The sequence below is a fragment of the Nicotiana tomentosiformis genome, chromosome 11, assembly GCF_000390325.3.
Source record: "Nicotiana tomentosiformis chromosome 11, ASM39032v3, whole genome shotgun sequence".
Classification (NCBI taxonomy): Eukaryota; Viridiplantae; Streptophyta; class Magnoliopsida; order Solanales; family Solanaceae; genus Nicotiana; species Nicotiana tomentosiformis.
The window spans coordinates 97942173-98014261 of record NC_090822.1 but is presented as its reverse complement, the minus strand read 5'-3'; the positions used below and the strand labels follow the sequence as shown (position 1 = coordinate 98014261).

General features: G+C 39.3%; 6 protein-coding genes across 6 annotated transcripts; 5 read left to right on the top strand and 1 right to left on the bottom strand.

The window, feature by feature from the left end:
* Window positions 1–2579: 2579 nt before the first annotated feature.
* Window positions 2580–2975, top strand: LOC138901901 (uncharacterized). Its single transcript, XM_070189699.1, has one exon. It carries the CDS (start codon window positions 2580–2582, stop codon window positions 2973–2975), a length of 396 nt encoding a protein of 131 aa, XP_070045800.1.
* Window positions 2976–15689: 12714 nt separating this feature from the next.
* On the top strand, window positions 15690–20129 carry LOC104089348 (dnaJ protein homolog). The gene is made up of 6 exons (XM_009594216.4): window positions 15690–16184; window positions 17916–18081; window positions 18206–18347; window positions 18891–19167; window positions 19259–19457; window positions 19624–20129. The coding sequence occupies exons 1-6, from the start codon at window positions 16035–16037 to the stop codon at window positions 19944–19946; spliced, it is 1257 nt and encodes a 418-aa protein (XP_009592511.1). The 5' UTR covers window positions 15690–16034; the 3' UTR covers window positions 19947–20129.
* A 208-nt stretch (window positions 20130–20337) lies between these two features.
* Window positions 20338–25404, bottom strand: LOC104089349 (probable receptor-like protein kinase At1g49730). Its single transcript, XM_009594217.4, has 7 exons — window positions 25225–25404; window positions 24324–24582; window positions 22853–22905; window positions 22676–22743; window positions 21273–21362; window positions 21064–21130; window positions 20338–20985 (listed from the first exon to the last, which is right to left on the bottom strand). The coding sequence occupies exons 1-7, from the start codon at window positions 25289–25291 to the stop codon at window positions 20669–20671; spliced, it is 921 nt and encodes a 306-aa protein (XP_009592512.1). The 5' UTR covers window positions 25292–25404; the 3' UTR covers window positions 20338–20668.
* A 1459-nt stretch (window positions 25405–26863) lies between these two features.
* LOC104089356 (uncharacterized) lies at window positions 26864–27265 on the top strand. The gene has a single exon (XM_009594223.2). The coding sequence runs from the start codon at window positions 26864–26866 to the stop codon at window positions 27263–27265; it is 402 nt and encodes a 133-aa protein (XP_009592518.2).
* Window positions 27266–29945: 2680 nt separating this feature from the next.
* Window positions 29946–32780, top strand: LOC138901900 (uncharacterized). The gene is made up of 5 exons (XM_070189698.1): window positions 29946–30117; window positions 30483–30925; window positions 30995–31161; window positions 31291–31666; window positions 32613–32780. The coding sequence occupies exons 1-5, from the start codon at window positions 29946–29948 to the stop codon at window positions 32778–32780; spliced, it is 1326 nt and encodes a 441-aa protein (XP_070045799.1).
* A 111-nt stretch (window positions 32781–32891) lies between these two features.
* Window positions 32892–33515, top strand: LOC104089357 (uncharacterized). Its single transcript, XM_009594225.1, has one exon. The coding sequence runs from the start codon at window positions 32892–32894 to the stop codon at window positions 33513–33515; it is 624 nt and encodes a 207-aa protein (XP_009592520.1).
* Window positions 33516–72089: the final 38574 nt, after the last annotated feature.

Below are 72089 nucleotides of genomic sequence, written 5' to 3'. Positions count from 1 at the left end.
ATGATTCCGCGCGTTCGAAGTAAATTAAAGGCTTGAAGTTCATAAACTATTTTGATTTGGTTTTGGGGTGTGATTCTTAGTTTTGATGTTGTTTTACGCATTCCGAGGGTTCGAGCTAGTCTGTTTTATGTTTATGAACTTATTGGTATGGTTGGACGAGGCCCCGGGGGCCTCAGGTGCTATTCGGACGATGTATGGAACATGTTTGAACTTGGAAGGATAGCTGAAGCAGCAACGATCTGGTGCTTTCGCACATGCGAAGAATTGGCTATAGGTGCGGCACTGCAGAAGGTGCACGATCGCAGAAGTAGGTAAGATGAGTCTGCAGGTGCAGACATGGGGCCGCAGGTGCGCGATCGCAGAAGCGGCCTGAAGATGAAGGGGGCAGTGGCGCAGGCGCGAGGGATCGACTGCATCTGCGAGCCCGCAGATGCGAAGAAGGTGTCACAGAAGGGAAATGAGGCCAGCAGGGGAGGACCGCATCTGCGATGCAATTTTCGCAAATGCGGAGCCGCAGAAGCTGAACCACTGGGGGCAGAAGGCTGCATTTAAGTTGGGACTTAGGCTCATTTTTCTTCATTTCTCTCACTTGTCCATCAAAGTTAGAGCTCTTTGAGGAGGGATTTTCACCTAGCACTTGGAGGTAAGTAATTTCTATACAATCTGAGTTTAAATCATGCATTATGGGTAATTGTAACATAGAAATTGTGGAAATTATAAGTTTAGTGGAAAAACCTAGGTCTTTTATAAAAAATGGGATTAGACTCCAAAAACGATTATGGAATCGGGTAGAAATTATATATTTGGGTAAGTGAGGCTATGGGTAATATTTATCTTCAAAAATTCCCGAATCCGGGCAAGTGGGCACGTGGGCCCGGGGGCAAATTTTAGGAATTTTCCAATTTGGGTTGGGTTATAACTCTAGAAGCTAAATTATGAACTTTTGAGTATATATTGATTAATTTATATAATATTTGACTAGTTTCAGATTGTTCAGCAATGACTTGAGGCTTTTAGAGCGAATTTATGGACCGGAAAGTGAGCTTGAGGACGGGGTAAGTCTCTTGCTTAACCTTGTAAGAGGAAATTTACCCCATAGGTGTTTTAAATTACTATTTGCTACTAATTGTGGGTGCTACGTACGCACGAAGTGACGAGAGTCCGTGCATAGCTACAATCATGCTTATGTCCGGGTAGTTTTAGGACTCTATCATGATTTATTATTTGCACTCTACTTGTTAATTTAAGTGTTTAAATTATATTGAAACTTGATAAAGGATTTGTAAAGACCTAACTTCATTTACTTTGAGTTTTTTTGGCAGGTCACTTGACCGTTGATAGAAATTTGTGCCTCCTTGTGTATTAGTCTCATAGTAGCCGTTAAATCGGAGTTCGTAAAGTATTCTCTCTTCTTGTGGAGAAGGCCGAACGCCTCGACAGTATAATAGATGCATCTATGGTTTGCGCCGGTCGACCCTCAGTAGTGTACACATTATTCTGGATCGGGTCATACGACCTTGACATAAATCGTGTGTGATAATTCTCGGAGTCCGATTACACTTGATATTACTTTCATGACTTGAGAAATTATAGTTTACTTGATGGGACATATTTGTTGAAGTTAATATGTGCTAAATGGGGATTTTAAATTGACTTCTAGTTAAAGAATCACTTATTTACTGTTTGTTATTGTGTTATTATTATTGATGTATTCCATGCCTATTTAGAATTTCTGTAGTTTATTTATTGGCCCATAGTAAGTATCGATGTCGATCCCTCGTCACTACTTCTTCGAGGTTAGACTAGATACTTACTGGGTATATGTTGTTTATGTACTCACGCTACACTTCTGCAGTAATTGTGCAGGATCTGAGGCAGGTGCATCTAGCAGTCATTCAGGCCCCTACCCCCGTTACTCCGAGGCATAGTGGTGAGCTGCTCTCTACGTCCGTTCTGCAGCACCCGTAGTCTCTCTTTTGTATTTATTTTATTTCTATCTTATTGTAGACAGTAGTGTAGGAGGTTTGTATATTCTACTAGTTGCTCATACACTTGTGACATCGGGTTTTGGGAATATTCTAGTAGAAACATCATAGGTTTGAGTATTAAATTCACTGTATTTACTGTCTTGTTTGTTTATGCTTTACTTTACTATAAATTCTTACTAATCATTCTCTTAATAAATAAAATCAACTACTTTGAAATTATTAAAAAGAACAACTACATGACTAGTTCATGCGTTGGCTTGCCTAGCAGCATTTCGTGATAGGATTGCTGCACCATCCCGGGCTCGCCGAGTACCTGGGTAGCCTTGGCAGAATTAGCATGAATTGTTTTAAAATTGTTTTTGGGCATTTAAGACATTTTTAATATTTTGTTTTGAAATAGTTACTCGAGACATCGAGTCGTACTTGTTGACAATTTTAAGTTTTATTAATGCATTATTGCTTTTCGTTTATTTATTGTTATCTTTCTACATTCTTTTTCAGCATAATTATTACATATCCTGATGAACCTACGACTGTGACATGTAATGAGACAACGCAACATAAGGAACTCGCATAAGCATTCATATATCGATGTTAGAAGATGATATAATACCTGAGGAAATTGTCAAAGAGGTAGAGAATTTTGAGAACAAACCAAAGTCCAATTTGGAAGAAATTGAGGCAGTTAACTTATGGGATTCTGAAACAGTCAAAGAAACTCGCATAAGCATTCATATATCGATGTTAGAGAAGGAAGAGTATATCAGGTTTCTAAAGGAATATGAGGATATTTTTGCATGGTCCTACGATGACTTGACTAGGTTAAGCACATCCATAGTGACGCACGAGCTACCTACCAACCCTACATGTCCTCCGGTGAAACAGAAGCTCCGGAAATTCAAGCCAGATATGAGTCTGAAGATAAAGGAAGAGGTTACCAAGCAAATCAAAGCCAAGGTCCTTCGAGTGGTCGAGTACCCAGCCTAGCTAGCCAATATTGTGCCGGTTCTAAAGAAGGACGGGAAAGTCAAAGTGTGCGTTGACTATCGAGATCTGAACAGAGTAAGTCCTAAGGATGATTTCCCATTGCGCAACATACACATACTGATAGACAATTGCACCAAGCATGAACTCTAATCCTTTGTGGATTGCTTCGCAGGATACCACCAGATTTGGATGGACGAAGAGGACGCTGAAAAGACAACCTTCATCACACCATGGGGGATATATTATTACAAAATGATGCCATTTCGTTTGAAGAACGTTGGGGCCACCTATATGAGGTCCATGACTAATCTTTTCCGTGATATGATACACAAGGAAATAGAGGTGTACGTGGATGACATTATTATCAAGTCTAAGAGAAGTTTGGATCATATAACAGACACGAGGAAGTTTTTCGACCGGCTTCGAAAGTACAATCTGAAGCTAAATCCTGCAAAATGTGCTTTCGGAGTCCCTGCTGGAAAGTTGCTGGGTTTCATCGTCAGTCGCTGCGGTATTGAGCTGGACCCGTCAAAAATCAAAGTTATTCAAGACTTGCCACCGCCAAAGAACAAGAAGGATGTGATGAGTTTTCTAGGACACCTCAATTACATCAGCCATTTTATAGCACAGTCAACGGTGACATGTGAGTCGATCTTCAAAATGCTGAGGAAATATGATGCGACGAGCTGGACCGAAGAATGTAAAAAGGTTTTCGCCAAAATCAAGGATGTTATACCATGTGCGTCCCAAGGTGATACATAATGAATATGAGACTTATTAATCATGATTTAAATTATTTTAAAGTCATAATATGGCTATATATGATATTTGGATAGAAAATATGAAGTTTGGGGAAAATCGGATTAAAGTTGCGGAAAAATCGACTAAGGATTTGCTCTGTAACATAGTTTTTTGAGAAATATATTTTGTGTTCCATATAAGGTCTTTTTGGTACATATTATATACCAAATTGAATGTATTGGAATTTAGTTTCCAATGAACTTAACCGTTCGTTCATACGACATCCTTATAAAAATATATAAGCGTCGGAAAATGGGCGAATGAGAGGGTGCCAAGCTAGCACCTTTTGACTTTTCAAAAGTTGATATATATGTCTTAACTCGTCTCTCTCTTCATTTATACATAGAACCTGACCAGAGAACACCATAAAACCCGTCCTTGAGCTCTCTAATAGTGCTTCAAATAATACTAACATCCCGGGTACGAAATCGAGAAACGATAACATCGGGACGATCCTTACGACGTAAGTATCGCTATATCGCCTCTCTTTTTCTTTGTAGTTTGAGTTTTGGAATATATTTAATAGTTAATAAAATACCTAATTTCTGTATTTAAGTGTTTAAATATCAAGAAAGGTTGATAAATTCGTTTCCTAATAGTTAGACCTCAAGGGACGGTGATCGGAAATCGTGAGTTCGAGTTATTTAACTTGTAGTGGACTGTTTTGTGGGCTGTTTCGTGTTGCTTTTGGGCTGTCTATTGTACTGCTGATTTATGGAGTTTGGAAGGATAAAAGAGCGTGGAGAAACGTCACATGTGGTAGGGTAGTAGGTTGGTCGCTCGTTGTTATAGTTACAGGCTAATTGATAACTTGTTGATTGGGTATATTTGGGTTTTTTGTTGTATTGAAGGTCCTGAATTGTAATTAGGTTAGTTTTGAGTTGCTGATTGTATTGTGCTTGTATCTCGCCTATAGTAGGATTGAGGGAGCAGTGAAATCAGGGGAAATGCTGCCCGTGTTATTTTAGAATCGAGTTATCGTTTGAGATACGTAATATACTACCGCCATCTAAGTTGTACACATATTTCTTTGTTATAGGGTTGGTGCGCTAGTTGTCATAAGCTTGTTGTTGAGTTTCATTGACGACTTGAGGTATGTTAATGCTATTCCTTCTTTATTTTTGGCATGATCCAAATGATACAAATAAAACGAGCAAAATACGCAACTTTCATAAATGACTCTATTCATAGAAATACTAGGGTGTCTATATTCTTGATTCCCCATGTGAATTATTATTATATCCTTTGTTCACGGGTCTCAAAAAAATACGTATTTGATAAAGTTTGTCCGAAAGGCATATTGATTTTATGATATTCGAGAAATCTTATTAACGTATTTCTTATGCATTTCATGCATTTATACATGTACATTGACCCATGACCAGAAGGCATTATATACGCGTATATTATGTGTATATGGGATATGGAAAAAAGGTTACGGCGTTATATACGCACCACCACATGATCAACTGGTATACGTTAATGATTTGCCCACAATGGCCGAGATGATTGATGGGATGCCCTTAGAGACTTGATGATGTTATGTACACCTATACCTATGCATGATACGATATTTACACACACGTGCATGACATTATAAATGTTTCAGAATTCATAAAGTTATTTAGACTCATAGATGGAATTCTTTACTCCATGTTTCATCTATGTCTTTTATGTACTGATTTTCATGCCTTACATACTCAGTACATTATTCATACTGACATTCCTTTTGCCTGGGGACGCTGCGTTTCATGCCCGCAGGTGTAGGTAAACAGGCTGACGATCCCCCTTCTTAAGATCCTTGATCAGCGAGAGTTGGTGTGCTCCATTTGATCCGGAGCTGTTTTGAGTTTTGGTACGATGTGTTTGCATACATATATAGGTACGACGGGGTCCAATCTCGTCCTTTATACAATTGTACACTCTATTAGAGATCTGTAGACAATCATGTATAGTTATATAGTATGTGGCCTTGTCGGCTCGCCCTATATATATATATATATATATATATATATATATATATATATATATATATATATATATATATAGGGCGAGCCGACAAGGCCACATACTATATAACTATATATATGTATATACGTCTTTTGGGCATGTTTTCTCACGTAGGTTGTTCATATGAATTAGTAGTTTATTTTCAGATGTTATGCATGACCTACACTTATTTCATGTTTATATCTTAGATGAATGCTTAGGGGTGTTCGATAGGTAGAACTCGGGCACTCGTCACGGCCCATCGGTTTGGGTCGTTACAAAGGAGTACTTGTCTAAGCCGCCCGTGTTGGTCCCGCTAGAGCCAGGAATACCTTTGTTGTTGTACCTGTCTGTGTTGGATGGAGCCTTTGGTTACGTCCTGGGGCAACATGATGAAACCGGGAGAAAAGAGCAGGCGATATATTATCTGTGTAAGAAGTTCACACCTTACGAAGCCTGGTACTCTTTGTTGGAATGTACCTGTTATGCTTTGACATGTATAGCCCAGAAATTAAGACACTACTTCTGTGCATACACTATGTACCTCATATCCAGGATGGATCCACTGAAATACATCTTTTAGAAACCCATGCCTACGGGTAAGTTAGCAAAGTGGCATATATTTATAAGTGAGTTTGACATCATCTCTGTGACTCAGAAGGCAGTCAAAGAGCAAGCATTGGCCGATCACCTAGCGGAGAACCCCGTAGACGGGGAGTACAAACCATTGAAGACGTATTTTCCTGACGAGGAAGTATCATTTGTAGGGGAAGATATTGCCAAAATATATGACGGTTGGAGGATGTTTTTTGACGGAGCCGCAAACTTTAAAGGAGTGGGTATTAGAGCTATTTTAGTATCAGAAACTAGTCAACACTACCCGGTGTCGGCCAAGCTCAGGTTCCCATGCACTAAAAAGATAGCAGAATACTGGGCTTGAATCTTGGGACTCAGATTAGCCATCGACATTAATGTTCAAAAGTTGTTGGTAATTGGAGATTCAGATCTATTGGTACACCAAGTACTAGGAGAATGGGCTACTAAGAACACTAAAATATTGCCATACTTGCATTGTATGCAAGATTTAATCAAGAGGTTCACGAAGATAGAATTCAAACACGTGTCAAGAATTTAGAACGAGTTTGCAGATGCGCTGACTACCTTGTCTTCCATGATATAACATCCAGACAAGAATTTCATTGATCCTATCCCGATAGAGATTCGTAAGCAGCCAGCTTATTGTGCTCATGTTGAAGAAGAGTTTGATGGAAAGCCATGGTTTCACGATATCAAGGAGTATTTGGATAAATAAGAATATCCATAAAATGCTACACACACTCAGAAGAGCACACTTCAAAGACTGGCCAACCACTTCTTTCAGAGCGGAGGGATTCTGTATAGAAGGACTCCTGACTTGGGATTGCTGCCATATATCGATACCAATGAGGCATCTAGATTTCTCGAAGAAATACACGTCAGAACCTACAGACCCCACATGAATGGGTTCGTTCTAGCCAAGAAGATATTGAGGACACGGTATTTTTGGATGACTATAGAGACATACTACATCAAGTATGTACAAAAGTTCCACCAATGCCAGGTACATACTGATGTAAACGAGTGCCACCCAACAAACTCAGTACAACGAGTTCACCCTGGCCATTCTCTACCTGAGGCATGGATGTCATCGGGCCAATTAAACCCGCTGATTCAAACAGACAGAGGTTCATTTTGGTGGCTATAGATTACTTTACAAAATGGGTCGAAGCCGCTTCCTATAAAGTTGTGACTAAGAAGGTCGTAGCAGATTTCGTTCGAGATCGTATTGTTTGTCGATTCGGAGTACCTGAGTCAATCATTACCGACAACTCCGCCAATCTCAATAGTGATATGATGAAAGCCATGTGTGAAACATTTAAGATCAAGCACCAGAATTCTACAACATACAGTCCGCAGATGAATGGAGTTGTGTAAGCCGCCAACAAGAACATCAAGAAGATATTAAGGAGATGGTGGACAATTACAAGCAATGTCATGAGAAGATACCATTTTCTTTGCTCGGGTACCGCACCATAGTTCGTACGTCAACTAGAGCAACCCCATATCTACTGGTCTACAGTACTGAAGTTGTTATACCTGCCGAGGTAGAGATTCCTTCCCTAAGAATCATACAGGAGGCCGAGCTCAGCAATGTGGAATGGATACGGAGCTGGTATGAGCAACTGGATCTCATTGACAGTAAAAGGATGAACACAGTGTGTCACGATCAACTCTACCAGAATAGAATGACAAGGGCTTTCAACAAAAATGTTAAATCGAGGCAAATCATACCGGGGCAGTTGGTGTTAAAGCGGATCTTCCCGTACCAGGACGAAGCAAAAGGGAAATTATCACCTAACTGGCACGACCCTTACATGGTTCACCGAGTACCGACAGGAGGAGCGCTTATACTTGCAGAGATGTATGGAGAAATATGGCCAAAACCTATCAATTCGGATGCAGTCAAGAGATATTATGTTTGAGATTAGGTTTGCACTTTCTTTTGATGTAACCTGAACTACGCTTGACCCGATTCCCATTTAAGAGGGGATACATAGGCAGTCCTGTGGGTTCGGTCACATCATAATAAAATCTTCATTCCCCTCTACGGCCAGGAACAAAGGCAAGATTTTGGGTTTTGTCAATCTCATTACGTCAAGGATCGCCAAGAAGTGTATTGCCGGAAGTATGTATTTAAACTAGGGCAGAATTTTGAGGAGGGTCCTCAAAATTCCTAGTTGAGAAGGTTTCAATGTCTCAAAACATGTCACAGTCTCTGATTTGACAAAATTATTTGTTTTATGCATCATCACATATTTTGAACAACTGCATTTTCCACAAATGATTTATCATAAATGCATTTTTTGTAGTAGCGAGAAGTTACCCAGGGTGACTTAAACAAGGCATCTAGACAAGGAGCAAAGGCAAAATGAGGAATCAAAGGCACGGACCAACCTTCCCTCCCAAAACTCACGATTTTTCTTTGGATGCAGGCATAACGGACATGACAAGCATGTCCACAAATACATAACAAGAATGCTATCTTCACTGACAGAAGTCACCAAGCACAAACGCGTCAAACTAAGGATCACTTTCCCTCTCACATTTCATTGTTGCTTTCTCTGCATAGAGCTAAACATTGCCTTCATTATTGCATAGGGCTAAGCATTGCCCTCATTCTTTGCATAGGGCTAAGCACTGCCCTCATCATTGTATGAGACTAAGCACTGTCTCCATCACATTGCATGAGGCTAAAAATTGCCTCCACTATTGCATAAGGCTAAACGCTGCCTTTCCTTGCATGAGACTAAGCACTGTCTCCATTACATTACACGAGTCTAGGCATTTCCCCATTATTGCATAAGGCTAAACGCGACCTTCCTTTGAATGAGACTAAGCACTGTCTCCATCACATTGCATGAGGCTAAGCATTGCCTCCTCTATTGCATAAGGCTAAACACTGCCTTTCTTTGCATGAGACTAAGCATTGTCTTCATTACATTGCATGAGGCTAAGCATTGCCTCCATTATTGCATAAGGCTAAATGTTGCCTTTCTTTGCATGAGACTAAGAACTGTCTCTGTTATATTTTCATAAAGCTAAGCACTGCCTCCACTAGTGCATAAGGCTAAACGCTGCCTTTCTCTGCATAGGGCTAAGCACTGCTCTCATCACATACAAGGCTAAGTGCTGCCTTATCTCGTTCTCGCATAAAACTAAGCATCACCACATTGCATGAGGCTACGAATTGCCTCCACTATTACATAAGGCTAAACGCTACCTTTCCTTGCATGAGACTAAGCACTGTCTCCATTACATTGCACAAGGCTAGGCACTGTCCCATTATTGCATAAGGCTAAATGCTGCCTTCCCTTGCATGAGATTAAGCACTGTCTTCGTCACATTGCATGAGGCTAAGCATTGCCTCCTCTATTACATAAGGCTAAATGATGTCTTTCTTTACATGAGACTAAGCATTGTCTTCATTACATTGCATGAGGCTAAACATTGCCTTCATTATTGCATAAGGCTAAACGTTGCCTTTCTTTGCATGAGACTAAGCACTGTCTCTGTTACATTTGCATAAGGCTAAGCACTGCCTCCACTATTGCATAAGGCTAAACACTGCCTTTCTCTGCATAGGGCTAAGCACTGCCCTCATTACATACAAGACTAAGCGTTGCCTTATATCGTTCTCGCATAAAACTAAGCATCACCTATTCCCTCTATCAAATGATTGATATCATTGCATATTTGTATTTCATGGTCTGAACATCGCCACATTGTCCTAAGGCTTCATAGTCTGAAGGCATTATCCTCAGAGCCCGAAGACATTATGTCATGGCTTGAGGATCTCTCGAAACTGCATATCATTATTCAAAGACGTCATAGTCCGAGGGCACCATCCTCATGGCTCGAGGACACCATTTCATGGTCTGCGAATTCCTTATCATACTCTTCATGGCCCAGTACGTCATGGTCTAAGGACATCATCCTCATCGTCCAAAGACAACTCTCATGGTCCGAAGGAAATTTGCATCATGTTTAAATTTCTGCAATAACCCTATATATCTGCATCCATCGTGTTTAAGTTTTGCAGGTAGCTCGGGAGGTAACCGTTCTACAAACAGGAGCAATTCTCACTCCGATTTCTGTTCACAACGTTCACATCCTTTGATTCTCTTAAACGTAACCGATAATCAGCAATTGTTTACTCTTTGTCCCGTAACCGCCCAAACGTTTATCTTGAATATCAGTAATGTTCAAATTCACATTCATATCTCCACCCAAAATTATCCTTTACTCATGACAACATCCTATACAAAAAATCTTTCCTCGAATCATATGACCATCCTTATAACAACTCCATTGATTTCGTTCGCCGTTGGATCTAGAACTACAAACGGCCTTATTCCCGTAATACCAGGGATATGTAGGCAACTTAAGAACTAGGGTTCGGCCCCCATTTTTAAAAATACATCATCCTCATTCATTTCGGACAAAATTGATCATCATTTTCTTTATCCGACAATTCTTTCATCATTTCCGGGTAAAGATGGGCAGCTGTTGATACCCAATTTTACCCTCATATTTTATAAAATATCATTTTGTATTATTACCTAATTTACAAGAGTCATATAAGTATTTTTTTTTAAATAATTTTTCATAATTTTTAAATCTTTAAAATTGATTTTCTGGAATTTAAATTGTTCAAATATTTATTAATTATCCTTTCAAATTATTTTATGATGACTTAATCATCCAAATTTATTATTTACATCCACATATATGTTTTATAAGATTTTGCTTTATTTCATATAATTACATTTGTATTTTTTACCTATTTACACAATTTTTGCAATAATAGCCTATATTCTATACGTAATTATATTTATTACATTATTTATGCCAAAATGGTATTTTTTTAATATTTTTTTATAATGTTAAGCTATCATTTTCAAGCATTTTACTACATAAATATTTTATTATTATTATTTATTAATTATTTTTATAAATTATTTTTAATAAATTTCGTGTATTTAAACTATGGACCAATATTTTGAGATAATTTCGGACCCAAAACCTAGACCAATAGCCCCGAGCCCAAACCAAACTTGCCTTTTAATGAACCCGGTCGGTACCCATTTAAATGACCTGCCCCACTCCTTCCTTCTACCTCAACCGTTGATATCAGAGATCAATGGCCCACAAACCATCTCCCATCTTTAATTAACCAACCCCAAACCCTAACACACATTTCCCTCCAAACCGCCACCCCAAAAACTCTCAAATCTCCCCTTCTCTCTTCTGAGAAACCCTAGCAGCCGCCTCCTTTATCCTCTCAAACTCCGAACCTAATATGGAATCTCCTCGTGATTTTCCTTCTATGTATGCTCGATCTCTTCGTTACTTACATGGTTGTGGTATCACCTAGTACTTACCTATTTTTGGCAAGTACCAGGTCTTGAATCAAGTACAATAATCTCCATATCTTCAAGATCTGGACGATGTTTCGTCTATATGCATCCATAGCAAGGTTATATGGGTCTGATTTAGTGAGATTCTCTGACTATTTTGTTCTTCATCTGGAACTAGGATTTACCCGATTTTTTCCTAAATTGATTCTAAATTGATTTGCATGCTTCTCTTTCCTTATTTGTGTTTGATTAACTATGTTTCCTTATTTGTTCGATCCATTGTTACTACTATATAAACCCCGTTCCCCGTTCCCCTTATAATTCTTAACAACGATTACTTAACTACTGTCCACTACTATTCTCTCACTCTCACTCATTCTATACTATTCTAAGACTTTTGATTTTGGTCGGCTGGAAGCCAAGGCCACCGGAATCCGTTCATTAGCCTCATCCAGTGCAAGCCAAGGCCACCGAAATCCATTCATTAGCCTCATCCAGTGCAAGCACTGCTCGGAGCCCACTTCAAAGCTCGTGTGAACTCTTGAAGCACCAGAGATTTGGGGTTTCATTGTTCTCCTGCAATCGCCGCTATTTTTGAGATTTTGAGTTTCTCATTCTTTGTTCGATTTGTTTGCAACTGGTTAGTACTTCATACCCTCGCAATCCTACTTCTTTCTGTTTGTGTTTATGTTATGTGCACTAGTGCTACTTGGATTTATTTGAGCTAATTTCAATATTATGCCACTTCTTATACAAGTCTGTTCGTCTTAATACCATTCTGCAGTGTCAATGACTTCAACTCTGTTCAAATCCTATTTTTTCCATAATTAGCTAAGTTGATTCATGACATTTGCTTGGTTCATAATTAAACCTGATTGATGCTTGTTTCACTTTGTTTTGATTTCTTGTACTAAAACCCTTAGGAAACTGTGTCCTTGCTCAGAATTGCTCTCTTCCTTTTGAATCATTTATGCATAACTTGCTGTTTCTCTGCAAATCATGTGACAATACTGTCTAAATGCTTAGCCTAATATGTTCTCTTTCCACTGCTAGCTTTAATGCATGCCTATTATATGTGTCCAACTTGATTGATTTCTAATCATTATGTTTATGTATAGCGGGTTGCTTATACATGTTTCTTGTTATGAGTCTAGGCCTTAGATTCTTGTGAGGAACTAATTTATGCTCAGAATTTGTCCAAATAAACTACTTTTCTATCGAGTCCTTCATGTACAATCTGCTATTTTCTTAGAGTCAATTCATGAGGAACCTTTATGCTAATACTATCCCAACTAGGTCTCTTTGCTGTTTATAAACTCTAATGTCATGCTATTGCTATGTGCTCACTAATTGCTTAAGACTACTAGGAAGAATCTCATTATATTCAACTTATTCTTTCTATATGGTCAACTGAGATAGTCCTAATGTCTGTTTGACATGTTAGTTTGGAGTTAATGTGTCTTCCTACTATGATATCTTTGAACTTGCGAATCTTTGTGTTATACTCAGTATGATTAGGCTCCCTATTGATTGTTTGCTTGTCTGTTTGTTATGTGTAATTGTGATTCCCTGACTATAACTCTGTTTGACCTTCATAACTCAGATTCCTGAGTTTAAAATCCTTTTTAGGCTAATTATGGACCATCTATATTCTGAACTCATTTGGCATGTGCATCTTGTATATGTTTACCCTGTAACCCCAAATGACCTGTTTCCCCTAACTCTCTCTCAATGTGTTGTTCATGCTCAACATGATATCCCTTGCTAAGTGATTGAACCTGCTATATTAGTTTGCCATATCAAACTTGCCATGTTGAAGCTAAGCCCTATTGATTCTCTTAGTTTTCATGTTCTTTTGTTTAATCAATCTTGTCACGTTTGCTTCTAAAATGTAAAATACACTTTCCTGTAAATTCTGCCATCTAGTCGCTGTTAGTAGGTCTTAGAATCCTTTAAGTGATTGCTATATGTGGTTTGTTAGTCTGTCTAGTTAAGTTGTTAATTCGCAATTGCTGGGTAAGTGAGACTCTATTTGGGCTTGATATGGGTCTAAGTGTGGGCCTGGGCTGTGCAATCGATACACTCCAATGTTTGAGCTGAGTTTGGGTCTGAGTCTGCTACTTGTCTGAGGAGCGAGTCTGTTGAAGGCCCAGACAGTGATGCATTATTTCTTCTTGGGTCTGCTCTATTTGTTGGGCATGTAGTCATCTCGATTTTGTAATATATGAGATAGTTTCTTCTTTTATCTTTGGGCATGTAATAATTTGTAAACAAACGATGGGGGAATTAGTGAAAGGGGGTTAGGTATCCTAATTCTTGCATAAATGGGTAGAAAACATGTCCATAGGATTTACTTGCCTTGCTTGCTGTTTGCTTGATGTGCTACACATAGAAATCATGCCTATAGGAAATCACACACTTCACTTAACTTGTCTAATACATGTACACTATTCACATCATGTTGGTTTGAGTAAATGTTGTACCTGTTTCCATGTCTACTGCTGTGCACTATTAGATAACATATCTATAGGAATCAAACGCCAATAACTACTTGTTTAATTATTAGACAATATGCCTATAGGATGTAACAATACATGCCTTTGCTAATGCTCATCTAGATACCATGACTATAGGGCTTTAATTAATTAACTAATTGACCACTTCTGTTATTTTATTATACTGCTCGCCTAGACGACATGTCTATAGGAATAAGTATGATAAAATCAAGTTCAAATACCAACAGTTAGAAATCATGTCTATAAGATACGATTGCTCGCCTAGAAAGCATGTCTATAGAATCTGCCTGTGTGCATTTGTTGCTTATGTGTGGAGGCTAATTTGAGTCACTTATTGTCTTTACGTGTAGTCCTACATGTTTTGAATGTGTGCCTAGTTTTATTATTTTTGAGCACCCTAAGTAAAGTCTAGAATTACTCAAATAGTAGGTCCAAAGCCTCCTCGACTATAGGCATGAGACGAGTAGCGCACACATAAGACACATTTTAGAATTGAATTAGAGAACTCTAAGTAAACAAATTCAATATAATAATTTGGTAGCAGGAGATGATAGTCTGTGCTCGCTGAATAATATGAGCAACCTCTACCCTAAGAGAGTTGCGAAGTTTTTAGTTATGTTGCACGGGGTGATCCTTTAGGCTAAAAAACTTAAGACCCCCCTCATTTATATGTTTATTGTTCGCACCGTGAATAATTAAGTTATATCTTGTAACTTCTAAAGACTTGTACTGATTATTTATATATTTTAATTCTTGTGCTATTTTCTTTACACTTGTTTATATTATAGTAGAACTTTTAAATTCCTTGTCTTCCCTCACTTATATGATCACATAGGACAATTATAATCCGATAATCTCACATAGCGTAAACTTTGGCCTGGACCCACAGCTGTGGACCTCGAAGAGTGCCTAACACCTTCTCTTTGAGTTAATTTGAGCCTTTACCCGATCTTTGGTGACATAGACCAGTTAAACGGAGTTATTTACAAATAGGTGCCTAACGCACCTTAAAAACCATTAGGTGATGACTCTTCTCTTTTAATACCCATTTAAAAGAGTTGTCATATATCGAAACCCGCCTTCGAGGGAGAAAAGGGCACGACAACGATTGCACCAGCAAAACTGATAGAATAGTTTTATCGCCCAAACTTGTCCCAATGTGTCAAAACCCCTTAGGTCTCACTCTAAACCATTCAAACAAGTAATGAACAGTAATATCAATCAATATCCATTCTCAAAAAACAATTTGGATCACAACTGTCGAATTGTTACAACCACTTAAAAAAAACAATTTCATATTCCCAAAAATGAAAGCAAGAATAGAAACATAGGATGGTTAAGTTGCAGGAGAGTCATAAAAAATATAGGGGGTTTCAGTGTAATTTCCTTTAACTGTACGAGCGCGTTCTTATAATAATGTACAATTTTTTCCCCGTCCTCTTCTTTTTTTCGGAGAATGTACTAGGAAGCTGGTCTCCCAAAATGGAACAATCTAGAACCCCGATCCCCACCGTCAATTCTGTAATCCAACGGTTTACATTCCACCCACGCACACGCAAATACGCACCCACTGCCAAAAACGAAAATCATCATTGGAATTTTAATCGACAAGAGAATTCTAGAGGCTTCTCCATATTCACAACATCCTACGGCCAGTTTCCCATTCCGACCTTTATTAAGATTTAAATCTGAACCGTGTAATTAGTCTATATATACCCCTTTTGAAATATTCTTGGAGTAATTAGTTGGTTTTATTTATTGTTACAATACAAAGAAGTAAAGAAGGGGAAACGAAGATGTTTGGGAGAGGACCAAAGAAGAGTGATAATACGAGGTACTATGAAATATTGGGTGTGTCAAAGAATGCATCAGATGATGAAATCAAGAAAGCTTATAGAAAAGCTGCTATGAAGAATCACCCTGATAAGGGTGGTGACCCTGAAAAGGTACCCCTTTTTTTCACCATCTCTAGCTGTTATATCGTTGTTTCATCCATTTTTTATGTGTTGTTGCTGCTTCTTCTTGTTGTTGTTGTTGTTGTTATGCTGTTATATTTGCTTAAACTAGGAATTAGGATGGCTAAAGTTGGAATTTTTGGCTGTGTGAATGTTTTGAGTTGAGGTGCTTCTTAGAGTTTACGCATTCTCAATATTGTAGAAAATTTCTGTTTCTTTTTGATGATTTGATTATTTGCTTTTTATTTTGGGTGGTGGTGGTGGTGGTGGAGTTGGTATGAGGTCGGCCTGGCTTAGTTGAAGCTGTAAAGATGGGTGCTTTTGCAACCCCCTGTTCTTTCTCAGTGGTAGTTTTAGGGGTATCACTGAAGCTGTTAAGAGTCATTTTTAAGAGAATTTTGTAACTTTGGAACAAATGATATTAAGTCGTATGTTCATGCGTGTCTGTGGACAAGTTTATGTATGAACCTCTTAAGTCAAACGGGTTTGGGTGGAAACTCGAGTCAATGTGTTTTACTCTCAGAATGGTATGTTGGACTTACCTATTCCCAAGTTGTTGGTTTTCTATGCTACAGACCAGTAATTCCGCAAATGTCCAAACCCCTTCGATTCACGCCTAACTAATCCGGATTCCATCCATACTTGGCACACAAGCCTCAAATGACCAAATGAACATGTTCCAATTTATCCGATATCAACAAAGTCAAATCCCGGTCAAACTTAGAAATTTTCCAAACCTAGTTTTCCTAGTTGACAATTGAGTTGCTCTGACACGTCAGTTTAGGTGCCACACCCGTGTCACACGACACTAGTATAAATGTGGCATGGGATCTGTACCGGATTTGGTCAAATAAGTTTGGGTACTTTGACGAGGGACGGAAAAATTAGAGACGAGATATAATTTGATTCCCGAAATTAGAATCAAAACTAGGGTAAATTTGAAGAAAATTGCATACCTTATTTAGGAAATCAATCCTTTACTTATCTACGACTTACAACAACAACAACAATAACAATCCAGTATAATCCTATTAATGAGGTATGGGGAGAGTAGTGTGTACGCAGACCTTACCCCTACCCTGGGGTAGAGAGGCTGTTTCCGATAGACCCTCGGCTCCTTTCCTCCAAGAACTCCCCACCTTGCTCTTGGGGTGACTCGAACTCACAACCTCTTAGTTGGAAGTGGAGGGTGCTCACCACTAGAGCAACCTACTCTTGTGACACGGGTGTGGCAATCCTCACTTTACAAGCTATATATAAGTATTCCACAAACAACAACAACAACAATAACCCAGTATAATTCCACTAGTGGGGTCTGGGGAGGGTAGTGTGTACGCAGACTTTACCCCTACCCTGGGGTAGAGAGACTGTTTCCGATAGACCCTCGGCTCCCTCCTTCCAAGAACTACCCACCTTGCTCTTGGGGTGACTCGAACTCACAACCTTTTGGTTGGAAGTGGAGGGTGCTTATCACTAGAGCAACCCACTCTTGTCATAAGTATTCCACAAAAAAATTCATAATTTAGAGATATTTTTATTTTTTTGAATTATTTTTAGCTGGATCCCCGCATCCGTACCCGTACTAGGATCCGTATCCCCAAATCTTAGAATTTACATCTCGAACGCACCAGTGTCGGACACCCACACCTGTGTCCGAGCAACTTAGGTTGACAGTGTGAATATGATCTGAGTCATCTGATAGAAGTTGTTCTTTTCCTGCAGTTTAAGGAGCTTGCTCAAGCTTATGAGGTGTTGAGTGACTCACAGAAGCGTGAGATTTATGATCAGTATGGAGAAGATGCATTAAAAGAAGGAATGGGTGGCGGCGGCGGAATGCATGATCCATTTGACATCTTTGAATCTTTCTTTGGTGGCAATCCATTTGGAGGTTAGATCTCGTGGCGTTTATTTGATGCTTGTTAAATATGTCATCAAGTTCTCTTGCTGAATTTAGTTTCTGCATCTTTCGTGTCTTGGAAAGTTAAATAACACAAAGTGTTGTCGCTGAGCAGGTGGTGGTAGCAGCAGAGGAAGAAGACAGAGAAGGGGTGAGGATGTAGTGCATACACTGAAGGTCTCTCTCGAGGACCTTTACAGTGGGATAACCAAAAAACTCTCCCTTTCGCGCAATGTCATTTGCTCCAAGTGCAGTGGGTCAGTATTTGTTGTTTGTCACTCTTACTCTCTCACTTTTATTTTATATGACAGTGTTAGACTCGTATTGTCTTTAGTACAAAAGAAAGTTTTTGGTATATATACATTTCATTACTATAATAACATGTCATTCATGAGGGGAAGCCTTGGTAAAGTTTCTGATCAAGAGGTCACGGGTTTTGAGGTTGGGAATAGCCTCCTGCAGGAATGCAGGAGCCCTTCCCCGGGCCCCGCACATAGTGAGAGCTTAGTGCACAAGGCTGCCCCTTTAATAACATGTCATTAAGGGTAAAATATATTATTGGAATTTGTAGTTGTAAATATGTTAAGACATTCATGACTATAAAAGGATGTTGTTTAGGGTTAAATTGGAAGGTTAAGGTTAAAGGGTCTTCAAATATCTAAAAGTGTCATTTCTTTTGGAATAGACTAAAAAAAGGATACAAAGAAGTGTCATGAGAAATGAAAAGAGGTAAATCTTTTCACAAATTTGAGTTTATAAATCATTACTTATGTTGTATTGGTTTGTTTCTGTAACTGCAGGAAAGGATCGAAGTCTGGTGCTTCAATGAAGTGTTCTGGTTGTAAAGGTAGTGGTATGAAGGTTTCAATTAGACAACTTGGCCCTTCAATGATCCAGCAAATGCAGCACGCTTGTAATGAATGCAGGGGTACTGGAGAGACTATTGACGATAAGGATCGGTGCCCTCGGTGCAAAGGTGAAAAAGTGGTTCAGGAGAAGAAAGTCCTTGAAGTTCATGTTGAGAAAGGCATGCAAAATGGACAGAAAATTACATTCCCTGGAGAGGCTGATGAAGCGGTAAGATGATCTATTTTCTCTCTTTTATTTGTATATGTCAATCTTAACCGAAGCCTAAGGTAGTTACTTACTTGGTTATATATTGTTGCAGCCTGATACAATTACTGGAGATATAGTTTTTGTGCTCCAGCAGAAAGACCACCCGAGGTTCAAGAGAAAGGGCGACGATCTGTTTGTAGATCACACATTGAGTCTAACTGAGGCTTTATGTGGCTTCCAGTTCATAATGACACACTTGGATGGCAGACAACTCCTCATAAAATCAAATCCCGGGGAAGTTGTTAAACCTGGTTAGTATCACCTTGATTTTTGCCTAGGAATTTCGACATGATACGTAGATATACATGTGAAAAACCAGTAACGAAGCCATTAAGTTTAAATCTTGAATCTGCCTTTTGCTTGTTCGAAATATTCTTATTGACGTTGGTTCTTCGTTCTTGGTTCCGACTACTGCAGATCAATTCAAGGCAATCAATGATGAGGGAATGCCAATGTATCAGAGGCCATTTATGAGGGGCAAATTGTACATTCGTTTCGTCGTTGAATTCCCAGATTCATTGAACACAGAACAGGTGAAGGCTCTGGAGGCAATCTTACCACCAAGACCTCAGTCACAGTACACAGACATGGAATTGGATGAGTGTGAGGAGACTTCTTTACATGATGTGAATATTGAGGAGGAAATGAGAAGGAAACAGGCAGCTCAACAAGAGGCATATGATGAGGATGATGAGATGCATGGTGGTGGAGGACAGAGAGTACAATGTGCACAGCAGTAACATGTTTCTATAAAGAGGTTTTTGTGAAATAGCAGATAATAAGATATACTGGACGGCAAGAAATAACCAGCTTGAACTTTGGTTCTTGCTTGGTTTATTGTATCTGTTTCTTTTGTTGTTTTGGAAAAGCAATGTACTCTGCTAGTCGCTTTATTGAAATAGAAATGTATTATATTTCCTTCATCCTATTGGACGTTATCTAATTTATTGAGTTGATCTCATTGCATAATGTCTTAACATCAATGAGAAATCTTAACCTGTTTTGCCAGAGGGTCGTTGAATGCCTTGAGAGAATTAATTTATTCATTTATTTAACTTTGAATCTTGGACAGTTTAACTAGTTATTTAGTTAGATGGAATTCAATCTAATACTTTGCAGGCAAAAGAAAAGGGAAAAAGAAATAAACTCACATCTGATTTTGCACAAGGTATGCACAATGTGTCTTGTTTCTGCTTCTACAAACTGACAAAATAGACTTACGTGCAACTGAAGGTGGCTAAAGAGTGCTTATGGGACTAATGAATTCTAGATAATCCCCAAGACTAATTACAGAAAAAATCTAGTGTGTAGTGTACTTACAGAAGCAATGATCTACAATGCTAATTTTAACAAATTGAGAAATAAAAATGAGGGAATTCGTCCAAGTTTTTCAGCTACTTGAGGCAGGAGACCAATGTAATCCAATCTCTTATTAGTATTGGTAATCACAGTAAATATCCAGTCATTGGGGAGCTCCTTGGCTGATGCCCAGTTTCTTTTGTAGAAACCACAAAATTTGAGGTGTTTTTATTGTTGGCTTATGAATGGATTGGACACACATCTTTGCAACTGCCAAAAGAGCTTTGAGCTCTCTGAAATCATAGCTGTCTCCTAGATCCGGATCTATCATCTGGTGAATGGACCTTCTCCGGAGACGAGAATCTTGGACCCACTGAACTAAGTCAACGCCTCCGTCCTCTGAGGATTGACCCGTGACTAACTCAAGAATCAATAAACCAAGCTGGTAGATTGTATGTTTGCAGATCTCATCTCTACATTCTGCAAGATAAGCAATGCAAGAACTGAAGAGAGGCTATGGCCTGTATACTCTGAGGGTGATACCAGAAAGCATCATACCTTTCGAGCATTTAGATTTCGGTGGTGGAATGTTGCTCTCAGAAGAAAGAAGGCTAACATCACAGAGCTGTAACAAGGAATCATACATACTATCATTGTTTTGACGACTGTTGACTAATTTAACAAAAGATGATGCAGGTCTGAAGTGGACATCAAATGTGACAATGAAGCAATTCTACTATACATAGGCTTAAGTTTGCAACTCTTACTTTAGCTGTAAAGTTCTCGTCCAGCATGATGGTACTTGAACTGATTGAAACATGGTACATAGGCGGATCACAAAAGAAATGGAGATATTCCTACATTGGGATTGAAACAACCATCAGTTATTTAACAATTCTGCATATATTATGGCATATATATAAATAGATTTGTGTCCATTCTTATGGCATATATTACATTGTATTACTCTGAACTAAGAAACGATCACAGGTGTGACTCCTGCAATTTCATCTAGGTTGCAACAGAAACATGCAGTTCTTGTACGATCATAATAAATATTGAGTATACTCTATATTGGTGTATGCTCCAGACCTCCTGAAGGGAGCTGAGTGGCTACACCCATTTGAGATCTTCAATGCATCATGGAATGTAAACTAAGACTATCTTGTCAACTGCAAGGACATATGAGTGTTAAGTTCAAGATTCTTTTTTTTTAACTGAGAAATCCCTGTGTTAGCTGACGCATGGTTCACAACTCGGTGGATAATGAATCGGCCATCTACCTTTCTCTACTTAAATACCAGATTGTTCGCAACAAATTTGAACTCGTGACTTGCGCCTAACCATGCATACTACAAGACTACAGAAAATCATCTCTTTTATGACTGAATCATGGGGAAGTTTTTCTCCCCATCAGTACAAGACTACAGGAACTTATGTCTTCAATAACTAATTAATATGTCTGTGCTGCTAAATGTTCTCCAAAGACCACATTTTTTTACAAGAGGTGCCGTCTTATGCAGATCTCTAATATCCAGGTCATTTGAAAGTTCAGTTTTTCAGGAAACAGCTTTGGAAGACAGAAGTTTCAGTTTTTTGGTAACATGGAAAGTTAGCTTTCCCGTCCCCTGTTCCAAAATCCATAAGACGGGTTAGGTACAACCTTGAAGAATCTTGAGCATGTACTTAAACCAACATTTTTCAAATGACATCAGGAAAAGTATACAACATGTGCAAAAGACTACTCGGAATTTAAGCCGCTGGCATCAAATACTAGGAGCACAAAGTTTGCAGCCTAGGTAGGTCATGACTTGCAGCTTAGGCCTCCTCTACTCCGATTCACTCCCCCCTCACCACCCGCACCACGAGAAAAACTTTTTAAATGACCAAATATTACTAGTGGTAACAGAAGGGAGGACTGTTCATCACTACTTCAACAAAAGGTGAATCTGAAACCAAATAGGTGAGAAAATGTATATAATGCTAGAATAGTTCTCCATACTGGTTTCCCAGAGTCTATATTTAATACTGTTGAGGCTGTGCTAAAGGGTTTGGCTGTTTGAGTTAGTCTACCAATAACTACATCTTCAATATGGTAATTCAAAAATGTAAAAAGCATAATATGGAAATAATCAGCATAAGTACATGATATGCAGCTTCAGGAACATACCACAGCAGCAGCAATGCCAACGGCTATCTGCAACCTTATTCTCCAGTTCAATGGAGTCTTCAGAGGATCTGCAAGGACCACATTTAGTTAGAGGCATATCCATCAAACTCAACACGAAATGGCAGAAGAAAAAGAAAAACGATTTTTTTTTTTGAAGGCTTCTCCTTAAAAAATTACCAGAGAGGTGTTCCTTCAGACTTCCTTTTTCCATATCTTCAAACACTAAAAACCTGAAAGTAGACAAGATCTGCTATCAAAGAAGGGAGAAAAAGCCAAAAGAATAAAAGAAAAGAAAAACGAAAAGGCAACAAATAAAAAAAAAGAGAAAAGGAAACTCTGCACCCAGAAACTGTAGGGAGTAAGGAATATCCACTGCAATCAGCAATAAAACTCTCTGATGATATTTTAATTTTAATTGTATTATGTGACGGGATGTAGCTAAGTTACATGCGATATCCATACTATACAATTGCATAGGTTGATTAGGTTCATTTGTGGAAACAAGAAATGATGACCTCATGATGTAGTAACGAAGAAGGAATATTGAATTTGACATGAGATCATTTCATCTAGAGCTGGAATATCATCGCTCCTGGAAGTCAATATTTTGCAATGATTTTCGAGCTAACTAAATCTTTGCATAAATTGATTTATCAAAATAATCGATGATAAGAAAATATCAAGCAAAGGCCAGATTTCTGTGAACTATACACACAAAAGAATCCAATTCAAGGTTCAATTTTTTTTCCCTTTCTATTCGATTCTCTCACATTCCTAAAACAGTATGTTATGTGGCATGCATGCATTTACACAGAAAAGTTCTCTGCAGAAATCCTAGATCAGATTCTCATCAGAACTATCACAAATACTTTCATGCTCTTGGCTAAAAAAAGGTTTGCACGTGAGGAGCGTGTTGAAGATGTAAAAGAAATATACTAAAGTTTCTCGTCTCTAACAGTTTGGTGGTTCGTACAATTCAACAAACTGGAAAAGTAAATAATATAGGATACGTGTTACATTTGGAAAATTACAATGAACACATTGAGAAGTTCTAATTGGGGGTTACTCATAAAATAAATTCGTACAGGTTTGTTAAAGAACTGTTTAAAATGAAGCACTATCACAGTAAATAAAGGCATCAGGCTTAAATATTTTAACTTAACGGAAACCAGGGGAAACAAAACTTATCAGAAACTACAAAGAGCTTCAGAAGAAAATTGAGATACCGTGCATATCAAGGGGAAGAATGTCATGCAATTCAGGAAGAAACACAGCAATAAAGAACAAATTTTCCAAATATGGGTGCTCTTGAGTCACAGGTAAGTGTTTGAAAGTAATAAAGTTTAGTATGTCCAACTACTTGCACTTCTTGAGAGAAATACGATGACTACCATCATCAGCAGCTAAGTTAGATGTTCAGAGAATATGATCGGTACATATTTATTTTCTCCAGATAGGGGGAAAAACTAATAATCCGGTTTTACAATATACTATAGCACCCACATTATATTGTGATCATAATTTGATCAAGAAACAATCAACCCATTCCTTCTCCCACTCTATCTCAAAGTTAGATTAATAATCAGCAAGACACGGGACCCTTTCCACAATTCACAAACATAATCAAGCCAAAGCTAAGGAAATTAACCTCTTAGGGCCACTAGAGAATCCATTAAGTGCAGCAACATGTCGATGATGCAAGCGACCGAGTATCTGTACCTCCCTGTAGAAGGCAGTATCATCCTGATCTTCAGCAGCTCGGACTTCTTTCACTATTGCAGCACGGCCATTTCGAAATTTGGCTCTGTAAGCAACTCTTTTGGAAGAGATATAAACAACTCTCCTAAAACAATCAGTTGCTTTCTTTATGTCTTTATAAGAAAAATGTTTCACCAAGGATATTGGACCTGAAATTGATTAAAAATTCATAAACAAAAAATCCCATGATTTTCAAGGCTAACTTTATGTCTAGCAGTAGATACCATAAAAAAACTTAATAATATTAGTAAAATATTAATGCCTTTTAGTTCAAAGTTCAAACAGTCAAGTAAAACTTTCTAACTTTTTCTTCTTGTTCTTGTTTTCCCTTCCTTTTAGCTTCTTTCTATCACCAATTGGCAATATCAGTATAAAGGGGGGGAAAAAGAAAAAATATAAATAAAAATCACTAACAATGCTGCTACCAACACTTCTCCAGTCAGAACAAAAGAGAAGTCAAAATCTTTATAATTCACAAAGTTACAATTTTCTTTAATTCACATCAATTTCAACTTCAGTTTCATAACAAAACTGCAGCTGATACTCCTTCAGCCAGCAGAAAATGACAAGTAAAGATCACTTACTATCAATTCACAAAATTACAACTTTACTGAAAACCCACTTCAAAATTTAACTTCAGGGTAATTATAAAACAAAATTTTCAATAAACTACCACACAATTACACATAATCTTAGACGCAAGAACTACCACAACACAATTTGACTAAACCAACTAAAGTTAAAATTGAAGAAATGAAATTTTTCACATAATTTCGGCCAGTTGGACTTGCCTGAATGAGATCTGAAATGAACCAAAGCAAGAATAAGAAGCCTGATCTTGAAGATCAAAGCTTCCATTGACAGATACTGCAGAAGAAGGACAAGAAAAAGAAGGAGCTTTTAATAATACTAGTAGGAGTGGAAAGTGGGTCAGTTAACTGATTATGACCCATTGTTGCTTCTGACTTTAAAAATCGAACATATGCCTCCCCTTTGCTTTAATAAATTTGGGAACTTTAACTGTCCTTTTCGTTTTACTTTTGCTCTGTTAGGTAAACATTGCTATTATTGTTAACAGTTGGAGAATAGAATAAGAATATATATCTGATTTTCTGTTATAGTATATGATTTGGAAGGAATGAAAGAAAGGGTGCTAACGGTTAAACATTAACGGCAGTTGTGAGGTCGTTAGGGTGGTGGGGTCCACGGTGTGAAGGGTAATATAGTAAATTGGAAATTGGGTTTGCAACCCGTAGTGTGTGATTAAGTAGGCGTTTGGACATAAAAATTGTAAAATTCCAAAAAATGATGAAAATTTTTTTCAAGTGAAAATAATATTTGAAATTTAGAGTTGTGTTTGGACATAAATTTCAGTTTGGGTTGTTTTTGAAGTTTTATGAGTAAAAATTTTGAAAAATAGTTTTTTGGAGTTTTTTAAATTTTCGAAAATTTTCAAAATGCATCTTCAAGTGAAAATTGGAAATTTTATGAATAAACACTGATTTCGAAAAAAAGTAAATTTTTTTTGGAAAAAAGGAATTTTTTTTAATGTCCAAACAGGCTCTTAATGTAAGTTTGATCAGCGCATGATAGGGTAAAACTAATGTGCGCAGGGGTCAAAAAATGCCTAGAGGACGACCGACGAAGGCAAACAAAATCGCTGCTAAGAATGCGGCGGAGTTGCTGAAAGAAGTCATAGGTGTAGGAACTTCAATCCATCTAAATAAGTCCCCTACTCTAGCATTGTATGTAGGGAAGAGTCAAAATGGTCAAACTCCGGTGACCACACCTGTACCTGTATACAATCAGCAGACGCCGATGGGAGTGACAACAGCTACAAATTCAAATAGAAAGGCGCTGATGGACGTAACACCAACGAATCAAACAATTATGAAGGAATGGCCTAAGGAAGCAAATTTGGGGAAATTGCATAGATCTGGGAATAAGGCTGAGGCTGACGGCGATGAGCAGAAACAAAGGGAGATGGATGCAGAGCAACCAATAGAGGTACCAAAAACCTGGGCAACACCATTCAATGAGAAAAGATTCGCTGCCAGAGGTATGAAATTGAAATATATTGCACCAATTATTGTAGAGGGTGAATTGGTAGCTCAATTACAATAAGAGGAGATTGACAGAGAAACAGAAAAATGGAAACATGCACTAATTTTGTATATAGTTGGGAATTCACCTACTATTGCAGCAGTGGAGAGGTTTATTGCAAGTAAGTGGAAATATATTGCAAAGCCCAAAGTTTACTATCACAACGAAGGCTTCTTCCTGGTAAAATTTGGGAGTATAGCTGATAGAGATGAGGTTCTTTTCTCTGGTCCTCACACAATGAATAATAGACCAGTTATTGTTAAGATTTGGGAGGCTGATTTTGATTTCAACAAGGAGGTGCTCTGAATGACCCCCCTGTGGATTAAGATGCCCAATCTCCCACTTAGTTGCTGGAGTATGGATTCATTAAGCAGGATAGGTAGTTTGCTGGAACGTCCAGTTTATGCAGATGAATGCACTACAAATATTGATAGGGTCTCCTATGCAAGGATGCTTATTGAAATGGATGTTACAAAGCCTTTACCAGAATCCATTAAAGCAAGAGATCCTATGGGGAAGATCTTTGATCAAGAGATAAAGTATGATTGGAAACCTGTCTATTGTCCATCTTGCTTACAAAGTGGATATAGATGCCAAGATGATGGGCAAACAAAAGCCACTCCACCTGATCAAGGGATGTCGGGGAAGCAGAAGACTATGTGGCTAAAGAAAAAGGATGATATCCAGGATCAGCCTCAAAACAACCAACTTGCTCGAGGGAGAGATTAGCAGGTAGGAATGCTTGTACAATGAACAAGCAGGTGCAGGTCCAGAATGATACAGCTAAAAATAAGGCTGGCAAGTGAGCCGGTCCAGGTCCGGGACCGCGGGCCAAACAGGGCCAAACAGGCTAAATGGGTCAGGACAGTATGGGCTGGTTTTAGTGGGTCTGGGCCGGTCTCGTGGGCCGGCCCTATGCTTTGGGCCCGCCAGGCCCGGGATCATTTGGCCCGCCAGGGATCGGGACCGGGACCGGTCCCTTAGCGGGCCAAACGGTCCCAGCGGCTATATTTTTAATTTTTTTTTTAAATATAGCCGTTGGGCTGTCAAAAATAGTCGTTGGCTATTTATAAAATAGTTATTTAATCCCCCCAACTTTGTTTTAATCCCAAACTTTTTATAACTATACTTTTTCCTATTTTCAACTATAAATACCCCCTCATTCTTTCATTTTTCTTACAAAATCTTCAATCTATCACAATCTCTCTCTAATTTTCTTCTATAATTGCTACTATTGCTTACTTTGTTGTTACAATTCGTGAAACAATTGTGAAGTTGATGAATTGAAGTCTTCAACGATAATCAATTTTCAACAAGTTGTTCGTCAATTCGGTAAACTCGTTTCAACTCTTAAGTTTTAATATTATAGTTTTGTTTGTTTTATTTATTTTCTATTACTTTATTAATTAAGATGGCTTCCTTAAAAAAATAATTTTGGTAAAAATAAGGAAAAATCCAAGAGTGACGAATCTAGTGCTCAATCTGTTCCTCCTCCACTAACCTGGGCTCCCCGAACCAAACTCCATATCCGTCCTACACCTGCTATTCTTGATAGCGATAATAGTTTATTACAATTTACTGAAAGTCAATTTTGCCATAATATTTGAGCTGGTGAACAATTAGACCATGAATTAATGAATGCTCTTTATTCTAATCCAACTATTGATGAAAATGATGACGAGGAAATAGATTTTGATGAAACTCAACCGGATGATGATACACCAACTAGTCCTGCTCCTGATGTTAACCCAACTAGTGATAACCCTGCTAATCCAAATGATGTCCCATCTGATACTCCTGTTACTACCCCTACTTTTTCTAGACAACCTAGCAAACAGACGAAAACATCTCCCGTTTGGCCATTTTTTACTCAACTAATTCCAGAAAATAAGGCTAAGTGTAAAATTTGTGGCACGAAGTTAGTTTTTAAATATTTTGGATCGAGGGGGAGGGAGGGAGGGAACTTTGGCTAGACACATATTGAAACACCCTAAAGATAAAGTGAAATATCTTCGTCTGAAAGCTTTGGCCGAGGGGAAAAGTCTACCTACTCCTGGTCAGGTTGACCCTAGTACCAGTTCAAATCAATTTCAACCGGGAATTAACACTGTTACCGGTAGTATTTTATATTATGATCCAAAAAAAGATCGGGAAGAATTGGCAAAAATGGTAACTGTTATGTGTTTACCCTATAGTTTTCCTTCTGACCTTAACTTTGTGCATTATATTAGAAACAATTTTAATCCTACTTATAAAGGTATTCCTTGCACAACCGTAAAGAGCGATATTTATAAATATAAACATGAATATGAACAATATTTGCGCTATTTATTTACTAATATAAATTGTCGTATTGCTATTACAACTGATATTGATAGAAGTGGTAACGACTGTGATTATCTTACTGTTACCAGTCATTGGATTGATGAGGATTGGATAATGCAAAAGCGCATTATTTCTTATAGAATAATTAATTCATGTCACACATGACAGTTTATTGCTAGCACAGTTACAGATATTTGTAGATATTTTTGCATTAGTGATAAAATAATGTCAATTTCAATGGATAATGCTACTAGTAATACAAACGCTATAGCCTTGCTTACCACAACGCTAAATCCTGCATTTAGTGACATTTTTCATTTTAGATATATTTGTCATATTTACCATTTAATTGTGGGTGATGGTATGAGAATTTTAAATATTGAAATTGAAAAGGTTAAAATGGCTCTTAACTGCCTTTTTTATTCAAACCGTAGAAGTAGACTTAGAGAAAATTTTAAAAGATGCGATGAATTTGGCCTAAGAGAAAGAAAGGTTCCTAAACCTTGTCCAACTAGATGGAATTACATGTATGAAAGTTTGGTTATTGCATATGAATATAGAAAACCCATAAACTCAACATTTAATGCACATGTAAGTGATGATGATGAGCACCTTACAAATGAGGATTGGGCTAATGTTAAAATACTTGTAGATTTTTTAGAAAAAATTTATATTGCTACAAATAAATTTTCTGGGCAATATCATCCTACTATTTCTAACTGTTTAGTTTATATTGAAGAACTTATAAATTTGTTTGCTCATTTTTCAGAGGGTGGGGAAATTTATAAACTTGCTATTGATTCTATAAGAAAAAAGTTTTAAAAATATTTTTTCCCTATTCCCCCTAATTTTTTTTAAAAATCCGTTGGGCCCACTTAGCCCGCAGGCCAGGACCGTTAAGCCTGGGACCAAACGGTCCCGGGCCGGTCCCTACAAAAAGACCATTTAGCCAGGGATCGTTTAGCCCGTTTAATTTGGGACCGGCCCGGGACCGGGGCTGGGACCGTTTGGACCGGACCACTTAGCACGTTTAGGCCCGGGACCGACCCACTTGCCACCCTTAGCTAAAAACAAACAACATCAGATGCAAAAGGATCATTGGATAGAGGTCAGAGACAAATCAACAAGTCGAAGTGGTCAGAATACCTCCAAAAATGGCAATCTGGCAGTAACAAATGCATTCAGCTCTCTAGGATTACCAAGTACACAACATCAATCTCAGGTGGATGAAGGGACTGGAGGAGCTCGTGGACAATGTAGTTATTTGGGCCTAGAGGATAAACCCCCTGACTCGGAATGTTGAAGCTCATTACATGGAATGTCAGATGCCTGAATAAAGTATATAAGCAGGCGGAGTTAGTAAAGTTTCTGAAGCACAATAAGGTAGGATTGGTTACAATACTAGAACATAGGGTACAAGGAAAATATGCTGAACAGATAATTAAAAGGGTAGCCCCAGGTTGGCATTGGTGTTCAAATTATGATGCAAATGGAAGGGGTAGAATATGGATATTATGGAATTCAAATGAAATTGTATTTACTAAAATATATACACACCCACAGCTTGTTCATGGGGATGTGAGGATATGTGCTTTGAATGTGGGGTTTTAACTAACTGTAGTTTATGGTTTGCACAGTGTGGCTGCTAGAAGGCCACTATGGGATGCGTTAGCATCTATTGCTCGAATACAACATGAGGCCTGGGTTACCATGGGAGATTATAATACTATAAGGCACTATGATGACAGAATTAAGGGAAATCCTGTGCAGGAATATGAGGTTGCTGACTTTAAGAGATTTATGGTGGACACTAATATGGTGGAGCTTAAAACTACTGGAAGAAGATATAAATGGACTAATAACCATGTTCTTAGCAAGATTGATTGGGCTCTTGTAAATAGTGAATGGATGACTACTTGGACACATGTGGAAGCTACAACCTTAGATCCTTATTTCTCATATCATAATCCTATAGCTATAGAAATTGGAGGGAGAGGATTCAAAGGGGCTAGGCCATTCAGATTCTTCAATCATTTGGCGCAGCACCCTTATTTTCTCTTATTGGTGAATAGCCAGTGGAATTGTGTACATCAAGTGCGGGGGATGGAAGCAATTTGGTGTAAACTGAAATAGGTCAAGCATAAGCTAAATGCACTAAACTGTAGAGAGTTTTCAAAAGCAACTAAAAAGGTGGAATATTACAGGAAGAAGCTGGCTGAAATACAACATGAAGCAAGAGATCCCCAGAAGCAGGTAGAACTAGCCGAGAAGGAGAAGGAATTGAAACAACAACTAGAAAAGTGGGTGCTAACTGAGGAAATCATTCTTAAGCAAAAATCAAGAGTGAAATATCTACAACTAGGGGATACTAACATTGCCTATTTCTATGCTCGCATGAAGAACATGACTGCTTATAACTAAATAAGAAGACTCAATACTATAGATGGTAATATAGCACAAACTGAGAAAGAAGTGGAGATAGAAGTTATCAAATATCAAAATCTACTTGGGTCTGCAGCAGATATATTACCAACAGTTCAACTGGATGTACTTGATGAAGGACATAAGCTGACCAGAGATCAACAACTAAAATTGATAGAACCAATCTCAAGAGAGGAGGTATACAATGCAGTTGAGGACATTTATGAACAGAAGGCTCCTGGATGTGATGGTTTCAACTCACATTTCTTCAAGAAAAGTTGGCAGGTAGTAGGGGAAGAAATCATCTCTGCTGTTATGGATTTCTTTCACACAGGCAACATGTTTAAGCCTATTAACTGCACATCAGTAACACTTGTGCCTAAGGTGAAGAACCCTCTAACAATAAAAGAGTTTAGGCTCATTTCTTGTTGTACTGTGCTATATAAAATCATTTCGAAGATTCTCACCAAGAGACTACAACTGGTAATGCCTACTTTGATTGACCAAAACCAAGCAGCCTTTGTACCAGGCAGAATCATAAGTGATAATATCATTTAAAGCCATGAACTCATAAAGGGGTATGGAAGTAAATGTATTTCCCCTAGATGTATGATTAAAATAGACATGCAGAAGGCGTATGACTCTGTGGAATGGATCTATATTGAGCAATTGTTGCACGGGCTGTACTTTCCTGTTAAATTTACCAATTGGATTATGAGCTGTTTACGGACAATCTCTTATTCAATCATTATTAATGGCAAGCCTAGTAGGCCATTTGTTGCCAAGAGAAGTCTAAGGCAAGGGGACCCTATGTCACCTTACATGTTTGTAATTATGATGGAATACCTGAGTAGGTTTCTGAAGCAATTGACAAAGAATCCTGCCTTCAAATTCCATCCCAAGTGTGCTAGGACCAAGATTACTCAGCCAGGATTTGCGGATGATCTTATGATGTTTTGCAAGGGTGATAAATAATATGTACAATTATTATACAACTACTTCAAGACCTTTTCTGAGGCATCGAGACTTATTACAAATCCAACCAAAAGCTCAATGTATTGCGGAGGAGTCAATCTAGTCTTACAACAATAATTATTAGATGTACTTGGATTTCCCAAAGGTGAGCTTCCCTTCAGGTACTTAGGGGGTGCCTTTAAGCTCTAAGAGGCTGGCTATTACTCAGTGCCAACCCCTGTTAGAGAAAATGCTTGGCAGAATCACGGGGTGGACAACCAAGTTTCTATCCTACACTGGAAGAGTTATGCTGATCAATAGTGTATTATTCTCTATACAAACATTTTGGTCACAAGTGTTTATACTGCCTAAGAAGATTATAAATGAAATTGTGGCAACTTGCAGAAAATTCTTATGGAGTGGTGGGGCAAATGAGTCGAATAAGGCACTGATTGCATGGGAAACTCTTTGTTATCCCAAAGCTGCAGGAGGTGTAAATTTCATTGATGTTGAGTTATGGAATAAAGCTGCAATTTGTAAGTAGCTGTGGAATGTTTGCAAGAAGAAGGACAAACTATGGGTGAGATGGGTACATGCCTATTATGGGGGAACGAGTTACATCTGGGAGGCCAAGTGCAATCAAGCATATTAGATAATGCAGAAAATCTTGAAAGCACACAAATATGTCATACAGGCTGGAATGAGTATGGATGAGATGATTAGCATGGATCAATTCTTTATCAACAACATTTATTGCAAGCTGAGGGGTAATGTGCCAAAGGTGTCCTGGAGAAGGCTGACTTGCAACAATCAGAGTGCAGCTAAATGGAACTTCATACTTCTACTCACGGCTCATGGTAGATTATATACAAGGGACAGACTAAAGAGATGGGGAGTGATACATGATGCAACATGTCCTATGTGTGGAGTGGCTGAGGAAAGTATATCCCATTTGTTCTATGTATGTACACTATCTACTGAAGTGTGGCAAAAACTGTTACAGTGGCAAGGTATATATCGGCAACCTATGGAATGGGATGCAGAAGTACAATGGGCTATATCACAGCATAATGGAAAAAGTTCATCTGATGAAATTTACAGAATGGCAATTGCTGGCAGTATATATCAACTATGGCATGAAAGGAATCTTAGAGTATTTCAGCACAGACAAAGATTAGCGGGGGAGATAGTTAGAGTGATTATACAAGAGATATTCTATAGAGGAAGCATGAAGCTGTCACTGAGGAAGAAGCTGCAAAGTCTAAATTTCTACCCATGAGACTACATAGAATAGTTAGTACAGAAATGTATGGAAATTAGATAGCTAATCGGCAAGTCACTGAAGGTTGGGACTATGTTTAGCCTAGTTGACAAGTGGTAGTTTGTTTTTTCTTTTCTTGAGCTGTACATATGCTTTTTGGTAAATAAAGTTTATAGTTACCAAAAAAAAAAAATGTAAGTTTGATCTTTATTACTAATTGGTGACCTCATTTTGTCATATATTTTCTCGCCTTGAGTTAGTGTGTCACACCTCACACTTGAACTTCCAATCCTTTTACAGTCAAACTTCTCTACAACAACGTCATTTGTTTCAAAAGTTTTTAGTTGCTATAGTGAAATGCTGTTATAGAAGACATATATTATAACATAATATATTATTCAGTTTCGAGAATAACTCGACTTTTATAGTAAATGACTATTATATAAAGATGATGTTATAGAGAGGTCTCACTATATAATATTTCTGTTGAAGACAGCTTACACAATTTTTGTGTCACTATGAAGATCATTACTCCTTCCGGTCCATGATAAATGATTATTTTACCTTTTTGTTTTGGTCCAAAATAAGTGTCCATCATAATCAAGAAGGAATTAATTTTATTTTTTCAAAATTACCCTTATTTATATATTCCAATGTGTCAAGGTAAAAATTAATTAAGATTAATTTAGCGAGTATATTTTTTTTTTAGGAGTTTGTATTTCCTTAATGGGTATGCCAAAGGTAAAATGTTCACTTATTATGGACCGGAAGGAGTAGAATAATAAGCAACCAATAAATAATTAAGGGTATGTTTGGAATGAAGGAAAATGTTTTCCTTGAAAAATAAGTAGGTTTCTACTTATTTTTTTGGTGTTTGGTTACGTAGCAAAAAATATTTTTGGAAATAATATCATTTAGTAAAGCACTATATAAGATGAAATGGGTAAAGTCGGGGGAGGGTGGTAGGTCGGGGTCTAAGGACTGGACTGACGGTGGCGAGGATAGGGAGGGTGGGGTTGGAGGGGGTGGGGGGATATGGGTGATGGAGGTGGGGAATATGATAGAGAAGATTGAAAAAGAGTTTTGAAAAATATTTTTCCTCCTTTTGGTAGGAAAGTCATTCCATGACAAACACACCCTAAATGAAAAATATTTTAAACCATATTAAGCAATCAATTGATGAAGCATGTCAAAAAATTTCAGCAAGGGGATAATTGTACATGCGATGTGTTAGCATTTAAATTGGAAGTTTGGAGACAAACGCTGGTATCTAAAGGTTTCAAGTTGAGTAGGTCGAAAACTGAGTACTTGGAGTACAAGTTCAGTGAGGGGATGCATGAAAAAGAAGTGGAAGTGAGGATTGGTACTCAGGTCATCCCTAGAAGAGAAAATTTCAAATATCTTGGTCTATTATTCAAGGCAACGGGGAGATTGACTAGAATGTTACTCATCGTATTGGAGCGGGGATGATGAGATGGAGGCTCGCATCGGGGGTTTTGTGTGATAATAATGTGCCACCTGGACTTAAGGGAAAGTTCTATAGAGTGGTGGTTAGACCGACTATGTTGTATGGAGCTGAGTGTTTGCCTGTCAAGAAGTCCCATGTCCAAAAGATGAAAGTAGCTAAATTGAGGATGTTGAGATGGATGTGAGGGCATACTAGGAAAGACAGGATTAGGAATGAAGCTATTAGGGACAAGGTAGGTGTGGCATCTATGGAGGATAAGTTGCGGGAATCAAGGCTGAAGTGGTTCGGGCATGTGAGGAGGAGAGACATGGATTCTCCGGTGAGGAGGTGTGAGAGGTTGTCCATAGCGGGTATGAGGAAGGGAAGAGGTATGACTAAGAAGTATTGGGGAGAGGTAACTAGGCAAGACATGTCATTGCTTCAGCTTATCGAGTACATGACCCACGATAAGAAGGTATGGAGGTCAAGGATTAGGGTTGTAGGTTGACAGATAGTAGTGTGTTCCTCCTAGGCCATTCAATAGTACTAGGACTAATTTTGTAATTTCCTACTTACGGTTCTTTATTATGCATGTTGCGGCATTCACACACGTTACTATGTTACATTGTTGCTAACATTCTTTGCTATTTGGTGCTTTATTTTCATTGTTTCTTGAACCGAGGGTCTATCGAAAATAGCTTCTCTATTTTTATGAGGTAGGGGTAAGGTTTGCGTATACACTACCCTCCCCAGACCCTATTTATGGGATCAAACTGGGTTTTTTATTATTGTTGTTGTTGTTGTTGATGTGTTACCATTTATCTTCTTTCGAGATAAGCTTTGCATTGGTGAAGTGTTAAAAGTAACAAGATCACACTCGTTATTTACACTAAGAGAGTTGCTTAATAACCACACTAATTTGTCCCAATTATGGCCACACTTGCAAAATGACTACCATGTCCTTATTCCAATTTCTCCCAACAATTTTTCCTCCAACACACAATATTAAATATAGTAACTTCTTTCTATTCCCAAACATTGAGCAACATGAAATCATTCATGTTCACATACAAAGAAAGGTGAAAAGTCTTTACATTCATTGTGTATTTTATGTATATAGCAAATTATGATATTATAAGATCTTGAAGAGCTGATCACATAAACGACTATAATCCTTCCCTTTTTTCTTCCATAACCTAAACATGAATTCAAACCAAGAAAATTTGGGGGTGCAAGAAAATATGAATCCAAATGAACAAAATACAAATACAACAACTATGAATATAAACCAAGATAGTAGGTTTGATCGAGTTAGGGATGAGTTGTACAGATCTTTACGGATGGCAGCATACGACAATTTATTGAATGGATACAAATGGGTCGATGTTAATTCACATGGCATTTTCAACAATGTTGTGCATTTAGATGATGACGACGAAGAAGCCAATAGAGAATATTATGGAGAAGCTGAGGATGATGAGGAGTAATTTATAGGAAATGAGTTATAAGAATATGATGTTGATCGGGAAATAAAGAATGATTTCACTGAAGAGGATGCGGCTGTAGGTCCAATCTCCAGAATGCGATATAGAGATAAAAATTCTTTGTTTATATTCTATAAAGAACATGCACGATTGAAAGGATTCTCTATCGTCAAAAGAAATTTCAACAAGAAGGGTGGTGACACTATCAGGTACATAAATTACTGTTGTGATAGGGCTAGGATTCGCAAAACAAAGTTTACCACTAAGAGTAACAATTTTAAAGCTAGGCTCACTGCTGTTTTGGATGATTCTTGTTGTTGGCGCGTCTCTAAGGTCATTAATGATCACAATCATGATTTGCTCCCTGCCATATCACGGCTGATGGCTGTACATAGGTCCATTAGTGATTCTTTGAAAAGGTATCTTGTAGCTCACGATCGATCTGACATTAGACCCTCCAAGAATATTGGACTTGCTGAGGTTCAACGTGGTGGACTGCAAAATTTTGGGTTGCACTCCAAAAGATTGTAAACATTTTATTTTAAAGAGTAGGAATTTTGAAATGCAAGATGGGGACGCACATTCATTGCTCAATTTGTTTCGTGAAATGTAGGTAAAGGATAGGGAGTTTTTCTATTCAATAGACATAGATAATGTTGGTGGGCTGCGAAATATGGTACGGGTACATTCACACTATAAGGCGGCGTGTGAGCAATTCTATGATGTGGTGTGCTTCGATACAACGTACCTTGTGAATCGCTATAATATGCTATGCACTATATTTGTTGGCATCAATCACTATAGGCAGTTCATCCTACTGGATGTGCTCTAGTCTCATGAAGATATCGATAGTTACAAATTGGTTATTAGAACTTGGCTTGAAGCCATGGAAAATGTTCATCCAGATGCTATCATAACTGACCAATGTCTGAGCATTCAACCAGCCATTGATGTAGTGATGCCACATATAATACATAGGTATTGTATTTGGCATATATTTTTGAAGTTGCCTCTTTACTTAAGTGGTGTTCGTCCTTCTAAAATTGCACGTGGAGAATTTAAATCCATGGTACGTAATAGCATTACTGTTGAAGTTTTTGAGAGAAAATGGACAGAATATATTGCAAAGTATAATTTGCATACAAGGAATTGGTTCAACAAGCTTTACTCTGAGAAGGAAAAATGAGTTCCTGTGTACCTTGGTCTGTATTTTTGGGCTGGTATGCTATCTATGCAAAGAAGTGAGGGGATACTTGCATTCTTTGATGGATATATTACCCGTCAAAGCACCCTTAGGATGTTTGTTCACTAGTTCGAGTTAGCTATAAGAGATAAGCATGAGAAAGAGTTGGAAGCAGAATACAGGTCAAAAGTCTTTCAAATTGTATGTGAGTCATTGTTCAAGTGGGAGGAACATGTAATTCAGTGTTATATACGTATAATGTATGAATTTTTCAAGATACAATTAAGAAAATTATATCATTGTGAAGTCAACAACCCTGGCGATCATCAAGTTGTCCCTAGTATTGAAATATTCATCGTTAGTGATTATTCAGTTGTGCAAAAAAATGGTGAAAATCCATTAGAGTACACAGTTGAATATACACTTATCGACGATTATTTTAGTTGTAGCTGCAAATGGTTCGATTCTAGAGGGATTCTTTGTTGCCATATACTCAAGATCTTGTCGTACAAGAAGATTGATAAAATTGATGAAAGGTATATACTAACAAGGTAGAGAAGAGATGTTATGTAACGACTCGATCGGTTATTTTGCTTTCTAGATCCTCGTTCCCCTAAATAAGACTTTTCATATGTTCTTTTTCTATTTTATGACTTACGGGGATGCTTAGTTCGGGTTTGGAAGAGTTGAGGTTGAAATTAGAATACTTAGTTCCTTAATATTGGCTTAAAATGGTTAAGTTTGACTTGAGTCAACATTTTAAGTAAACGACCTCGAAATCAGAATTTGACGGTCCCAAAGGTTCGTATGATGATTTTGGATTTGGACATATGTCCGGATCAGGTTTTGGATGACCTGGGAGCGTTTCTGCGCTTAATATTTAAAGTTGGCGCACTGAAGGTTTTCAAGGGTTTTAAATTTGGTTTGAAGTTGGTTTTGGTTTTATCGAGGTCTGTTTGGAATTTCGAGCCTGGGAATAGTTCCGTATGATTATTTATGACTTGTACACAAAATGTGGTGTAATTCCGAGTAGTCTAACTATGATTCGGCGCGTTCGGAGTAAGTTGGAAGAACTTGAAGTTCATAAGTTGATTTGACTTGGTTTGGGGTGCAATTCTTAGTTTTGATGTTGTTTTACGTGTTCCGAGGGATTGAGCGAGTGTGTCACATAATTTTGAACTTGTTGGTATGTTTGGGCGAGGCCCTGGAGGCCTCGGGTACTATTCGGACGATGTGCGGAACATGGTTGAGCTTGGAAGGAGGGCTGAAGCAGCAGGGGTTCTGGTGCGATGGCACCTGCGAAGAATCTGCCGCAGGTGTGAGCTCGTAGAAGCGAGCTATTGACTGTAGAATCTGCATGCGTGAACTGGCCAGTGGTCGTAGAAGCGGAGCAGGAACTGCACCTGCGAACTCGCAGGTACGAGGAAGTCGATCCCAGAAGCGGAAGGGGACCAACTAGCCTGGGTTCGTAGGTGAGACGCATTCGCTGCAGAAGTGGGCTCGCAAAAGCGAGGCTTCACCCGTAGATGCGAGAATGGCAGACCTAGGCATGGTTTGCACCTGCGATGATTTTTTCTGCAGAAGCGGAGCCGCAGGTGTGACAGTGCGATCGCAGGTGCGAAAACCCCTGAAGGTAGTGAGGTCCATTTAATGTCGGGACTTAAGGCTATTATGGTTCATTTTTTCACTTCTTGGACGATTTTAGAGCTCTTTGAAGAGGGATTTTCACCTAGAACTTTGAGGTAAGTAATTTCTAAATAAGATGAGTTTAATACATGCATTTTGGGTAGATTCTTAACACATAAATTGTAGAAATTGTGGGTTAAGTTGAAAAACCTATATTTTGATAAAAATGGGATTTAACCACGAAATTGATTATGAAATTGGGTGAAAATTATATATTTGAATTTGTAAGGTTATGGGTAACAATTATCTTTGAAAATTTTCGGAATCCGGGCACGTAGGCCCGGGGTAAATTTTAGTTATCTTCTAATTTGGGTTGGGTAATTACTCTAATAGTTAAATTATAAACTTGCGAGTGTATATTGATTAATTTATATAATATTTGGCTAGTTTCGGGTTGTTTGGCACCAACTTGAGGACTTAGAGCGGATTTGTGGACTGGTAGTGAGCTTTGAGACGAGGTAAGTCTCTTGCCTAACCTTGTAAGAGGGAACTCATCCCCTTAGGTGTATCTTGTTATGTATTACTTATGTGGGGAGCTACGTACACACTAGGTGATGAGAGTCCGTGCGTAGGTATATTCCATGATATGTCCGGTTAGTCTTAGATCCATATCATGCCTTAATTATACTATTGTGTTTATTATGCATATTAATTGTTTTGAATAGAGCCGAGGATAGGTATTTTAAAGTTACAAATTTTAAATTTAGATTTCTTATTTTTGGGAAGAATTGAGGAAATGTATAACAACTCTGAGAAATCCATGCCATCTCGCGTCGGAAGTACTTCCACGAGCGAGGTAAACTTCTCTACTCTCATGGGAGCAGGTTGTTTGCCTCGGAAGTATAATAGATGCATCTATAGTTTGTGCCGTTTGACCCTCGGCAATGCACATAATATTTTGGATCGGTCCATACGACCTCGGTATAAATCGTGTGTGATAATACTCGAAGCTCGATTACACTTGATATTATTTTATGGCTTGAGAGGTTATAATTTATTTAATGACCAAAATTGATTTGAAACGAGTAAGTGTTAGTTGGAGACTTTGGAATTTACTATCAGTTAAAGAATCATTTATTCACTACTTGCTATTGCATTATTATTATTATTATTATTATTATTATTATTATTATTATTATTATTATTATTATTATTATTATTATTATTATTATTATTATTATTATTATTATTATTATTATTATTATTATTATTATTATTATTATTATTATTATTATTATTATTATTATTATTATTATTATTATTATTATTATTATTATTATTATTATTATTATTATTATTATTATTATTATTATTATTATTATTATTATTATTATTATTATTATTATTATTATTATTATTATTATTATTATTATTATTATTATTATTATTATTATTATTATTATTATTATTATTATTATTATTATTATTATTATTATTATTATTATTATTATTGTTATTCACATATTCCATATCTATTTAGAGTTTCTGTATTTTATTTGCTGGCCTATAGTAAGTGTCGATGTCGACCCCTCGTCGCTACTTCTTCGAGGTTAGACTGAATACTTACTGGGTACATGTTATTTAAGTACTCACGCTACGCTTCTGCACTAATCGTGCAGGATCTGAGGCATGTGCATCTGGTGTCCATTCAGGTGCGCACCCCCGTTATCCTGAGGCTTAGTGGTAAGCTGCTCTCTAAGTCCGTTCTGCAACACCTGCAGTCTCTCTCTTTTGTAATTACTTTCTGTGTATCTCATTTTCAGACAATAGCTTAGGTATTTTGTATATTCTACTAGTTGCTCAAACACTTATAACGCCGGGTCTTGGGAGCATGCTAGTAGACACTTTATGATTTTTGGGTATCTATTTCATCATATTTGCTCTTTTATTAGTTTACGCTTTACTTTATTAAATTTTCCACTTTTAATTTACATAATAAATAAAAAAATCAATTACTTTAAAATTATTAAAACGAATAAATACATGGCTAGTTCACCGTTGGCTAGCCTAGCGGCGACGTTGGGCGCCATCACGGTCTGTAGGGAAGATTGGGTCGTGACATGTTATTCGGCCACACTTGAATCAATTCTATCAAGTTGGTTACCCAAACATGACTCCTGAGTACAAGACATACAAGAGCATATTGAAGTATTTTAACATGGCTTGTGATATTGCATTGAGCACCAATGTGAAGGTTCATTATGTTAAGCATAATTTGAAGCTAATGGTGCATGATCTTCAAAACTGGGACGCCAACATGATCGTGCCAAACCCCAACCTAGATGACTTAGATAAAACTCAAGGTACTGTTTTACGAGATCCCTAGTACACTCATTCACGTGGCAGGCCGCATTTGAATCGACATAGTAGAAGAATTGAATACTAATTTACAAGTTCACAACAACATGGTGGATTTGGAGCTAGTTATGGCGGAGGAACTAATGTTAGAGGAGGTGGCAGGGGTGGTGGCAGGATTGGTGGCAGTGTAGTGGCAATCGTGGTGGTAGAGGTAGTGGTAGGAGCGGTGGACGTAGGGATAGGGGTAACGAGCAAGGCAGAGGTACAAGTATTGAGCATGATGGTTCTTTAACTAGGAATGAGATATAATTTTGCAACTACATTTGATTTATTACTTAAAAATATCATTTTTTCTTATTGTGTTTCTTTGATTTTAATTGCAGCAAATTGAAGCTACACTATCACAAGGAATCTTATTTTATCTCAATGCCGAACCGAACTTGTAACTATAATATTTGATGAAGAATATTGCCGAAACTTGGAGTTCTTAATAGGACTAATTGCATTGTTGTTTTATTTGGTCCAGGATTTTTTATTTTTGAAGAAATTTTGCTTGTTTTGTAGAAACTTTGTTGTTTAATGATTTGTGAAACTTATGCATTTGCTTAGTTTATTTTAACAGTTCAATCAAAATGAATTCTCCAACGTTTATGCCTTATGGATGGCATATTAGCTTCTACATAATTGTTGCTATCTCTTCCCATGGCTTTGACTTAGTATAACGACCCGAACGGTCATTTTAAAAGTGCTAGCCCTGAACCCCTATTTATTGCTCCCTCTATTTTATTCTGTGGTTACGTGACTTTTCGGGATGGTTGGTTTTTGGTTTCGGAGTGAAATGGGACACATAGTCCCTAAAAATAGAAGTTTAAGTCGTAGGAGTTGACCGTAGTTCGAATTGTATGAAGACGACTCCAGAATAGAGTTTTGACAGTTCCAATAGCCCCGTATAGTAATTTTAGTCTTAGAAGCATGTCCGAATGTTGATTTGGAGGTCCGTAGGTCATTTCGGCATTATCGGCGAAAGTTGGATGATTTTTGGAAAGTTTGACCGGGCGTTGACTTTTTGATATCGAGGTCAGATTCCAATTTCGAAAGTGGGAGTAGGTCCGTAATGTCAATTATGACTTGTGTACAAAATTTGAGGTCAATCGGACTTGATTTGATAGGTTTCGACATCGGATATAGAAGTTAGTAGTTCTAAAGTTCTTTAGGCTTGAATAGATGCGCAATTCGTGCTTTTAGCGTTGTTTGATGTGATTTGAAGGAACGACTAAGTTCGTACGATATTTTAGGACTTGTTGGTATATTTGGACGGGATCCCGGGTATGATTCAGATTGAATCTGGAACAAATTTTGGACTTGTGCTGTTGCTGAAGTTCCAGCCTTCTAGTGTCATCGCACCTGTGGAGGCCACAGGTGCGGACTCGCACATGCGAAGAGTTGATCGCAGAAGCAAAGTGTGGCCTGCCCATCTGGGACCGCAGGTGAGGTTAGAGTTTCGCAGAAGCGGACTCACACGTGCGATTGAGGTAGCACTGAAGCGGAAAGGCTAGCCAAGCCTGGGGTTGCAGAAGCGGAGCCCCTTCCGTAGGAGCAAGAGCGTAGATGAGCATTTTGGTTAGCAGAAGCGGAGGCTGCTGCGCTAAGTGAGAACCGCACTTGCGATGGAAATTTTGCAGGTGCGGCGCTGCATATGCGGCTGTGGGTTCGCAGATGCAAAATTGTTGGGCTGCAAAGGGCTAAGTTCAAGGGTTTGATTTCATTAGCCATTTTTGGACCTAGAGAGCTCGAATTGAGGCAAAACTTTGGGGAATTTTCAGAGGAAACATTTGGGGTAAGGATTTTTGACTCGTTTTTGATTAATTCCCATGAATCTATTGTTGTTTTTATCATTTAATTAGTGTTTTTAGTTGAAAATTTGGGGAAAAAGTGAAAACACTTCCTAGGCTAAAAATTAGGAATTTGAAAGGCGATTTGAGGTCGGATTTGAGTAATTCTTGTATGGTTGGACTCGTTATCGAATGAGTGTTCGAATTTTATAATTTTGGTCAGGTTCCGAGACGTGGACCCGTGTCGACTTTTTGAGCGATTTTTTAATTCTTTGCTAAAGTCGTAGTATCATTATTAAAATTAGTTTCCTATAGTAAATTTATAGTATGGAATTGTTTTTTCTAGATTCGAGCTGATCGAAGTTGGAAAATCGAGGGAAAGGCCTTCTTATCGGTTGATTGGGCGAGGTTTACGGTAAGTGACTTGTCTAACCTTGTGTGGAGGAAATTCCCTTAGGATTTGGTATTGTTGTGACAATTTGTGATATGTGAGGGCCGTGTATGCGAGGTGACAAGTGCGTACACACGCCAAATCTTGAAAGTTTGATTTTATCTAAGTAGTTTCCTTTCTATGCCTTAACTGAGTTATTTAACATGTATAGTCATCATGTTTAGCCTAATTTCACCCGTCTGCTTATCTTATCTCTTATTTGTATTTTATACTACAAGCTTAGTTTAATTACACGCTTTCTCAATTCCATGTTCCTTATTTCACTGTGGGATTCTTTACTTGAAATTGCTATCCTTGAAATATCATTGTTTTTGTTGTTATTTTTTTGTTCCCGTGATTAGTGTTGAGGTGATTATTTGGTTGTTATTGTTACACGAGGTTTCTACCGTGCGGTTGTTATTATTGCATGAGGTTTTTGCCGTGCCGTTGTGATTAATGATATGCATGCGGTGGTATAAGATCTGGGTGTTGAAACTCATGCGTTGAGATAAGGTGGGCTTGATACGCGTGGCTAGTAGGGGAACTACTAGAAGTCATGCAGTGTGATAAGGTTGGATAAAACGCGGGATGTTATTTCAGGAAAATAATTTTTAAAACAAAATATAAAGGTTCCCGCGGTGATATAAGGAAAGGATTGTGAGATATTTACTTTTGGGACTACGAGGCGGTACCTCGGGAGTGCCCTCTGTCGATTTCCTCTATCTGCTGTATTGTTTTTGTTGTTCCTTAACTTGTAAGATTTTTTCTTCCCTTTCATGTTGTATTTGTCTTCCTTTGATTCCGTATTATTACCTTCCGTAAATTATCATTGTTTCACTTCTCTGTCAGTTTATTATATTATTATATCTTCTGCCTTGTTTCTTATTATTTCCAGTAGAGCCTGACCTGACCTCGTCACTACTCTACCGAGGTTAAGCTTGGCAATTACTGGGTACCGTTGTGGTGTACTCATACTACGCTTCTACACATCTTTTTCTGCTGATCCAGGTACTACCTACTAGACCAGGTATCAGTGAGTTAGTCCGTACGTGGAGACTTCAAGGTACATCTGCCAGCGTCCGCAGACCTCGGAGTCCCTCCCTACCTTTATTATGTTGTTTCCTTATCCTCATTAGACTCTGATGTATAGGGATATTTAGCATTTCTCTTTAGAGCTTGTGACTTATATCTACCATGTTTTGGGAGTTGTTCATACTTGAGTTGCAGTTTTATTTATTACAGTTGTTGACGTTTTGAGTTTTAGCTTAATATTTCAGTTATTTCGCATATTTGTTAGGCTTACCTAGTTATAGAGACTAGGTTCCATCACGACATCCTATGAAGGAAAATTGGGGTCGTGACACTTAGTTGTATTCTAACTTCAATACTTGAAATAAGGTTGTTCTAACAAAGTGTAACGACCCGGCCGGTCATTTTGAGAGTATTAGCCCCAAACCCCTATTTATTGCTCCCTCTATTTCAGTTTTTGGTTATGTGACTTGACAGGAGGTTTGGTTTTTGGTTTCGAAGTGAAATGAGACACATAGTCCCTAAGTTAGAAGTTTAAGTTCTAGGAGTTGACCGTAGTTTGAATTGTGTTAAGACGACTACAAAATGGAGTTTCGACTGTCTTAATAGCTTCGTAGGGTAATCTTGGTCTTAGGAGCGTGTCCTGATGTAGATTTGGAGGTCCGTAGGTTATTTCGGCATCAATTGACAAATTTGGAAAGGTGGATGATTTTTGAAAAGTTTGACCGGGAGTGGACGTTTGATATCGGGGTCGGATCCTGATTTCGAAAGTTGGAGTAGGTCCGTAATGTCAATTATGACTTGTGTACAAAACTTGAGGTCAATTGGACGTGATTTAATAATTTTCGGCATCGAGTATAGAAGTTAGAAGTTCCAAAGTTTATTAGGCTTGAATCGATATGCAATTCGTGTTTTTAGCGTTGTTTGATGTGATTTAAAGGCCTGACTATGTTCATATGATTTTTTATGACTTGTTGGTATATTGGGACGGGGTCCCGGAGGCCCCGGGTGTGATTCGGATTGAAAACGAAACAATTTAAGACTTGTGAAATCTGCTGAATGCTGGGCTGTTTTGGTGTTTTCGCACTTGCAGAGGATTTGACCCTAAGTGCAGGCTCACAAAAGAAAACTCTTGGTCGTAGAAGAGCGTTTGGTCATGCCCGGCAGTGGTCGCAGAACCGGGTAGCATTCCGCGGAAGCGCTTTCGCTTCTGTGATGGAAGAGGCGCAAAAGCGCTAGTGGTCGCATGTGTGATCCCATTCCCGTCGAAGCGGTTCCGCAGATGCGGGCCCTTATCCGTAGAAGCGGAAGCCCTAGACTTTAGTGTTTTCTGCACTTGTAATGGTTTTTCTGTAGGTGCGGTGTCGCAGAAGCGATTCTTGGTCCGCATATGGGATTTCGCTGGGCAGAAAAGGTCTAAGTTCGAGGGTTTAATTTCATTATTCTCGAGAGCTCGGTTTGTGGCGATATTTCGATGGTTTTGCAGCGAAATCATTTGGGTAAGGATTCTTAACTCATTTTGATTAATTCCCACGAATCCATTGTTGTTTTCTTCATTTAATTAGTGTTTCTAGTTGGAAATTTTTAGAAAAACTGGGAAAACTTCTTAGGCTAAAATTTGGGGACTTGAAAGGCAATTTGAGTAATTATTGTATGGTTGGACTTGATATCGAATGGGTGTTCTGATTTCATAATTTTGGTCGGGTTCCGAGACGTGGGCCCGTGTCGACTTTTTTGAGCGATTTTTTAATTCTTTGCTAAAGCCGTAGTTTCATTATTTAAATTAGTTTCTTATAGTTATATTTATAGTATGTAATTGTTTTGGCTATATTCGAGCCAATCAGAGTTTAAATCGAGGGAAAGGCCTTCTTATTGATTGATTGAGTGATGTTTGAGGTAAGTGACTTGTCTAACCTTGTGTGGGGGAAATTCCCCTTAGGATTTGGTACTGTTATGGTAAATTAAAATATGTGAAGGCCGTGTACGTGAGGTGACGATAGTATACTCGGGCTAAATGTTGAAAATCCAGTTTTTGCTAAGTAGTTCCTTTTTATTCCCTTTATTGAGTTACTCTAGCATGTGTAGTCATCATGTTTAGCCTAATGTCACATGTCTACGTGTCTTATCTCTGACTTGCAATTTGTGCAACATGCTTAGTTGAATTACCTGCTTCCTTTGATTTCTTATTCATTCTTTAACTGTAGGATTCCTTGCTGTGATTTCATTGTTCCATTTGTTATGTGTTATTTTCATGCTTTTGTTGAGATAACTGGTTAGTTGTTGCACGAGGTTTTTTATGTGTGAAGCCGTGTGGTTATCATTGTTTGCACGAGGTTTCTGCCGTGCTGTTGTGAGATATTTACTTTTGAGACTACGAGGCGGTACCTCGGGAGCGCCCCTATTATTTACCTCTGCTTGTTGTTGTTATTGTTGTTGTTGTTGTTGTTGTTGTTGTTGTTGTTGTTGTTGTTGTTGTTGTTGTTGTTGTTGTTGTTGTTATTGTTGTTGTTGTTGTTGTTGTTGTTGTTTTCTTAACTTGTAAGATTCTAGTTTCCTTACGCGTTATAGCTGTCTTCTTGAATTTAAGGTTGTTATCTTCTGTGAATTTCTATTGTTACACTTCTCTAACATCTAATTACATTATTATATCTTCTACCTCATTTTTCCTATTATTCTAGTAGGGCCCTGACCTGACCTCGTCACTTCTCTACCGAGGTTAGGCTTGGCACTGACTGGGTACCGTTGTGGTGTAGTCATACTACTCTTATGTACATCCTTTTGTGCAGATCCAGGTTCTTCCTACTAGACTAGATATTAGTGAGCTAGCCCGTGTGTGAAGACTTCAAGGTATATCTGCCAGCGTCCGCCGACCTCGGAGTCCCCCTCTATTCTTAATATGTTGTCTTCCTTATTCTCTTTAGACTCTGATGTATAGAGATATTTAACATTTCTTTTTAGAGCTTGCGACTTATTTTTACCGGGTTTTGGGAGTAGTAACTATTTTGAATAGCAGTTTTTATTTATTTCAGATGATGAGGTTTGAGTTTTAACTTTATTTTTAGTTATTCCGCATAGTTGTTAGGCTTACCTAGTCTTAGAGACTAGGTGCCGTCATGACATCCTACGGATGGAAATTGGGGTCGTGACAAGTTGGTATCAGAGTACTAGGTTTATAGGTGTTATAAGTCACAAGCAGGTTTAGTAGAGTCTCACGAATCGGTACGAAAACGGCTGTGCTTATCTTCAGGAGGCTATGGAATTGTTAGGAAAAGCTTTACTTCTTTGATTCCTTGTCGTGCGAAAGTTTTGACTTCAATTTCTAAATTTCTGTCTTTCTATTCTCTCACAGATGGTGAGGACACGTACAAGTGGATCAGATGACCAAATACCCACGCCCCCCCTGCTAGAGCCGCGAGAGGCCGGGGCTAGGGTAGAGGCCGAGGACATCCACGTGGTACAGCCAGAGCACCCACACGAGCTGCCACAATGGAGCCACCAGTAGCTCCAGTTGGAGGGCAGGCACCTGAGATGCCTGTTACTGCACCATCCCTCCAGGAGGCTCTCGCCCAGTTTCTGAACATGTTCAACACCTTGGCTTAGGCAGAATTGATACCACTTGCTCCTGCCATATCTCAGGCCAGGGGAGGAGTATAGACTCCTGCCACCCGTACCCCAGAGCAGCGGGTCCAGGTCGATCAGGTTCCGGAGGTCATACATATGCAGCCGATAGCTTTAGTTCAACCTGAGGTTAGGGCAGCAGTTTCGGAGGAAGAGAAACTCAGGCTCGAGAGGTATAAGAAGTACGACCCTCCTACTTTTAGTGGCTTGGAATCAGAGGATGCCTAGGGTTTTCTTGAGGAGTGCCACTGTATCCTCCATACTATGGGTGTTTTGGAGTCTTGTGGGGTTTCTTTCACTACGTTCCATCTTATAGGAGTGACCTATCAGTGGCGGTGAGCATATAAATTGGGTATTCCGGCCAAGGTAGCTTCACTCACTTGGACTCAGTTCTCAGATTTGTTATTGAGGGAGTATGTCCCCCAGAGTCTCAGAGATGAATGACGCGCAGTGTTTGAGCAGTTGCACCAGGGTTCTATGACCATGTCAGAGTATACAGTCCGGTTCAGAGATTTGGCCAGGCATGCACCAGCCTTGGTTGCTACTGTCAGGGAGTGGGTTCGTCGATTTATTGAGGAGCTCAACCCTAGTATCAGATTTAGCATGGCCCGAGAGTTGGAGATGGACATCACATACCAGTAGGTGGTGAGGATTTCTAGGAGATTGGAGGGTATGTTGACTTGGGAGAGAGATGAGAGGGAGGCCAAGAGGTCTCGAGAGTCTGGCACTTTTAGTGGTACTCGTTCCCCAGCTGCAGCTCGTCAGGGTAAGGGTTATGTGGGTTGCCCTGTTCATTCAGTACTTCTATCCGCCAGCGGTATTCCGGCCACTCCTAGGCCCTTGGCTCATTATTATGCACCGCCATAGTGCACCTCCTGCACGGGGTGTTTTCAGCAGTCAGTCCAGTCGATCAAGCCCCAGTCACAATAGCCATGTCCTCTGAGAGCTTGTTTTAAGTGTGGTGACACTCGTCATATGGTGAGGGATTGCCTCAGACTCAAGAGAGGTGCACCTCCACAGACCACTCAAGCACCGCGTGCTCCATCGGGTCCTCAGGATATGATTATTGCATGAGCTACCACTCCACCTGCTGAGCCAACTCGAGGTGGAGGTCAGACGGGTAGAGGTCGCCCTAGAGGGGGAGGCCAGACCAGATGTTATGCCCTTCCTACTAGGACAGAGATAGTTGCATCCGACTTTGTCATCACATGTATTGTTCCTGTCTGTCATAGAGATGTATCAGTCTTATTTGATCGAGGCTCCACTTATTCCTACGTGTTATCTTATTTTGATCCATATTTTGGGGTATCCCATGATTATTTGAGTTCTCCTGTCTATATGTCTACACCCGTGGGTGATTCTATTATTGTTGACTGTGTGTATCAGACGTGTTTGGTTGTTCTTAGTTATTTGAGACCAGAGCGTATTTATTGTTGCTCAATATGGTGGGTTTTGATGTTATTTTGGACATGGATTGGTTGTCTCCCTATCACGCTATCCTTGATTATCAAGCCAAGACAGTGACGTTGGCTATGCCAGGTCTACCACGGCTAGAGTGGAGAGGTACTGTAGATTATGTTCCTACCAGGGTTGTCTCATTTATAAAGGCTCAGTAGATGGTTGAGAAGGGGTGTGATACGTATTTGGCATATGTGAGGGATGTTAGTGCTGATACTCCTACCGTCAAGTTAGTTCCGGTAGTGAGGAACTATCCAGACATATTTGCGGTAGATCTTCCGGGCATGCCGCCCGATAGAGATATTGACTTTGGTATTGATTTGTTACCGGGCACTCAGCCAATTTCTATTTCACCCTATCATATGACCCCAACAGATTTGAAAGAGTTAAAGGAAACGTTGCAAGAGTTGCTTGATAAGGGATTCATTAGGCCCAGTGTGTCTCCTTGGGGTGCTCCAGTCTTATTTGTAAAGAAGAAGGATGGTTCTATGCGGATGTGTATTGATTATCGCCAGTTGAACAACGTTACAGTAAAGAACAAGTATCCATTGCCACGTATTGATGACCTATTTGATCAGCTTCATGGTGCTAGAGTGTTCTCTAAGATCGACTTGCGTTTGGACTATCATCAGTTGAAGATTCGAGAGCCATATATCCCGAAGACTGCTTTCAGGATTCAGTATGATCATTACGAGTTCGTTGTGATGTCTTTTGGGCTGACCAACGCCCCAGTAACATTCATGCACTTGATGAACAGTGTATTTTAGCCCTATCTTGACTCGTTCATCATTGTGTTTATTGACGACATTCTGGTGTACTCCCTGAGCCGGGAGGATCATGAGAAGCACCTGTGGACTGTGCTTCAGACCATGAGAGAAATGAAGTTATATGCGAAATTTTCAAAGTGTGAATTCTGGCTAGATTCAGTGGCATTCTTGGGTCATGTAGTATCGAGTGAGGGGATCAAGGTAGATCCGAAAAGGATTGAGGCGGTGCTGAGTTGGACCAGACCGTGCTCATCTATGGAGATCCGGAGTTTTCTTGGCCTGGCGGGGTATTACCACCGATTTGTAGAGGGTTTCTCGTCTATTGTAGCACATATGGTCAGACTGGCCCAAAAGGGTGCTCCGTTCAGGTGGACCGAGGAGTGTGAGTAGAGCTTTCAAAAGCTCAAGACTGCTTTGACGATAGCCCTAGTGTTGGTATTGCCTACTGGTTTGGGGTCCTATACAGTGTATTGTGACACATCGCGCATTGGCCTTGGCATGGTGTTGATGCAGGACGATAGAGTGATTGCCTACGAGTCTAGACAACTGAAGGTGCATGAGAAGAACTATCCTATCCACGACCTCGAGTTAGCAACTATTGTTCATGCCTTGAAGATCTGGAAGCACTATTTGTATGGTGTCCCTTGTGAGGTCTACACCGATCACCAGAGTCTACAACATCTATTTAAATAGAAGGATCTTAACTTGCAGTAATGGAGATGGTTGTAGCTGCTTAAGGATTATGACATCACCATTCTCTATCATCCCGGGAAGGCCAAAATAGTGGCCGATGCCTTGAGTCGCAAGGCGGAGAGTTTGGGTAGTTTAACATATCTACCGGTAGCAAAGAGGCCTTTAGCCTTGGATGTTCAGGCCTTGGCCAATTAGTTGGTTAGATTGGATGTTTTCGAGCCGAGTCGAGTTTTGGCTTATGTAGTTTCTCAGTTTTCTCTTTATGATCGTATTAGAGAGCGTCAGTATGATGACCACCATCTGCTTGTCCTTAAGGACACAGTTCAGCACGCGATGCCAATGAGGTCACTATTGGAGATGACTGTGTATTATGGATGCAGGGCATGCTATGTGTGCCCAATGTATATGGTTTGTATGAGTTGATTCTCCAGGAGGCTCACAGTTCGCGGTACTCCATTCATCACCCAGTTGTCGCCAAGATGTATCAGGACATGAGACAGCATTATTGGTGGATTAGAATGAAGAAGGACATAGTGGAGTATGTAGCTCAGTGCCTAAATTGTCAGCAAGTGAAGTATGAGCATCAACAGCCAGGGGGATTGCTTCGGAAGCTAGAGATTCTGGAGTGGAAATGGGAGCGGATCACTATGGATTTTGTTGTTGGGCTCCCGGAGACTCAGAGGAAGTCCGATGCACTTTGGGTAATTGTTGATAGATTGACCAAGTCAGCTCATTTCATTCCTGTGGGTACTACTTACTCTTCGGAGCAGCTAGCTCAGGTTTACATTCGCGAGATTGTCAGGCTTCACGGCATGTCGGTATCTATTATCTCTGACCTGGGCACGCAGTTTACATCACAGGTATGGATATCCGTACAGCATGAGTTGGGTACTCGGGTGGAGTTAAGTACAACATTTCACCCTCAGATGGACGGACAGTCCGAGCGCACTATTTAGATATTGGAGGATATGCTTCGTGCGTGTGTGATGGATTTTGGGGGTTCTTGGGATCAATTCTTGCCACTTGCAGAGTTTGCCTACAACAACAGTTATCAGTCGAGCATTCAGATGGCCCCGTATGAGGCTTTGTATGGTAGGCGGTGTCGCTCTCCAATGGGTTGGTTTGAGCCGGGCGAGGCAAGGCTATTGGGTATAGACCTGGTTCAAGATGCTTTGGAAAATGTTAAATTGATTCAAGATCGACTTCGTACAGGCCAATCCAGGCAGAAGAGTTATGCGGATCGAAAGATTTGCGACGTTGCATTCATGGTTGGGGAGCAGGTCTTGCTTCGGGTTTAACACATGAAGGGTGTTATGAGGTTCAGAAAGATGGGCAAGTTGAGCCCTAGATATATCGGGCCTTTTGAGATTCTTGAGAGGGTGGGGAGGTGGCTTACAGACTTGCACTACCACCTAGTCTCTCTGCAGTTCATCCAGTGTTCCATGTTTCCATGCTCCGAAAGTATCACGGCGATCCGTCTCATATGTTAGACTTCAGCACAATTCAGTTGGATAATGATCTATCTTACATCGAGGAGCCGGTTGCCATTTTGGACATGAAGGTTCGAAAGTTGAGGCCAAAGAACATGATATGAGCAGCCGTTATCCTCATATTTTCACCACTTCAGGTATGTCTCTATACTTGTTCGAGGACGAACGTTTGTTTTAAGAGGGGGAGGATGTAACGACCCGACCGGTCATTTTGAGAGTATTTTCCCGGAAACCCTATTTATTGCTCCCTCTATTTCATTCTGTGGTTGCGTGACTTGTCAGGAGGTTTGTTTTTTTGTTTCGGAGTGAAATGGGATACATAGTCCCTAAATTAGAAGTTTAAGTTCTAGGAATTGACCGTAGTTTGAATTGTGTTAAGATGACTACGGAATGGAGTTTTGACGGTTCCAATAGCTTCGTAGGGTGATCTTGGTCTTAGGCGTGTGTCCGGATGTTGATTTGGAGGTCCGTAGGTCATTTTGGCGTCAATTGATGAAATTAGAAAGTTGGATGATTTTTTGGAAAGTTTGACTCGGAGTGGACTTTTGATATCGGGGTCGGATCCCGATTCCTAAAGTAGGAGTAGGTCCGTAATGCCAATTATGACTTGTGTACAAAATTTGAGGTCAATCGGACATGATTTGATAGGTTTTGGCATCGAATGTAGAAGTTAGAAGTTCCAAAGTTCATTAGGCTTGAATCGATGTGCAATTTGTATTTTTAGCATTTTTTGATGTGATTTGAAGGCTTGAATAAGTTCGTATGATGTTTTAGGACTTGTTTGTATATTCGGATGGGATTCCGGAGGCCCCGGGTGTGATTCGGATTGAAAATGGAACAATTTGAGACTTGTAAAATCTGTTGGATGCTGGGTTGTTCTGGTGTTTTCTCACCTGTGGAGGATTTGACTACAGGTGAGGGCTCGCAAAAGCGAGCTCTTGGTCGCAAGAGCGCGTTTGGTCATGCCCGACAGTGGTCGTAGAAGCGGGCAACACGTAGAATTGCTTTCGCTTCTGCAATGGTAGGGGCGCAGAAGTGCCAGTGGTTGCAGGTGCGATCCCATTCCCGCAGAAGCGGTTCTACAGATGCGGGCCCTTATCCGCAGAAGCAGAAGCCTTGGACTTGAGTGTTTTCTGCATCTGCGATGGTTTTTCCATAGATGCGGCGTCGCAAAAGCGATTCTTGGTCTGCAGATGCGGTTTCGCTGCGCAGAAAAGGGCTAAGTTCGAGGGTTTGATTTCAATATCCATTTTTGGACCTAGAGAGCTCGGTTTGTGGCGATGTTTCGAGGGTTTTGCAAGGAAATCATTTGGGTAAGGATTCTTAACTCATTTTGGATTAATTCCCATAAATCTATTATTGTTTTCTTCGTTTAATTAGTGTTTCTAGTTGGAAATTTGGAGAAGAATTGAGAAAACTTCTTAGGCTAAAATTTGGGAATTTGAAAAGTGATTTGATGCCGGATCAAATCACCTTTCAAATCCCCAAATTTTAGCCGAAGAACTCGATATCGAATAGGTGTTCTAAGTTTATAGTTCTGGTCGGGTTCTGAGACGTGGTCCCGGGTTGACTTTTTTGAGCGATTTTTCAATTCTTTGCTAAAGTCGTCATTATTTAAATTAGTTATATTTATATTTAAATTAGCGATTTCTTATAGTTATATTTATAGTATGTAATTATTTTGGCTAGATTCGAGCCGATCATAGTTGGAATCGAGGGAAAGGACTTCTTATTAATTGATTGAGCGAGGTTTGAGGTAAATGACTTGTCTAACCTTGTATTGGGGAAATTCCCCTTAGGATTTGGTACTGTTATGGCAAATTGCAATACGTGAATGCCGTGTACGCGAGGTGACGAGTGCGTACTCAGACTAAATTTTGAAAATCAAGTTTTTACTGAGTAGTTCCTTTTTATTCCCTTAATTGAGTTACTCTTAGCATGTGTAGTCATCATGTTTAGCCTAATGTCACATGTCTATGTGTCTTATCTCTTACTTGCAATTTATGCAACATGCTTAGTTTAATTACCTGCTTCCTTTGATTTCGTATTCATTCTTTAACTGTAGGATTCCTTGCTATAATTTCATTGTTCCATTTGTTATGTATTGTTTTCGGGATTTTTGTTGAGATAATTGATTGGTTGTGGCACAAGGTTTCTACCGTGCGGAGTGTTATTGTGGCATGAGGTTTCTACCGTAAGGAGTGTTATTGTGGCACGAGGTTTCTGCCGTACGGAGTGTTATTGTGGCACGAGGTTTCTGCCTTGCGATTTTCATTGTTTGCACGAGGTTTCTGCCGTGCCGTTGTGAGATATTTACTTTTGGGACTACGAGGCAGTACCTCGGGAGCACCCTGGTTGTTTACCTCTATTTGCTGTATTGTTGTTATTGTTGTTGTTTTCTTAACTTGTAAGAATCTTATTTCCTTACGTGTTGTAGTTGTCTTTTTGAATTCCTGGTTGTTATCTTCTGTGAATTTCTATTGATACATTTCTCTATCATCTAATTACATTATTATATCTTCTACCTCATTTTTTCTATTATTTCCAGTAGGGCCCTAACCTGATCTTGTCACTACTCTACCGAGGTTAGGCTTAGCACTTACTAGGTACCGTTGTCGTGTACTCATAATACTCTTCTGCACATCTTTTTCTGCAAATCTAGGTTTTTCCTACCAGACCAGATATCAATGAGCTAGTCCGTGTGTGGAACCTTCAAGGTATATCTGCCAGCATCCGCAGACCTCGGAGTCCCTCTTTATCCTTATTATGTTGTATTCCTTATTCTCTTTAGACTCTGATGTATAGGGATATTTAGAATTTCTCTTTAGAGCTTGTGACTTATTTCTACCAGGTTTTGGGAGTTGTAACTATTTTGAATCATTATTTTTATTTATTTCAGATGATGAGGTTTGAGTTTCACCTTTATATTCAGTTATTCCGCATAGTTGTTAGGCTTACCTAGTCTTAGAGATTAGGTGCCGTCACGATATCCTACGGAGGGATATTGGGGTCGTGATACAAAGTGAGTGCAGAAAGCATTTGCTCGATGCTAAATATTTTGTCACTTTGAACTCTAATATGCTACACGATCTTAATGTAGCCAACATTGGATGTAGGTAGATTAAGAAGTTATTTGCGATGAAGAAACGATCCTGAAGTTCATAATACTTCATAACACGAGTACGTGACCTTCTTTTTGTCTCTTTGGGTTAATGCAAGGACGCATTCGTCGACTCTATTAGTAGAGTAAAAAATACAATTAGCTATTAGTAGAGTAAAAAAAATGAAATCATATATATATATATATATATATATATATATATATATATATATATATATATATATATATATATATATATATATATATATATATATTCTCATCACGATAATGAATATTTAGCGCATCCTATACATCACAGAAGTACTTGTAGACTAGCTGGTTGATCAATTCACTATGTGTTTCCCTTAACCTTTGCTGCTTGGGTTCGAAATCCCGATAGTAGCATTTTCTTTTTTATTTTCCTTTTACTATTTTGAATTCAACATTCTATAAAGGTATTAGAGTATTTGTAATATTGATAACAACCAAAAGTACTGATAGACGTTATGGTTGATCAACTCTTTAAGTTCTTTTCCGTACATATGCTGCCCAGGTTCGAAACCCAGCTGCAACATTGTTTTGTTCCAAGTTAGTAGTCAATTATTTTACTTTATTTTATTTATTTTCTTGAAAATTATTTATACTTCCTTAAGTTTTTATTTTAATATAATGTGAATTAATTATGTATCTGTGTATCTAACGATATGTGTTTATGCGTGTCAATATCTATTATGTATAATAAGTTTTTGCGTTTTAGTTCTCATTAATAAAATTACCTTATTATTTTTCATATTAATACCAAATATAAATAATGATTCGATAATACTAAAGATTGATAAGTTATCATAATTATTAAGCTTTCATAGGGTATATGACTATAACTTTATTGCACGACATTATTCGATTGCTATTAACTAAGGGTCGATACATTTGACCTTAATGAATGTAATTATATATTGGCTATTATATAAAGAGACAATACCCTTAAATCAGAACGATTTAATTAATATAGGGCATATGACTACAACCTTATTGCATGACATTCTTCGGTTGCTATTAACTAGGGGTCGATACATATGACCTTAATGAATGAAATTATATATTGACTATTATATAAACGGTCAATACCCTTAAATCACAATGATGTAATTAATATAGCGTTTATGACTATAACCTTATTGCATGACATTCTTCGGTTACTATTAACTAGGGGCTACTACATATGAACTTACGCTAGTGGCATAAGGCCATCAAACTACTGCCTTAATGAATTGAATTATATGTTTGCTATATGTAACGGTCAATAGCATTAAATACCAAAGATGTAACATATGGCATATTTTCGTATTTGCCTAAGATCACGAATATGAAAAACTTGATAGTTTATAAGTGCTACAGTATATTATAAAACAGTAGTGCAAATTGAACTTCTATATTAACAAGAAAAAGTTAAGAAATACTACATTGTACCCAATTTGACAGCAATTGTGTAACATTTTAGTCTTACAATACCCTTTTTACATTGCCAAGCATAAATTGAAATACAATGCATGTACAACACTGTAGAAATGCAGATTAATACAAAAGGTACAAAATGTAGATTTTTGCATAGAAGAATTTAGCTGAAACAAGAATGCTAAAGAAGATATGTTCAAGTCATAAACTTCATAAATAATGAAACCAGCTGTTGGGTCCTTTTGAAGCATATATGTCAACTAGTGTGCTTTTAAGTTACATTTACATAAAAAACTGCAATTGCTCTCTTTCAGAATGTCAAAAATTAAACAACATTATGGAACATGATACCAAAAAGACCAATATGACTATCATTATACCAGCAAAACTTGTGAGTAAACTGATACTATGTGTACTATGTGAACTGACACCTACGCTACAATAATACTATTACACAATCTAGACGTAGAATACGCATTCTACACTAACAAAAAACTTTCGTGCTCTCATAGTTTCAAGAACCCTATGCTCTACTAAATATAAATAAACTTCAGTTTTCAATTATGTTAAGGTTCCCATGATTAGGTATTTGCTTGGAAGTTCCCCAGCACATGGTACAAGGTGCATTATTTTCTTCCTGAAAATGAAAATGGTGATCATCGAAATATAGATCATACTGGTATCTAAGAATAATAAACATGCAGACTAATAGTCTGTTTGGCCAAGATTTCTTTTGGACCAAAAGTTCTTTTTTTGGCCAAGCTTTTAGAAGGAAAAAAAAGTGCTTTTGAGGAGAAATAGAATCAGATTTTGAGAAGCAGAAAAAATGTAGCTTCTCTTCAAAAGCACTTTTCTGAGAAGCACTACTCAAAAGCTTGGCCAAACACTAATTACTGCTCAAAAGTGTTTTTCAAATTAATTGGCCAAAAACAATCCGATTCTCACCAAAAGTACTTTTTTGAAAAACACTTTTGAAAAAAGCACTTTTTTTGAAAAATACTTATCAAAATAAGCAGATTTTAGAAGTTTGACCAAACAGGCTATAAGATAGTTTCAAACCTAGCTTGTCATGTCGATGTCCATAATGTAGATGAAACCGCAGCAATACTGGCACGAAAAGAGAAATAGTAAGGTAAGGAATCGTTAATTAGGAAATTTAAAAAATTCTTAAGGCAAAGAGTTGTGAAGGAAATAACAACAGTTGGTATCAATGTTGTTAGGACATTTACATGAACTCACCAAGAACCTACTTACCTATTCAACAAACGAGACAATGAAAATTAGCCATTTAATTCATAAAAGACAATACTAGAGGAGCAAGAAGCAAAAAGTAGAAATGCCACATTCCACTATCCACACGAATTCTTCCAACTCTGTATTTAAGTTAACAGCAGAAAAGAAATCCACATTTTACATGTAACATCTTTTTATTAATTCAATCTTAGCTGAGAAACTATCCATTAAATAGTCTCTGTATGAATCATCACTCTTCCAAGACATCATGTTAATCACCACTGAACTTTACATAAAAGTCTCTCACATTGCATTTAAGTGTTGCAGTGCAAGCAAAGCAATGACTGAATCTGATAGCAACCATAATAACAAAGCCACTTGATTCTAATGAATAGAACTATAAACTCTTACCTAAAGGAAATATGGATAGAGAAAGGAAGTCAGCATTACCTAGAGAGATGATTTGATCTGGTTCTTTGGCATATGAGACCGCTAGAACTAAATGGAGCAAGTCGGGGCTGATGTTAACAGGAACCAATCTTGTAGGATTTGCAGCAGGTTCTGCACCAATTGGTAAAGCTAACCGTGGAGCCTGTGGTCCACCACCAATTCAGTAGATTGACAAGTCATTAGATGTAATGATCCGGCCGGTCGTTTTGAGTGTTTTAGTCCCGATCCCCTATTTATTGCATCCTCTATGCTATATCGTGGTTATGTAACTTGCCGGAGTGTTTGGTTTTGGTTTCAGGTGAGTTTCGGAGTGAAATGGGACACATAGTCCCTAAGTTGGAGGTTTAAGTTGTAGAAGTTGACCGTAATTTGACTTGTATGAAAATGACTCCAGAATAAAAATTTGATGATTTTAATAGCTCCGTATGGTAATTTTGGTCTTAGGAGTATGTTCGGATGTTGATTTGGAGGTCCGTAGGTCGTTTCTGTATAAATTGACGAAAGTTGGAAAATGCAAGATTTTGAAAAATTTGACCGGGAGTTGACTTTATTGATATCTGGGTCAGATCCCGATTCTGGAAGTAAGAATAGGTCCGTAATATTATTTATGACTTGTGTGCAAAATTTGGAGTCAATCGGAGTTGTTTTGGTATGAATCAACATTGGTTTCGGAATTCAGAAGTTCATAGTTGCATAGGCTTGAATTTGGGTTACGATTCATATTATCAATGTTGTTTGATGTAATGTTTGTCCTCGAGTAGGTCCTATAGGTATTTTAAAACTTGTTGGTATATTCGGACGGGGTCCTGGGGGTCCCGGGTGTGGTTCGAATCGAATTCGGACCAACTTTAGACTTAGCTTCATTGCTGAAGTCTCAGGCCTGCTGGTGTCATCGCACATGTGGAGGGTTTGATCGCAAGTGTGGAATCGCTAGTGCTGAAGGTGAAGCGCAGAAGCGAAATGAGAGCCCAGGGCTGGGCTTGCAGGTGCGGACACCTGGGCGCAGGTGCGCATCCGCAGGCGCGACCATTTCCTCTGCAGTACCAATTATCATTAGTATAATTTCACGTGTTGTATTTGTCTTATTTCTTACAATCTATTTGCTCTACATGTTTAGTTGAAGCTCATGTTTTTTTTATTCCGTATTCATTATTTAATTATTGAACTCTTTACTTGAAGTTATCGTGCTTGGAGATATCTGGTTGTTGAAATTGGTATTGAGTTACAAAGGCCGTAATTCATATTGAGGTAAAGTGTTAAGTTGTGAAATATCATTCTATTGAGTTATTCACTTTCGGTTGTTATTATTGAGACTTTGTGTACATTGTGGTTGAGCCGTGAGCTCCTTATTATAAAATTCCGTTATTGTTTGGTTTCTCTGGCAAGTTGTGATATTGGGCACTTGAGGTGCGATTTGTGATACGTTGTGATATTGATACGCATGCGGTGGTATAAGGTTTTGGGGTTGAAATGCATTCGGTGAGATAAGGTGGGCTCGATACGCGTGGCAAGTAGGGGAACTACTAGAAGTCATGCAGTATGATAAGGTGGGCTAAAACGCGGGATGCTATTTCGGAAAAATAATTTTCAAAACTAAATGTAAAGGCTCCCGCGGTGATATAAGTAAAGATTGGGAGTTATTCTTGTGATTTGGGACTATGAGGCAGTACCTCGGTAGTGACCCTTGTTGATATTTCTCTATTTGCTGTACTTGTCTTTGGTTGTTTGTTTCCTTAATACGCCAATCCTTGTTTCCTTCCGTGATGTATTTTCTGCCTTGATTCTGTGTAGTTAGCTTTTGGTATACTCCTTACTTGTTTCATTTCCATTGTCTTTATTATTATATTGTTAAATCTTTTGTCATGTTTCTTATTATGTCCAGTAGGGCCTTGACCTGACCTCGTCACTACTCTATCGAGGTTAGGCTTGGCACTTACTGAGTACGATTGTGGTGCACTCATGCTACGCTTCTATACATATTTTTGTGCAGATCCAGGTACTTCCTATCAGTCCCGGCACTAGTGAGTTGAGTTCGCATTTGGAGACTTTAAGGTACACCTACCCGCGCCCGCAGGCCTCGGAGTCCCCTTTTATCCATTTCTATAATTTTCCTTCTTTACTAAATACAATTGTATAAGGATGACTTTGATATTTTCATAGAGCTTGTGACTTGTATTACGCCGGATTTTGGGCTATTGTATATACACAGAGTTGAGGAGGGTTTTTCTTTATATATGTTGTTGAGTTTTGAGATTTTTAAATTATTGTTTCAGTCACTTCCGCATGTTTTTTAGGTTTACCTAGTCTTAGAGACTAGGTGCCGTCACAATATTCTACGGAGGCAAATTGGAGTCGTGATAAGTTGATATCAGAGCTCTAGATTCATAGGTGTTACGAGTCACAAACATGTTTAGTAGAGTCTCGCGGATCGGTATGAAGACGTTTGTACTTATCTTCGGGAGGCTATATAATTGTTAGGAAAAGCTTCACTTCTTTGACTCCTTATCGTGCGAATTTGTTGACTTCGGGTTCTAAATTTCTATCTTTCTATTCTTTCACAGATGATGAGGACACCTACAACTTGATTAGATGATTAAACACCCGCGCCCCCTACTAGAGCCACGAGAGGCTGGAGCTGGGGTAGAGGCCGAGGTCGGGCATGTGGTGTAGCCAGAGCACCGGCCTGAGCCACTACAGAGGAGCCACCAGTAGCTCTAGTTGGAGGACAAATATTTGATGCGCCTATTACTACTCCAACACTTCAGGAGACTCTCGCCCAGTATTTGAGCATGTTTGGCACTCTAGCTCAGGTAGGGTTGATCCCACTTTCTCCTGCCACATCTCAGGCCGGGAGAGGAGCGCAAATTCCCACCGCCCATACCTCAGAGCAGCGGGTCTAGGTTGACCAGGTCCCAAAGGTCATACCAGTGCAGCCGGTCGCCCCAGTTCACCCCGAGGTTAGAGAAGCAACTTCTGAGGGGGAGCAGCTCAGGCTCGAGAGGTACAAAAAGTACCACCCTCCTACTTTCAGCGGTTTGGCGTAAGAGGATGTCTAGGGTTTTCTTGAGGAGTGCCACCGTATCCTCCGTACTATTGGTATTGTGGAGTCTAGTGGGGTTGCTTTCACTACGTTAGCTTATCAGTGGTGGCGAGCGTATGAGTTGGACGGCCGAGGTAGTTTCACTCACTTGGGCCCAGTTCTCAGATATGTTCTTGAGGGAGTTTGTTCCCTAGAGTCTTAGGGATGCATGGCGCGCAGAGTTTGGGTAGTTATCAGAGTATACAGTCCGGTTAAGTGATTTGTCTAGGCATGCACAACTTTGGTTGCTACTATCAGAGAGCGAGTTCGTTTTATCAAGGGGCTTAACCCTGGTATCAGATTTAGCATGGCCCGAGAGTTGGCGATGGACATCCCATATCAGCAGGTAGTAGAGACCACTAGGAGGATGGAGGGTATGTAGGCCTAGGAGAGAGAGGAGAGGGAGGCCAAGAGGCCTCGAGATTCTGGCACATATAGTGGTGCCCGTACCCAGTTGCGACCCGTCATGGTAGGGGCTATGTGAGCCACCATGTTCATTCAGCACTTCCAGCTTCCAATGATATTTCAGCCACTCCCAGGCCTCAGAGTCCCCCATTATGCACCACCATTGTCTAGTGCACCTCCTGGACGGGGAGTTTTCAGCGGCCAGTCTAGCCGACCAGACCCGAGCCAGCCCTAGTAGCCACGCCCTACTAGAGCATATTTTGACTGTGGTGACACTCGTCATATGGTGAGGGATTGTCCCAGACTCAAGAGGGGTGCACCTCCACAGACTACTCAGGCACCACGTATTCCACAAGGTCCTCAGACTTCTCAGGCCATGGTTACCGCACCAGTTTCCACTCCACCTGCACAACTAGCTCGAGGTGGAGTTCGGGAAGGTAGAGGTTGCCCTAGAGGGGGAGGCCAGGTCAGATACTATGCTCTTCCTACTAGGACGGAGGCAGTTGCATCCGACTCAGTTATCACAGGTATTGTTCGAGCTTGTATAGAGATGCATCAATCTTATTTGATCCAGGCTCCACTTATTCCTATGTATCATCTTACTTTGCTCCATATTTGGGTGTATCCCATGATTCTTTAAGTTCTCCTGTCTATGTTTCCACACCTATGGGAGATTTTATTGTTGTTGACCGTGTGTATCTGTCGTGTTTAGTTGTTCTTAGTGGTTTTGAGACCCCGCTCTATTGTTGCTCAGTATGGTAGATTTTGATATTATTTTGGGCATGGACTGGTTGTCGCCCTATCATGCTATTCTTGATTGTCATGCCAAGACGGTGATGTTGGCTATGCCAGGTTTCCCACGGTTGGAGTGGAGGGGTGCTTTAGATTACGTTCCTAAAAGGGTTATCTCATTTCTAAAGGCTCATCGGATGGTTGAGAAGGGGTGTAATGCGTATCTAGCCTTCATGAGAGATGTTAGTGTTGATACTCCTGTCGTGGAGTCAGTTCCGATAGTGAGGGATTATCCAGATGTATTTCTGGCGGATCTTCCGGGCATGCCGCCCGACAGGGACATCGATTTTGGTATTGATTTGTTACCGGGCACTCAACCCATTTCTATTACACCATATCGTATGGCCCCAACAGAGTTGAAAGAGTTAAAGGAACATTTGCAAGAGTTTCTTGAAAAGGGTTTCATTCGGCCTAGTGTATCGCCTTGGGGTGCTCCCGTCTTGTTTGTAAAGAAGAAGGATGGTTCTATGCGCATATGTATTGATTATTGGTAGTTGAACAAGGTTACAGTGAAGAACATGTATCTATTGCCACGCATTGATGACCTATTTGATTAGTTACAGGGTGTCGAAGTGTTCTCAAAGATTGATTAGAGGTCAGACTATCATCAGTTGAAGATTCGGGTGCCAGATATCCCGAAGACTGCTTTCAGGACTCGGTATGGTCATTATGAGTTCCTTGAGATGTTATTTGGGCTGACCAATGCCCATCAACATTCATGTACTTGATGAACAATCTATTTTAGCCCTATCTTGACTCATTTGTCATTGTGTTTATTGACAACATTCCGGTGTACTCTCGGAGCCGAGAGGGTCATGAGCACCACCTGAGGACTGTGCTCCAGACCTTGAGAGAAAAGAAATTATATGCAAAATTTCAAAGTATGAATTCTTACTTGATTCAGTGGCATTTCTCGGTCATGTAATGTCGAGTGAGGGAATTAAGGTGGACCCGAAGAAGATTGAAGTAGTGCAGAGTTGGCCCATACCATCTTCAGCTACTGAGATCCGGAGTTTCCTTGGTTTGGCAGTTTATTACCACCTATTCGTAGAGGGTTTCTCATCTATTGTTGTACCTATGACCAGATTGACCTAGAAGGGTGCTCCGTTCAGGTAGACTGAGGAGTATGAGGAGAGCTTTCAAAAGCTCAAGATAGCTTTGACTATAGCCCCAGTGTTGGTGTTGCCTACGGGCTCGGGGTCTTATATCGTGTAATGTGATGCATCGCGTATTGGTCTCGGCGCGATATTGATGTAGGCTTAGGGTGATTGCCTACGCATATAGACAACTAAAGGTGCATAATAAGAACTATCCTATCCATGATCTTGAGTTAGCAGCTATTGTTTATTCCCTGAAGATTTGGCAGCACTATTTGTATGGTGTCCCTTGTGAGGTCTATACTGACCACCAGAGTTTGCAACATCTGTTCAAATAGAAGGATCTTAACTTGCATCAGTGGAGGTGGTTAGAGTTTCTTAAGGACTATGGTATCACTATTTTGTATCATCCCGGGAAGGCCAATATGGTGGCCGATGCCTTGAATCGAAAGGCAGAGAGCTTGGGCAGTTTAACATATCTACCAGCAGCAGAGAGACCATTTGCCTTGGATGTTCAGGCCTTGGCCAACCAATTTGTTAGATTGGATATTTCAAAGTCGAGTCGAGTTTTGGATTATGTGGTTGCTCGGTCTTCTCTACATGATCGTATCACGAAGCGTCAGTACGATGACCCCCCATCTGCTTGTCCTCAAGGACACGGTTCAGCATGGCGATACCAAGGAGGTCACTATTGGGGAGGACGGTGTACTACGGATGCAGGGTAGGCTATGTGTGCCCAATATGGATGGTTTGCGGGAGTTTATTCTCCAAGAGGCTCACAGTTCGCAGTAATCCATTCATCCAGGTGCCGCCAAGACGTATCAGGACTTGAGACAGCACTATTGGTGGATGAGAATGAAGGACATAGTGGAGTATGTAGCTCAGTGCCTAAATTGCCAGCAGGTGAAATATGAGCATCGGCGGCTAGATGGATTGCTTCAGAGGCTAGAGATTCCAGAGTGGAAATAGGAGGGGGTTACTATGAATTTTGTGGTTGGGCTTCCATAGACTCTAAGGAAGTTCGATGCAGTATGAGTGATTGTGGATAGATTGACCAAGTCAGCTCATTCATTCCAGTGGTGACTACTTATTCCTTAGAGCAGATGGTTATGGTTTATATTCGCGAGATTGTCAGGTTTTATGGCATGCCGGTATCCATCATCTCTGATCAAGGCACGCAGTTTACATCGCAGTTTTGGAGAGCCGTACAACATGAGTTAGGCACACGGGTTGAGTTGAGTACAATATTTCACCCTTAGAGGGACGGGCAGCCCGACCGTACTATTCAATAATTGGAGGATATGCTCCGTGCATCTGTGATGGAGTATAGGGTTTCTTGGGATCAGTTCTTGCCACTAGTGGAGTTTGCTTACAACAACATCTACCACTTGAGAATTCAGATAGCTCCGTATGAGGCTTTGTATCGTAGACAGTGTCAGTCTCTGGTAGGTTGGTTTAAGCTGGGTGAGTCTAGGCCACTAGGTACAGACTTGGTTTGGGATGCTTTGGAAAAGGTTAAATAGATTCAAGATCGACTTCGTACAACCCAATCTAGACAGAAGAGTTATGCAGATCGGAAGGTTCGTGACATTGCATTCATGGTTGAGGAGCGAGTCTTGCTCCAGGTTTCACCCATGAAGGGTGTTATGATGTTCCGAAAGAAGGGCCAGCTGAGACCTAGGTATATCAGACCATTTGAGATACTTGAGAGGATTAGAGAGGTGGCCTACAGGCTTGCACTACCATCTAGTCTAGCTGCAGTTAATCCAGTATTCCATGTTTCTATGCTCCGGAAGTATCACGACAATCCGTCTCATATGTTGGATTTCAGCTTAGTCTAGTTGAACAAGGATTTGTCTTATGTTGAGGAGCCGGTGGCCATTTTGGACAGACAGGTTTGAAAGTTGAGGTAAAAGAACATTGCTTCAGTAAAGGTTCAGTGGGGGGTCAACCAGTCGAGGAGGCGACTTGGGAGACCGAGCATGATATGCGTCGCTGTTATCCTCATCTTTTCACCACTTCAGGTATGTCTCTATACTCGTTTGAGGACTAACGTTTGTTTTAAGATGGGGAGGATGTAATGACCTGGCTGATTGTTTTGATGTTTTAGCCCTGATCCCCTATTTATTGCCTCCTCTATGCTATATTATGGTTATGTAACTTGTCGGGGTGTTTGGTTTTGGTTTCGGGTGTGTTTCGGGTGTAACTTAGTCCCTAAGTTGGAGGGTTAAGTTGTAAAAGTTGACCGTAGTTTGACTTATATGAATACGACTACGGAATATAGTTTTGATGGTTTCAATAGCTCCGTATGGTGATTTTGGTCTTAGGAGCATGTCCGAATGTTGATTTGGAGGTCCGTAGGTCGTTTCTGCATGAATTGGCGAAAGTTAGAAAATGGAAGATTTTGGAAAGTTTGACCAAGAGTTGCCTTTATTGATATCGGGGTCGGATCATGGCTCTCGAAGTTAGAATAGATTTGTAATGTCATTTATGACTTGTGTGCAAAATTTGGAGTCAATCAGAGTTGTTTTGGTTTGAATCCGCATTGGTTTCGGAATTCGAAAGTTCATAGTTGCATATGCTTGAGTTTGGGTTGCGATCCGTAGAATCGATGTTGTTTGATGTGATGTTTGGCCTCGAGTAGGTCCGTTATGTGTTTTGGAACTTGTTGGTATATTTGTACCAGGTTTGGTTCGGATTGAATTCAGACCAATTTTGGACTTCGCTTAATTGCTGAAGTCCCAGGCCTGTTGGTGTCATTGCACTTGCGGAGGGTGTGCGAAATTGCGGGTACGGAAGGTGAAGCGCAGAAGCGAAAGGAGAAACCAGGGCTGGGCTCGCAGGTGCGGACACCTGGGCGCAGGTGCGCCTCCGCAGGCGCGACCATTTCCTCCACAGAAGCGGAATTAGAGGAGGGGTTTTGGGTAGGACCGTAGGTGCCGTCTCCTTCTCCACTGAAGCGGGCTCGCAGGTGCGCGCCATGGCCCGCAGAAGTGGAACTCCTAGACATAAGTGGAATCCGGACCTGTAATGGTTTTTCCGCAGGTGCAGCGTCACAGAAGCAAAAAAAAGGCCAACAGAAGCGAGGATCGCTGGGCAGAAAGGCCTTGTTCGAGGATTAATCTTCATAATCTATTTTTGGACTTAAAGATCTCGGTGGAAGGCGATGTTTTGAGGGTTTTTCATAGAGATCATTGGGGTAAGGAATCCTAACTCGGTTTTGGTTAATTTACATGAGTCTATTGTTAATTTCATCATTAAATTAATGTTTTGGAGTTGGAAATTTAGGGAAAATGTGTGAAACTTCGTAGGCTAAAATTTGAGGAATTGAAAGGCGATTTGAGGTCGGATTTGAGTAATTATTCTATGGTTGAACTCGTTATCGAATGAGTGTTTGAATTTTTTAATTTTGGTCGGGTTCTGAGACGTGGGCCCGATTGACTTTTTGGGTTGTCTTTTTAATTCTTTGCAAGGATCGTAATTTCATTGTTTGAATTAGTTTCCTATAGGTATATTTATAGTATGAAATTATTTTGGCTAGATTCAAACCATTCGGAGTTGGATAATCGAGGGAAAGGCCTACTAGTGGATTGATTTAGCGTGATCTGAGGCAAGTGACTTGCCTAACCTTGTGTAGAGGAGTTACCACTTAGGATTGGTGTTGTTGTGATAACTGTAATGTGTGAAAGTCGTGTACGCAAGGTGACGAGTGTTTACACAGGCTAAATATGGAAATTATTGGTTTTAACTATGTAGATTCCTTTCTTGCCTTAATTGAGTTATCTTAACATGTTATCCCCATCATCATTCGTATAATTTCACATGCTCTATTTGTCTTATTTATTACTTGCTATTTCCTTTATTCCATATTCATTATTTAATTGTTGAACTCTTTATTTGAAGTTGTCATTCTTGGAGATATCTGGTTGTTGAAATTGGTATTGAGTTACAAAGACCATAATTCCTATTGAGGCAAAGTGTTAAGTTGTGAAATATCATTCTATTGAGTTATTCACTTCCTGTTGTTATTGTTGAGACTTTTCTGTACATTGTGGTTGAGCCGTGGGCTCCTTATTGTGAAATTATGTTATTGTTTGGTTTCTCTGGCAAGTTGTGATATTGGGAACTTGAGGTGCAATTCGTGATACATTGTGATATTGATACGCATGTTGTGGTATGAGATTTTGGGGTTGAAACACATGCGGTGAGATAATGTGGGCTTGATACGCGTGGCAAGTAGGGAAACTACTAGAAGTCATGCGGTGTGATAAGGTGGGCTAAAACGCGGGATGCTATTTTGGGAAAATGATTTTCAAAACTAAATTTAAAGGCTCCCACGGTGATATAAGGAAAGATTGTGAGTTATTCTTGTGATTTGGGACTACGAGGCGGTACCTCAGTAGTGACCCTTGTTGCTATTTCTCTATTTGCTGTACTTGCCTTTGGTTGTTTGTTTCCTTAACATGTCAATCCTTGATTCCTTCCGTGATGTATTATCTGCCTTGATTCTGTGTAGTTAGATTTTGGTATACTCCTTACTTGTTTCATCTCCATTGTCTTTATTATTATATTGTTAAATATTTCGTCACGTTTCTTATTATTTCCAGTAGGGCCTTGACCTGACCTCGTCACTACTCTACAGAGGTTAGGCTTGGCACTTACTAGGTATCGTTGTGGTGTACTCATGCTACGCTTCTGCATATCTTTTTGTGCGGATCCAGGTACTTCCTATCAGTCTCGGTACTGGTGAGCTGAGTTCGCATTTGGAGACTTCAAGGTACAGCTGCCCGCGTTCGCAAGTCTCAGAGTCCCCTTCTATCCATTTTTATAATTTTCCTTCTTTACTGGATACAGTTGTATAGGGATGACTTTGATATTGTCATAGAGCTTTTGACTTGTATTATGCCGGGTTTTGGGCTATTGTATATACACGGAGTTGTGGAGGTTTTTTCTTTATATATGTTGTTGAGTTTTGAGATTTTTAAATTATTGTTTCAGTCACTTCCGCATGTTGTTTAGGCTTACCTAGTCTTAGAGACTAGGTGCCGTCACGACATTCTACGGAGGAAAATTGGGGTCGTGACACCGGAGTTTACTACATTAGAATCTGGTGAGAGATCATTTGACACACCATAAAAGTACTCCTGGTATGAGAAGAAAAAAATCAAAGATCGTTAAGTTCAGCTGCATTTGATAAAGGCAAAAGATGTAAGAGGATAGCGAGCTAAATAGCAAGCAACTAGTGGAACCACACTACTATAAAACTATCAAAATCCATCCAGAGCATACCGACCAAAATTTGTCGGAATTGTCACTACCCAAAATCCACTATAGGTCGTGATGGCGCCTAACGCTGCCGTCAGGAAAGCCAACGGTGGTTAATTCACTTAGTTACTCATTTTATTATTTTTGAAATCATGAATCTCATTAAATAAGTAGAGTAAGGTCTGGTACTCTCTGAAAAACCTGTGATTTTTATTTCCAACTTCCGTATAAAATATAAATTACAAGGTGAAATAATAATAATTACATGAACTACAATAATGAACATCCAGTAGGAACCCCCAAAACCCGATGTCACAAGTGCATGAGAATATACTAAGGAGTACAATAGTAATACAACATCTATCTGGAATACAAGTTAGACAGGAGAATATAAATAACTCTTATGGAGACTTTGTATGCTACGGATCGTAACATGGAATGCAGCTCACCGTAAATTCTCCGCAACAGCCACGCCCTTGCGCCCAATAGACCACCAGGCATTTATATATATATATATATATATATATATATATATATATATATATATATATATATATATATATATATAAGTGCATTAAGTGTTGCATGAGTACGTAAATCAACACGTACTCAGTAAGTATCTAGCCTAATCCCGGAGAAGTAGTGACGAGGGGTCGACACCGATACTTACTAAAGGTCCAATAAAGTAGTATGCTAAATCCTAAATAGATATGAAGCACAACAGTAATAGTAGGATGAAACGGTAACCATCATAATCTTTCAAAATTTCTTTTAACGATATAAACTTCTCAATCTCGTATTCTATCTCAACAACTCGGAAAATATCAAGTGCCAATATCAAATGAATAAGAAACACCACATAAAATGCAAGGCATCAGTGGAAGGCAAATCTCATGAATATTCGAACTGCTAACGATATAACGCATGATTATGCCAAGGTCGTACGGCCCGATCCCATAAGCAATATGATACTGTCGAGGCAAACGGCTTGATCTCATAACAATGTGTACATTGCCGAGGGTCGAGCGGCACGAACTGTAGATGCATCTATTATACTACCAAGGCGAACAACCCCTATTCGGTAGCCAACTTCCCGGTGGGAATTTGCTATCGAAGCAAAGATTATCTAATCGTCCCCAGTGGAAACTTGTTTGTTTGCCTTGTTATCAAAGGTCTTACCACTGTTGTCTTCGTAGCATGATTTACGTTGCTGCCTCATTAAAAACTTTGCCAGAAAAACCCAATTGGGACAAAAACTGAACGAAGGGAGAAAGAGTACAACACATACATTCCGTTTGAGTGTTGTTCGTCAGCAGCAATATCTTTTGAGGTGAGGCACGTTCTAGTTTCTGGGCAACTTGTCTTAATTTTGGTTCTCCAACTCGTATGATCCTTTCCCAGTGATAGCTGAAACCCGGTAAGGGCCTTCCCATGTTGGGCCTAATTTGCCTGAGTTGAGTTCCCGGGTATTTTGAGTTACCTTCCTCAAGACCAAGTCTCCTACTTTGAAATATCGGAGGTTGGATCTTTGATTATAATAACGCTCCATTCTCTGCTTTTGGGCCGCCATTCTGATATGTGCCAAGTCCCTGCGTTCTTCGAGCAGCTCTAAGTTGATTAGAATTGCTTCGTTGTTCGATCCTTCATTTGCCTCGAAATACCTTAAGGTTGGTTCCCCCACTTTCACTGGTATCAAAGCTTCTGCACCGTATACAAGGGAAAAAGGGGTCTATCACGTGCTTGACTTGGACGTTGTTCGGTAGGCCCATAGAACCCCAGGTAATTCTTTGGGCCAGTTGCCTTTTGCTGCTTCCAACCTTTTCTTGAGGTTTTGAATAATCACTTTGTTTGTTGACTCTGTTTGACCATTTGCGCTCGGATGATAAGGTGAAGAGGTAATACTCTTTATCTTCAAGTCTTTAAGGAACTTTGTAACATTTGTGCCGATAAACTGCGGCCCATTGTCGTATGTAATCTCTTTTGGTATTCCAAACCTGCAAATTATATTTTTCCATAGGAAGTAGACCACTTCGCGTTCTCCGATCTTCTAATAAGGACCTACTTTCACCCATTTAGAAAAATAGTCCATCAAAATTAAAAGAAACCTTACCATTTTAGGAGCCGGTGGTAATGGTCCGACGATGTCCATCCCCATTTCATGAATAACCAGGGGTACAGAACCGAATATAAGGGTTCTTCCGGTTGATGTACTAGTGGTGCGTAGCGTTAGCACTTATCACATTTTCGTATGAAGTCTTTAGCATCTTGTTCTATACGGGGCCAATAATACCCTGCCCGAAC

Bases quoted from the DNA above. Each gene is read 5' to 3' on its own strand.
- LOC104089357 (XM_009594225.1), top strand. From the start codon at position 32,892: ATGCAGAAAATCTTGAAAGCACACAAATATGTCATACAGGCTGGAATG.
- LOC104089356 (XM_009594223.2), top strand. From the start codon at position 26,864: ATGCCCAATCTCCCACTTAGTTGCTGGAGTATGGATTCATTAAGCAGG.
- LOC138901900 (XM_070189698.1), top strand. From the start codon at position 29,946: ATGCAAAAGGATCATTGGATAGAGGTCAGAGACAAATCAACAAGTCGA. The intron at 30,118-30,482 runs GTAGTTATTTGG...AACTAACTGTAG, and splicing joins TGGAGGAGCTCGTGGACAAT to TTTATGGTTTGCACAGTGTG. The intron at 31,667-32,612 runs GTGAAGAACCCT...CTGCCTAAGAAG, and splicing joins CAGTAACACTTGTGCCTAAG to ATTATAAATGAAATTGTGGC.
- LOC104089348 (XM_009594216.4), top strand. From the start codon at position 16,035: ATGTTTGGGAGAGGACCAAAGAAGAGTGATAATACGAGGTACTATGAA. The intron at 16,185-17,915 runs GTACCCCTTTTT...CTTTTCCTGCAG, and splicing joins AGGGTGGTGACCCTGAAAAG to TTTAAGGAGCTTGCTCAAGC. The intron at 18,082-18,205 runs GTTAGATCTCGT...GTCGCTGAGCAG, and splicing joins TGGTGGCAATCCATTTGGAG to GTGGTGGTAGCAGCAGAGGA.
- LOC138901901 (XM_070189699.1), top strand. From the start codon at position 2,580: ATGTTAGAAGATGATATAATACCTGAGGAAATTGTCAAAGAGGTAGAG.
- LOC104089349 (XM_009594217.4), bottom strand. From the start codon at position 25,291: ATGGAAGCTTTGATCTTCAAGATCAGGCTTCTTATTCTTGCTTTGGTT. The intron at 24,583-25,224 runs GCAAGTCCAACT...AATCAATTTCAG, and splicing joins TCATTTCAGATCTCATTCAG to GTCCAATATCCTTGGTGAAA. The intron at 22,744-22,852 runs GTAATTTTTTAA...TGGTCCTTGCAG, and splicing joins TCTGAAGGAACACCTCTCTG to ATCCTCTGAAGACTCCATTG.